Raw genomic sequence first — 72,089 nt, 5'->3', positions numbered from 1 at the left:
TGTGTGTGTGTGTGCGTCTGTTTCGATTTCTGTGTGTGTGTATCTGTGTGTGTGTGTGTGCGTTATAATGTTACTGTGATTGGTCATGGTTTTAGTAAATTTTTGCTCTGATGACGCTAAATAACAGATTGGGAGTTGGAGTCTTTCCTGTTGTTATCTGGTACTTTGTAATATTGCACAATTTTTGGTTTTACTTACCTGATCTACCTCTGATAATATTTCAAAATGGCACTTTCCAGTCGCTACTTTTTGGATAAAACATGTGCTTTCATTGTAACTTCTTAGAATTCTATGGAGGTTAATGCCACTGTTGTCCCTGGGACAGCAAACCCTTCCTTTTATTTGATATCCCTTGAGACTCAGTGTACACAATGAAGAAAGATGTAAACACAGGTGGGTAGTTGGATTCAGGCAAGTGCCTTTGCCATATCCAGTGTTGCAAGGTACCTTGTCTCCACCACTTTGAATGGGGAGTAGGGACAGTGTCATGAATGTCTGAGTGTCTGAAGGATGGAATTTCTGTCTCCATTGTGGCTCCCTCCTAGTTACCTGTGACCATGTGTACTGGTGAACTTGGAGGCTAAAACTGTGTGAATCACTGAGACCCTGTATCTACTGGGTACTCTGAATCTGTGGGCTCAGATACCCTAGTCAGTGGGCTTTGGACGCAGGCAACAACCCTGCTCTTCCCTCAGTTCAGCCACATTTATGTGTTTTAGCCCACCAAACTTCAGCTGTACACATGCGTTCTGGAGTATTGTTTTGTGTTGTAGTTATTTTTGTTGAGATGTGATCGTTTCACTGATTGTTGATTTAAGGGGAGAGACAGAAATAAATTTAATTTATGTCACTTTTTCAAAAGTATATGCTTTTTCATTTAAAAACTTAAATTCTACTATGGAAATTTTAAGAACAGTAAAGAAAGTGAACAAATCACCTCCCTTAATATCAGAGTTCTACACAATATTTTGTTTTTCCTGGGGTCTTTTCTTCAATGCTTTTCCCACATACATGCACATTTTACTATAGTATATGACTATAATGTCTTTAAAGTCATTTAATATATTAAAATATATTTCTATGCTGTAAATACAGCCCTGTTGCTTCTCTAATTTATAACTAGTAGCTTGCACATTTCTGTCTTCTCCATCCTTCTTCCCTGTCCCCACATGATACCACTACTTGGTACACTACACATATATATGTGATTCTGTTTCTATTTTTTATGATTATTTCTCTTATATCTTTAGTTTCCTCATGTAAATGATAACGTAGAGTGTTTTTCTCCATATGACATATTTTCCTATGTGTAACACTGTCTGGGTCCAGTCTCATTGCTCTGAAAGGCAGAATTTTATTTTTTGATATGACAATGACTAAGTATTTATTATGTTATCTATATTTCACATCTACTTCAGCCAATCATCCGTTGATGGGCATTTGAGTTGTGCATCTATCCTTGGCTATTATAAATGATGTTGTTAAGAACATTGAGGTTAATATATCCTTTAAATTTAATGTTTTCATTTTTTTCAGATTTGTACCAAAACTTGAATAGTTGCAAGAAATAATGTTTCTATTACAAATTTTCTGGGCACTCTCCATACATTTTTTAAAGTGGATGTATCAATTTATATTTCCACCAAAATTGTACCTGGGTTCCCTCTTATCGACTTTCTTATTAATGTTTGTCATTTGAAGAATTTTTTTAATAACCATTTTGGTTGCTGTGAGATTATATTTCATCCTGGTTTTGATTTACAATTTCCTAATGAGTAACAACGTTACGTTTCTATTTATGTGCATGAAAATCATCCACATGTGTGTTTTTGAAAATTTTCCATGAAGATCCTTAAACTATTTTTAACTTGTGGCCTTTGTTTTTAAATATTGAGTCTGATATGCTACATATTGAAGCTTTCATTTGCTCTGCAAAAGGTTTTGCACGTCACACTTATACAAGAAGTGGAATCTCAATAACACATACTACATCTATTGCTTCCTCAGTAAACTAAAAATTGTTATTTTTAGTTTTCCTTTTTTTCTACTTAGGAGGTAGATCAAAAACAAATATTGCCTTGATTTATCTCAAAGTCAGTTCTGCTCCTGTTTTTGGTCAGAAATTGTATAGTTTCAGTCTTTCCATTTAGGAAATTAATCCATTTTTATCTTATTTTATATATTATGGAAGGAAGTGCTCTTGCACCTTCATTTTACATGTACTGTCCAGTTTTCCCAGAACTACTTGTTGAAGAGACTGCCTTTTTTCCATTGTATACTCTTGCCTCCTTCATTGTAGACTAATTGACCATATGTGTGTGTGTTTATTTTAGGACTCTTTATTTTGTTCCATTGATGTATGTGTTTCTTTTAGAGCAATATTTTGATGTTTTCATTACTGTAGCCTTGTAGTATGTTCTAAAGTCAGGGAGGATAATACCCACAACTTTGTTCATTTTTGAAAGATAATTTTAGAAAACTTGTGCATTTCATATTTTTGTATAAATTTTAGTATTTTTCTCCTTGTTTTGTGAAGAAACTTATGGATTCTGTGAGAATAGAAATTTACTAAAAATAGAAACCTGGGAAAAATAGTAAAGTGTGGAGGATAAATCATATAATATTAAACAACAAATGGATTGCTGTATAAATCAAAGAAAAAATATATAAAGAAATATGACTACAAAAACAAAGTCCATGGGGTATAGCCAAAGGAGTATTAATAGGGATGCTTATAGCAAAATAATCCCACTTATACAAAGAAGAAATATCTATCTTAAATAACATAATCTTACAAACAAAAGATGTAGCAAAATAATAAACAAACTAGTAATTAGAAGGAAAGACAGCTGAAAGGTCAGAACATAAATTAATAAAATAAAGATTAAAAATAGAAACATCTAATCAAACTAAATAATGCCTTTTGAAAGAAAAATAAAATTGATAAACTGTAACTAGACTCATGAGCAAATTAGAGAGTACAGATTAATAAGCTCCAAAATAAATGAGAAGCTTCAGCTTATATCAAAGTAACACAAAGCATCACAAAGAAGACAGAACAAATTATATGCCAATAAAAATGGATAACCTAGAGGAAATGGACAATGTCTTAGAAACACTTAATCTCCAGGATGGAATGAGAAATAGAAAATATGAACAGATTATCACTAATGAAATTGAATAAGTAATTAAATAAAATCTCCCATGAAACAAAATTCCAGCCCTACTCAGCTTCACAGGTGACTCCTGCCAAAAATTTAGAGAAGAGCAATCAAAAATACGTCTCTGAGAATTCCAAAATTTTGAAGAGGAAGGAAGGATTCCTACACCACCTATCTGTATCACACTATTATCACTAAAATGTTAGCAAAGCAAACAATATATTAAAAGGTTTATACATTATGATTAAGTCCATTTCCTTCCAGGCATGCAAAAGTAATTCATTACCCAGAAATTAATTAATATGATACATCACACTAACAATTTGAAGAATAAATATTACATGGTCACCTAGAAAGAGTCATAAAATATTGTGAAATATTCAGTATCTATTTAAGATTATATTTCTCCTCAAAGTGGGCATAAGGAAACATACTTCAACACAGTTAAGGTCATATATGATAAGAACTCATCTAACATGACACTCACTGATTAAAAGCTGAAGGCATCTCCTTTAAGAGCAGGAGGAAGTCAAGAATGCTCACTCTTACCACTTTTATTAAGTATCGTATTGGAAATTCTAGCCATAGCTATCCAAAATAAAAGTAAATAAAATTAGCTATTTCAGAAAAGGAGTAAAAGAATGTGTTTGCAGATGAAATACTTTAAAAAGAAATCCTAAAGAAGATGCCACTATACTACGAGGGCTTATCAATGCATTTGGTAAAATTTCAGAATGTAAAATTAACATACAGAAATCTTGCATTTCTACACACTAACAACAAGCTAACAGACAGAGAAAGTAAGGGAACTGTATCATTTAGAGTTACATTACAAAAAAATCAAGAAATGTATCCATCCAAGGAGGTAAAGGACTAGTCTCAAAAAGCTATAAAATATTTATAACACAAATTGAACATAATGCAAACAGATGAAAGGATATACTCTGTTAATAGATTAGGAAAAATATTGTTTAAATGACAGTACTAGACAAGAAATTACACAAATTAAATTAAGAGCCTTTTAAAATACCAAGGGCATTTTCAGACACTTAAAATAATTAATTCTTAAATTTACATGTAGACACAAAAGAGTTGAAATCACAGAAAAAAGAAAAGGAAAGAAAACAACCAAACTAAAAACACAAACAACTTTGACATAGTACAAAGAGGATGTATCACTGTCCCTATTTTTAATCTATAATACAAAGCAACAGTACTAAAAAGAATATGGTAGTGGCACGGAAGAAACAGAATAATGGAACACAACGCAATGCCTAAAAATGAAATCAGAGAGTTATGGTCATTTAGACCATTTTAAAAATGAATATTCAGTGAGGGAAAGTAACAAACAGGCACATGAAATCAGTAAATATAACTAACCATCTGAAAAATGCAAGTCCATAACACAATGAGATTTTATGTCAGTCCTGTCAGAATGACTATTATCAAAAAGATAAAAATATAAGTTTTGGTGAGGATGTAAGAAAAAGCACCCTAATTCACTACTTGAGTGAATGCAAATTTGTGCTGCCACTGTGGAAAACAGTATGGAATTTTATCTAAAAATTAAAAATGAAATATGATCCAACATTTCCATATCTGGATACTTATTGCAAGAAAATAAAAACACTAATCAGGAAAGAAAAATTCAAACCTATATTCACTGTGGCATTATTTACAATAGCCAGGATATAGAAGAAAATTAATTGCTCATCAATAGATGATGGGTAAAGAAGATGTGTGCTTATAGTATATATATCAACCCATCTATTAACTAGAGATTTATATATATATATAATATATAAACACACTAAATATATATATATTAATATATCTATATAATTCAGTGAGATATTACTTAGCTCTAAAAAGAATAAGTTCTTGTCATTTGCAACAAATGGGTAGACTAAGAGGGTAATACGCTAAGTTAAATAAGTCAGAGAGAGAATGACAAATGCTGAATGGTTTTACACATATTTGGAAATTAAAACAAATGAACATAACAAAACAGAAATGGAGATATAGATATAGAAAAAACAGGTTGCTCACAAGAAGGAGGGAAATGTGGTGAAGAAAAAGAAATAGTTGAGGATAATTAAGAGAGAAAATTTTCCAGTTGCAAATTAAACGAGTCAGGGAAAAGAAATATACAGTATGGGGAATAGTCAATAACTATGAAATATTTTAAATAGCAAAATATAATAAATAGATTTAATATTGTGATCAGTTTTAAATGTATTAAAATAGCAAACAGTATGTTATGTAAGAGAAACAAACAGTTTTATACATTAAAGTACACTTCAAAAACAAACAAACATACTTATAGAAAAAAAATTTGATTTGTAGTTAACAGAGTCGGGGTTGGGAAAGGAGAAATTGATTCAGGCACTCAAATGCTACACACCACCAGCCGAAAAATAAACGTGTTCTAGGGATGAATCATAGTAACATGAAAATTACAATTAATACTGCTTTATGTTCTATATGAAAGTTGTTAAGGGATTAGACCATATGTTTTCTCATCACAACAAAAATACAAAATGTATTTCTTTGAATTTGTATCTAAATGAGATAATGAATTCTCCCTAAAGAAGCTATGATATTTATTTCATGATACTTATAAATCAAATCACTATCCTGTGCACCTAAACTTACACAATGTTTTATGCTAATTATATCTCAATAAAAGCGGAAGGAAAAATGGAAATTCAATGGTCATTTTTTCCCATGTCATTTCTCATGATTGTTTTTGCAGTAAGTAAACTTGAGTCATGATATACTTATTGTAGGTAAAGATAATAATAAGTAAGTGATTCTAATAAATTATGCATAAAGATAATAATAAAATTAGTGCTCTACCATGCCTTAAATTTTCTTCATGTTAACAGCCCACTCTTTTTGCAGGCATCAAAATTTCACTCTGTGTATTCATCTGAGATTAGGGAATGGATTCAAATTTAACCCTGGCTGCTCTCACTCTGAGTGACAAAGTTCACTGTCTGTGACCGATGGTCTCATCTCCCTGATATCATCTGTAGGAAATGAATATGCAAGGTTGCTAAAAATCTCAGCATGGTAAAATCTCAGAACTCCTACAATTCTTAACGGTTTTGCAATGGGAATGCAATACTGACAAAGACTACATTTTGGAAAACAATGTGGTGTTTTCTCATGGTTGCATTAGGGGATGTGAGGATAATCCCTGAGATCCAAAACAATAATTCTTGCTCAAGTGCTGGGCAAAGAAGTGTAAAGTTTCTGCATTATTAGGACAGAGAACTGCTTTCAAAATTATGACTATGCTCACTCTATTCCAGGTAGTCATAGGAAAGATAGGTTATTGCAATTTCTAAGTGAACAGGGATAAGTCAGTGGTTCAGTCTCTATAAATAAGTCAACGGGTGTTCAAAGCCAAAATAAGTTGTGTCAACAATGAAAATAAGAGAAAAAAATTAGACATAAGCTTAAATTAAAAAGGAGACACAGTCCTGTGCTCTGTTCTGGGGACTGGAAAATGTATATGCCTCAGTCCAATTCAAGGGTTCAGTGGCTTGGCCCTAGTATCAGCTCGGGATTCAATGAACAGATAACAATTAGAATACTGGAAAAAATATAATCTCTCTCTCCCTGATCTGAAGAAAACCTGGTGGTTCAATGAATCTCTTATTTCACAGAGATTCTGCCAGATGCAGAGGAATAATTCACGGATGACTAAACTAAGACAAACTTAGTTACTGCTTAACAATCCATCTTCATACACACACAGTGGTAGACAGATTTGTAGTATTTAGTGGGAAGAATTCAGTGGACAGAGCTCAGAGTATAGTTTTCAAACACCAGCCAAATTTTGTACTTTTGCAAATAGTCTAGCTTTACCCTGGTAGAAAATTACAGATGGACAAATAATATTCTTCCTTAGAATTTCTAATTTTGAAATTAAAGTGCAGCTTTTGACTTATCAGTATAGAACCTTGTTAAGATGATCACATTAAGACACACTTTCTGATAAGAGAGATGGAAACTAGCTACTGAACCAGCCCATTTGAACCCTTGACTGCTAATGTAAGCAACAAAATTTCCACCATTAGGGTTGTGTTGACAAATAAAGAAGCTTGATGTTCCTGTTGTAGTAACAGCCACTGCTGTCCAGACAGAGTTCTCCAGCTGCAAGTGGGCTCTTTTCTTCTTTTGGTAAAGGTCATATTGGTGGGATGTTTCTAGAGATTACCCTGGCGTATTTTCAAGTTCTCCAGATTATCAAAGGCTTTCTTCACAATTGATGACACAGTTTCAGGACTCAATGTTGCCATTTCAGTCTTATCAGATGACACTGGCTGCATTATTGTGAGAAGAAGCCTTATGCTCCCTGATCTTGCCTACAATTTTCCAGCATATCTTGGCATTTCACATTCTGAAAATGCTTCACCGTTTATTTTAAATCAATGGGAAATAGTCAAAGTCTTCCATGGATAATTTATATTTCCTAGTATCTGCAGAAATTTGGTATTCTTGAAGTTGGACAAATTTTTAATTCTACCATCCTTGCCTCCTAGTAGTCCACACATTTTAGACTGCAATCTGGTTACTGAATATGACCACCTCATCCAAGGGGCTAATACCTCTTAGATACTTACTGTGTGAACGTTAGAATCGGCACAAGTTATGTGGGGTGTATAAACCTAAATTAAATATTTGCAATGGCAATGTCTCTTCTGGACAAATCTCTAATTCTAAGAAGTAAATTAATTAGAAGGCAGTAGATTTATTGGTATGTGGAAGAGAATCAGATAATTTGGGGTGGATGGGTGATGAAGAGACAGGAAAAATTCCAGCAAATGAGAATGGAATGCTTTAGGCCTCTGGAGGCAGGAATTAAGAAGAAATAATACTTTGTCTCCTTACCTACTTCTATTTACTATCTTGAGTGACTAGTCCTTGGGCTATGAAAACAGCTAGTTTGTGGCAAAGAGTAAAGAACATAACAAAATAGTTTGAAATCCATGAGAGTTTTGTTGTTTCAGGAAAGAAGATTTTGCTTTAAGTCAACATGTGTTTTTCATTCACTAAATACTAAAATGCATCCTGTGGCATGTACTGTGCTTAGTGTCCTGGTATCCATGTTAGACAGGGAAAGGGGAATAGACAGAAAAATTCTAAGTAGGTGAAAGGAGGACACCCAAAGTCGAAGGATGAGTTGTTGAAATGTGGTGAGGTTGCAGCTAAAATAGCTGACAAGCATTTGCCTGCATGGATCTCCAGATACAGTGAAACATAAAGACATGCCAAGGTAGTCAGATGCCAGATTTATAAAGAAATGACTAAACTAAGTTGAGTTGTGGTCTTAGATTTGGAAAGGCATTAAGAGACACCCTGAGGATGTAAGCTTGTCTTTGGCTGGAACATAAAAGCAACAGAAAGTATTGACTAGAAAATATAGTGTAGGCAGTTGAGGGCAGGAATTGAAAGCACCAATTGGAATGCTTTGAGAACAGCACAAAGAAGACCATAGATAAAATTACTTCTTATATTCTACCACATGATGAATGTGCCATCTGAGACTATATCATGTGACATTTATGATTCCAGGGATGACATTATAGAGACCATGATCCCTGGGCAGGTTCCTGCATTTATCTCCTGTTCCAACCTATCCTAACTTAACACTTTTAACACTTTCCCGGATGAACCAGAACCACTTAGTACTTTTCCTTCTCTCCATGTTTCAGTCTTTTTACAAATTCTTCCATTTTCTCATCTTCCTTACAAGAAATTATTTAAATTTACTATATTTTTCCATCAAATGATCATATCAATAAAATATCTCTTTTTTCTTTAAATGGTAACTTAGTCTCCCTTTTAACTCTTAATTCTATTTAAAAATAAAGTAAAGAAAATAGTGGTACACAACTATGTTTATTGTTCAAATAAGAAATTTGCAGATATTTGTTGATATTTGCCAACATCAGTTTTAATCTTTGTTATTCTGCATAAACTGGTAGTCATCTGGTAGATCAGTTGTAATTGGGATGACGTTCATAAACTGAAGATGGCTGATGAATTGTCGTTGAAAGAAAGGTAGCTGATGTATCAGATATCACTGGCACTGTAAACCGTGGGTTGCTCCCTTGTTGAACTTTCGAAAAATGACCTTCATCTGCAGATATGTTGTGATATCTATTTGGAAAATTTGAAGGCTCCACCATCAGTCCATTATAATTGCTCAGTATGGGAGACAAGATCCTGTACTGAGAAGTAGAAGCTGTAGTTGTAATGAAGTTCAAAACACGGCCATTTGCTTCCGTGTAGCTGCTTTGAGAGTGCCCGTTGACAGTGGTCAACTGATTTAAAATAGCACGTTGATCCTCTACAATTTGTTCTGGTGGTCTTACTGACATTGATGATGGAGGAGAAAAATCACCTCTGATTGGGTTATTTATATCGCATATTATATGGCTAGTTGAGGGCTTTCTTATTAGAGGCATGTTTAAATTTGTAGAAAGTAAAAATGCACATTCTCCACTAGTGTCAGCCAGAAAAATAGAATTATTATTATCCACATTACACCCTGCTTTAAAGTGCTTCTTTTTGGAAACTACAGCCAATGAAGATAACAGAGAGGCATTTTTAATCTCAACTCTTCTTTTTATTCTCACTAAAAGCTGGGGACAGGCTCGTTTAAAATTTGGATTATGATAGAAGTGCAGCTACAACCAAAGGAGAAAGATTTTAGTAATTTTTATCCAAAATAGAAGGCTACAATAAGCCTAACCTATAAAACCTCAGATTTCAAGTTTACTATGCAAAGATAATATCATCAGAATATGAACATTGCTGACGATATTTTGAAGTTCCTTGTTTGGAAAATGCATATTTAAATATTATACTCATGAAATTTTAGGAGTTAGCATTTGCAGTAATGGTGAATGCCACTTTTTAAAAGCAGCTTTTCTACCTATATTTAGATTTCTGGTAAGATTCATAGTTGCAAGCAAAGTTTCTCATAATCTTGGCTACTTAAGGCACTGTCCTCATTTTTCAGAAAAAAATAATGGATTTAAACACTAGTAGTTTTATACAATTTTCAAAATCCAGCTTTACATTCATATTACTGAAGATTGATGTATAAAATAAAATTTTATATATAAGTTACCAATTGGTAACAAAAATTTCCAAATACCTTGCTTAAAACAGAGACTTCTTTTGCTTCTGCCAGAAAGTCAGCTAGACAAGCAGACCTTTGAAAATTCTGCTGCACTTTACTAAACCTATAAAGATTAAGCTGTCTAACTAAACTTTTCATACTTCCAGTTCCAAATATTCTGAAAGGGGGCTTTATTTCCAAAACTTCCGTCTTAAAGACATCTTCATCAATCACTATGGAAGTTCCATTATCATCCCACCAGATGGATTTAAATTGGTCATTCCCAGCCATTTTCCAGTGTTTTTTTGTAAATCTCAGTGAACGAAAATCATTATCTTCATCTGGTTCAGAGACACAAAGTGCCTAACATGGTGTTTTTATCAAGGATTCTTCAGACAAAGTCTGAAAAGCATTTTCTTCAAACATAGATCTCAAGTCCAAGTCCCCAGAGAATGATTGATCACACAATAGAGATTTACCAGAGTTTTCTGAACCTGTTGGTCTAAATTTACTAGACACATCCTGAATTTCTGAAGAAATATGTGCCATCTCAAATAACTTTTTCTACAGCTTCTTTCCTAATCTGCATGATTTTGAGCACTGCAGCTTCAAATGCTGCTTTGGCAGGCCTGCACAGATAAACTGCTAGTCTATAACAATGGTTCTCAACCTTAGTAGATGTGACATCTCAAAACGAGTTGTCTCCTAGCAACTCAAGTGTAACATTCAGCTAGTGTTTACTTCTCATTCATCCAGTTAATATGAAACATATATGATGCTTATTTTTATAGTGTGATATGCAAATATTATCCACACAATATCTTTTTAAATAATTTAATTTTGGGGTCTATGAAATAAATCCAATCTCCATACTTTTGTACACAAATTTATACCAGATCCGTGAACAGAGTATAAATAATGCACAAAATATATAAAATAATTTTAAAGTTATGGAATTTAAAGTGAAATTTGTGCAAAACCTGTACAGAAAATGTAAAACTATTTCATCATCATTTGTAATTAAACTGAAATATAATTTGATTTGGAAATGGAAGTAGGTATTTATCTGTGTTGATTACAATAAGTAACTATATTCAAAACATGAGAAGAATAAATGTCAGTTTATTTGGTATGTTTATAAATAAATGTTAAATATTTATGAAATAAAATTAGATTAAAATAATAAATCAAATGTAAGAAATTCCAAACGGGTCAATTTTTGTTTTAAATTGTAATTCAGTGCTATTAGTAATAAATGTAATTTAATATTCTACTCTAAATTACAGAAGAGCCAACCTATTGTATATTTACAAACGTTTATTTTTTGCCATTCTTTCACTCAGAGGTTTCTCAGTCCCTAGAAGGAAAAATTTTTCTTGTCACCTTATAATCCATTTTCTTGTGGATTCTGTTAAGTGTTTCAAAATGATGTTGATAAATACAGTTATGGACAAGGTCCTGCGTTCTATCAGCAGTGAATCCATTAAAGGGCAAAGAATCAAAAAACAAAGAAATAACAGTATATGTTGGTTGACGTGGAAAGACCAGGTAATGCATTTTAGGAAGCAATATGTTTCCCAGTCCTTAAACAGTTGGCATTGTAAGTATAATACAGCAATTTAAGGGAAGTGCTTTGTGTACTAATTGTAAATAATAGCTATGTTCTGTATCAGTAAACTGTAGTAAATCCAGTTCTTCCAAAATTTATATTCTTTATTTAGAAATAAATTCCATTAATTATAAGCCAAATTCAAAATGAGTGATAAAATTTTTAAATAAATAAATATACACTCAAACTACAATGTAAAATTTTCCTTCACTATCTGTAAATTCCATTCTAAATAAATAATAGCAACCAGACTTCATGGCATATTATAAGTATTATTAAGTATAGTTAAGTTGGATTTAGTGCTCATTCATAAATATTATTTAACATACAAAAATGAATATATGTTACACCACCATTAAAAAAGAAAGAATTAAAAAATAACAATCTCAATAAATGTAGGAGAATTATTGACAGATCAGATCTTAATTTTTTATAAAAATATTCTTTACAAATTTGCTCTAGATAGAATGTAACTAAACATAATAAAAGCCTTATAGGAAAAACCCATGACTAACATCAAGTTCAATGTTAACATACAGGAAGCTTTTCCTCTGGTCTAGTGATAAGAAAAAGTAGCTCATTTTGACAAGTCCTAAATTACACTACTAGAAGTCTTAGTCAGAAAAACTAGTCAAGAAAAATATAAAAGGCATCCAACTTGTAAAAAAGCAGTAAAGTTTTTACAGATGACATAATTCTGCATAGATAGAAAACTCCATAGGCTCCTCCAGTGACTGTTAGAACCAATGAACAAACATAGTAAACTTGCAGAATACAAAATCAATATACATATATATGTTGCATTTTTATATAGTAACAACAAATTATCAGAAAGATAAATTAGGAAAACAATTGTGTGTGAATTTATACCAACAAGAATAAAATAGGAATAAATTTGTTAAGTGAAATAAAAGAACTAAACATAGATGTATAAATTACAGGGGCAAGAAATATATGTAAACAAAATAAATAGAAAGATATTCTGTGCTCATGGACTGTGTACAATGTGAGGAAATATTCTAATCAAGTTTTTACATGTTCAATCTCCCCAGCACTAATTATTGAGGAGAATGTCTTTACTTCATTTTATACTCTTGCTTCCATTTTCATGGGTTAATTGATCATAGGTGTGAAGGATTATATCTGGTTGCTCTATACTCTTCTATAGATTGGTGTCTGTTTCTGAGCCAGTATCATGTTGTTTTAATTACTAAAGCTTTGTAGGACTGTTTAACATCAGAGATCTTTACACCATTAGTTTTAATACTCTTTTTCAAGATTATTTTGGCAACTCATGTTCTTAGTGGTTACATATAAATTTTGAAATTATTTATTCTACTTAATGGAAAAATCTCATAGGTATTTTGACATGAATCACACTAAATATAGATTCCTTTGATTAGTATGTTTGTTTCAATCACATTGTTTCACAACATTAACATAAGAGATCTTTTCATTCCTTTGGATCAGTTTTAATTTCCTTCACCAATATTTTCTGTTTTTTAACGTATAGGTTTTCACCTTACTTGTTACCTTCATTTCTAGATGTTCTTAACATATATATATATAATTATATACATAATATTTTTAAACTCCTTTCCTACACAAATACAGCAGGCAGAATGCAGTGGCAAGACATATTCAAAGTCCTGAATGAAAGAAAATTTTAATCTAAGATACTTTATCAAGCAAGGCGATCTTTTAGAATAGAAGGAGAGATAAATAACTTCCACAAAAGGAAATACTAAAAGAATTTAGAAAGAGAAAAAGAAATAATGAAAGATCTACTCTAATTTAAAAGGAAGCAGGATGCCATAGAAAAGAGAAAAGTATAATTAGAAAGGCAATAACTAAAATGACTTACAACAGAATAAATATGATGTTGTAAAACAGGACATCAAAATGTTTAAGGGCCAGAGAGTGAAACAGGACAATACAGAGTATTTTCTCCTTCTTTCTGTTTTCTGTAAAATGGGTAAGAGTTTGTATTCTTATCAGTTAAATTAAACAGATATTGTACGGGTCAATATAAATACAAAACAATGTAACCATAAGTCAAAATCTTACAATGAAGTCACAAAGCCAAAAGGAAATCAAGATAAAAGAAAACTTATCAAGCCACAAAAAGAAAAAGAAATGAACAAAAAGGAAATACCAAATCAACTGGAAAATGAAGTTCAAAATGGAAATAAACACCAGTCTATCAATAATTATCACAATGGTTAATGGACATTGTGGTTCAATCAAAAGATATATATTGTCAGGTGGGATAATATAACAAGACCCTACATTATGAAGCATACAAGAGACCTACTTTAGAAAGAGGAACAGATATCAATTGAAAGTCAGAAGATGGAAGAATATATTCCATGCAAATGCACATAACAAGAAAGCAGGACTAGTAGTAGTGACTTCACACAAAAGAGACTTTACAAGAAAGGACATAGACAAAGATAAACAAGGACATGATATAATGATTAAAGGAGCAATACTAAATGAGGGTATTATACTCATTAAGATATATGCACTCAATATAGGAGCACCTAAATACATAAAGCAAATACTAATAGATAATAAGAGAGAAATCACTGGGAACACAATCACAGTAGGAGACTATAACACCACATTACCATCACTGGAATGGTCTTTCACACAGAAAATTAATAAGGGAAAAAAGATACTAATAGACATGATTAAATAATTGGAGTTGGTTGATACATTCAAAGCATTACTTCTACCCAAAACAGAATATACATTCTTTTCCAGTGCGTATGGTGCATTTTCTAGGAAAGATTATGAACTCAGGCACTGAAGAAGTCTCAACAAATTTAAGAAGATAAAAATTATTTCAAACAACTTTTCTGTGTATAATACCATGAAAAAAGAAATCAACCACACAAAAACAGGGAGAAAAATGTCAGCATCCAGATTAAAAAACATGGTACTAAAACAAGTGGGGAGGTGATCAAGTAAAAGAAGAAAATATAAAATATCTTAAGAAATATGACAAAACACTACACAAAGTCTAAGGAATACAGTTAAAGCAGACTTTAGAGGGAAGTTCATAGTGACAAGGCCCTCCTCAAAGTAGAAGAACAATTGCAAGTAAATAATCTAATGTTCTATGTAAACTAATCAAGAAAAGAAGAGCAAACAGAACCAAAAGTCAGCAGATAGAGGGAAAATTTAAAGAAGAAAGAAGAAATAATTGAAATAGAGATTAAAAAATAGAAAAAAAATCAATCAAACTATTTTTGAAATAGTAAACAAAATTGACAAATCTCTGGACAGACTCACCAACAAGAAAAGAGAGAGAACACAAATAATATAAAAATGAAAATGGAGAAACTACAAAGTGTACAACAAATTTACAAAATATCATAGGGGAATTACAAGAGCAACTGCATGGAAACAAACTGGATAACCAGGAAGTAATGGATAAGTTTTTGGAAATATTCAGCCCACCAATATTGCATCTAGGAAAAAGTAACCATGTGAAAAGACAGATCACCAGAAATGGAATAGAATTATCAATAAAATAAAAAAATCTCTGTAAACAAAATTCAGACCCAAATAGCTTCACTGGGGAATTTGACCAAACATGCAAAGAAAAATCCATACCAGTCCTCCTCAAACTCTTCCAAAAGATTTATATGGAGAGAGTACTCCCAGACTCACACCATAAGGCCAAAATCAACCTGATAATGAAACCAGACAAAGACACTACCCCAAAAAGAAAACTATAGGCCAATATCATTGATAAACATAGATGTAAATGTGCTTAAGAAATTATTAACAAACAGAATCCAACATCACGTAAAAAAAATCATGCACCATGGTCAAGTTTGGTTCATCCCAGGAACACAAGGATGGTTTAACATATGCAAATCAATCAATCAATTGTGATACACCATATCAACAAAAGAGAAGACAAAAATGATATGATCATCTCATTAGATGTAGAAAAAGGATTTGATAAAATTTAACACCTATTTGCAATAAAATTTCTTATCACAGTGGGCATAGAAGGACCATATCTCAACATAATGAAAGCTATTTATGAAAAAAATATAGCTAGCAAAATACTCAATGGTGAAAATCTGAATCCCTTCCCAAAAAAACCTGAGACAAGACAGGATGCCCATTCTCACAATTTCAATTCAATATAGTCTTGGAAGTCCTAGCCACAACGTTCAGGCAAGAAAAAGAAATAAAAGTTTCAGACTGGAAAAGAAGAGGTAAAATTGTCACGATATGCAGACATGACACTATATACAGAAAAGTGTAAAAGCTTCACAAAAAATTACTTAGGGTAAAAAAGGAACTGGGCAAGGTACCCAGAGTAATGTATAAAAACCAATTGTATTTCTTTACACTAACGTTGAATCAACAGGAAAACAAATTATAGAAACAACCCCTTTTATAACTGCACCAAAAACTATAAAATATTAAGAATATCTCTGACCAAGTAGGTGAATGACTTATACATGGAGAACAAGAAAACATTGATTGAGGAAATCAAAAAACATTTGAAGAATTGAAAAGATACCCAATGGTCTCATAATGGAAGAAATAATATTGTTAAAATGGCAATACTGCCCAAGGCATTCCACAGACTTAATGTGATTTCCTATCAAATTATGCAAAACATTTCTTTTTAGGACTGAAACAAATGACCCTAAGATTTATATAGAAACAAAAAAGATCCATAATTTCCAAAACAATACTGAAGACAAATAAAGAGGCTGCAGCAATAACCCGCCTGGTCTCCATACACTATTGCAGAGCTACAATAATCAAAATGACATGATATTGGTACAGAAACAGGCATATTTACCAATCGAACAGAATAAAGAGCCTAGGAATAGATCTACAGTCCAATGTACAATTAATATTTTACAGAGTAATCAAGAATATGACAGAGAAAAGACCATCTCTTCACCAACTGTTGTTGGGAAAACTGGATAGAGGCATCAGAGCAATGGAGTTAGATCACTCCATCACTCCATACACAAGAATAAACTCAAAATGGCCTGAAGAGTTAAATATAAGGCAAGACACTGTAAATCTCCTAGAAGAAAACATACACAAAACACTCTGAGATAAATCTCAGCAATGATCTCCTAGAACAGCGTATCCAGGTAATGGATGTAACAGCAAAATTAATAAATGGGACCTAATTAAACTTATAAGCTTTTGCACAGCAAAGGGAACCATAAACAAACGAAAATGACAACCTACAGGATTAAAAAAAATATTTAGAAATGATGAAACTGACAAAGTCTTAATTTCCAAAATATAAAGACTTCATACAACCTAATAATAATAATAAAAATCAAGAAACCCTATCTGAAAATGGGCAGAAGCCCTAAACAAGCAATTCTCCATTAGAGACATATAAATGTCACATAGAAATATGAAAAAAAATTGCTCACTGTCATTATCAGGGAAGTGCAATTTAAACCTATAATGAAGTATCACCTCACGATAGTCACAATGGCCATCATTCAAAGTCCACAGACAATAAGTTCTGGGGAAGCTGTGAAGAAAGTGAACCCTCCTACACTGTTGGTACAAGTGTAGTTTGGTGCTGTCATTGTGGAAAACAGGATGGGGATTCTTCCAAAGAATAAAAATAGACTTAACATAAAATCCAGAAATCTCACTTCTGGGTATATATCAAAGAGAACACTAATTAAAAAGTCACCTGCACCCCAATGTTCTTAACAGTGATATATACAACAGCCACGAAATGGAAGCACCCTAATTGTCCATCAACAGGTGGCAGTATGCAGAATTCATGCCATATTTACACAATGGAATAATATTCTGGCATAAAAAATGATACAGGAATGACATTTGCAGCAAAATGGATGTCCCTAAAAAGTGCCATTCTGATTGAATTATGCCAGAAAGAGAAAGAAAAATAACACATGACATGATATATGTAGAACCTTAAAAATAAATTTGGATGAGAACACTATGATTTGATCTACAAAACGGAAACACCCTTGCAGATCTACTTAATAATCTTATGGTTTCTACAGAAAGGGGATAGGACAGAATATATTTGGGAGCTGAAGATTTATAAATGTTATCCATTATATATAAAACTAGATTGTTTCAAGACGTCATTTGTATGACACAAGGCAGTATGTTAAATATCGTGAAGATAAATTTAATAGGAACACAAATATATGCATGAAGTGGAACACTGTGCTATACACCACAGATTGACACATTGTAAATGGCAGTATTTCAATGATAAATAAATGAATAAATAAGTAAATAAATAAATAAGTAAATAAATAAATAGATAACATTTAATAATAAAAGAAATACAAAGATTCACACTACTTAACATTCACCTCAAGAATATAAGAGTAAACAAAAAATAAAGAAGAAAATTGAATGAATGAGAGTAAGGCAAATAACAAGAGAAACAATTGAAAAAATAAAAAAAATACCTAAGTCTGTTTCTTTTAAACATAAAGTGGACAAATGTTTAGGTTCACTAAGAAAATAAAGACTGAAATAAAATTAGAAATAAAAGAGAAGATATTACCACTGATGTTGTAGAGATGCAGAGCATCATAAGAAATTACCACTAGCCAACAAATTGAATGACCTAGAACAGAAGACAAATTCCCAGAAACATATGTCTTCCAATACTAAATCAAGAAGAAATTAGCAAGTAAAATTGTGCAAAAGTGTGTATGAGTAAATCAGTAATCCAAATCTCACAAACCAAAAAATATTTACAAGAAGACTTTACCGGTGTATTTTGTCATACATTTGAAGACAATTTTTCACCAATTCTTCCCCAAATCTTCCAAGAATTTGAAGGGGGTGAAAGTTTCCAAACTTGTTTTATGATGCCAGCTTTATTTGCATAACAATTTTAGAAAGGACACTATACGCAAAATATAGAATATTAGCCCTGATGTACGTTTGTGCCAAAATTCTCAACAAAACACAAGCAAAATGAATTCAACAACACATTCAATATATCATACACATACATGAGTAAAGAGATTTATCCCTGGGTTTAAGGATACTTCAAAATATTCAAATCAATAAAGGTGACATGCCACACTAATAGAATGAGAAGTAAAACTCACATAATCATCTCAGTAGGTGCAAAAAGAGCATTGTATATAATACAACACCCTTTTAAGATACTCCCAACAAATTAAACTAACCCTGTCAGTGGCAAGATATCATATACACACAAACACTGTGTGGAGAGAAGCGAAGAAGTTCCCTGTTTATTTATTCTTAGAAGAAGCATTTATACAGGACATGCACAATAACTCACATATCATCTAAGTTATAACAATGTTAATAAAATTAAACTATTTATGTCCCCATGCTCCTGCAGTAAGCACAGGATGTTATATGATAAAGGATTCTTTTAAAGTTCATCACGGAATTTCATTAAGTAGGCCATCTCTTATCCAGCAGGCTGTGCCTGTCTTAGGTTGTCTTCCTCTGAGGATCTTACCCAGCATAGGCTATCCAGCCATCCATACTGGATACATTTAGTAGGCCATTTCTTCTCCAGCCTGGATGTGTGACATTCCTCACAGCTTGTTTACCAGTTCAGCCCATGGGCTTATTCTCTAGAGCCTTCTGACATGGGCCTACAAACACAACATCCCTTGACAGAAAAATGGATGAAGAAAATTTGATGTATATATGCAATGGAATCAATACTTTGCATTCCTATCAACAGTGTCCATGGTGTTCCTTTTTCTCCACAATCTCACAAACATCGATAACTTTTCTTTTTGAAGAGAGCCTTCTGACAAGTGTGAGGTCTTGTCTCAGTTTTGGCTTATGACTTTCCTAGTAATTAAATCTGTAAACATATTTTCATGTGTCATTTAGCCAACTTTATGTTTTCTACAGAAAATTGATTCAGATCTATCTATTCAGTTCCTATGGACATTTTTTTAATTGGATTGTTTGGTCTTTTTTGTTGTTATGGTGTATGAGTTTGCCATTTATTTTGGATATTAACATGAATGGAAATATCTCTTTCAAATATATTCTCCCATTTTGCTGGTTGAATTTTAATTTTATTGATCATTTCTTCTGCAGTGTAGATGTGTTTAGACTGATACAATAATAATTTCTTAGTTTTGCTTCTGCTTCCCTTGGCAGAGGAGACATATGAAAAATCAAATTAAGTCAAGTGTACTTCTTATATTTTACCCTAGGATTCTTTGTTCTCAGGTTTTAAGTTTTATATATCCAGGAGTGGAATTGCTGGGTGATATGATAGGCCTATATTTATTATTTAAAGGCACTTCCATACTGTTTCCAAAGTGGTTGCACCAATTTTCATTCCCAACAACAGCGTTGGAGAATCCCTTTTTCTCTACAACCTCCAAAGTCTTTAATATTTGTAGACATTTGGATGACAGCCCTTCTCAATAGTGTGATGTAAAACATTGTTTAATTTTTGTCTTGCCTTTGTATATTGATTAGCAATGTGAGCATATCTTTATGTTCCTGTTTGTCATCTGTGTGTCTTCTTTGGAGAATTGTCTTCTGCTCATTTTCTGGCTGAGTTGTTTGTAGATATTTGAATTGGAGTTATATGAACGATTTGTGTATTTTAGAAATTAGCCTCTTGTTGATTGCATTGTTTCCTAATGTTTTCTCCCATTTGGAAGTTCATATTTTCATTGTGTTTATTTTGATGTGTTGAAGCTTTTAAGTTTAATTAGGATCTATTTGATTATCTTGTTTTTAATGTTTTCAGATTTGGAGAGTGACATAAGAAAACTTTACGACAATTTATCTCTTGTTTTGCCGATGTTAGTTTCCAGGAGTTATCTTGTGTCATTTATTTCATTCAGATATTTAATACATTTTGAGTTTATTTTTGTACAGTGTGAGGGAGTGTTCTTATTTCATTGATTTACATGTTGCTGTCTAGTTTTCTCAACATCACTTGCTGAAGACTGCGTTTTAGGCATTGTATATTTTTGTTTACTTTGTCATAGTTTAGTTGACCATAAGTGTGATGTTATATTTCTGCCTCTGTGTTCTGTTCCATTTATATCGCTGTTTGTTCATTTTCCAATATTGTGCTGTTTTGATTACTGTATTTTTGTAATAAAGTCTGGTTTCTGGGAGGGTTATGGTTTATGCCTCCAACTTTGTTCTTTTTGCTCATTGTTTCTTTTACAGTTCTGTTTCTTTTGCAGTTCCTTACAAATCTTAGGACTTTTTTTATTTCTGTGGAAAATATCATGTAGTTCGATCTGAATCACTTTATATCTGTAGACATCTTTTGTAGTATGTATATTTTAACCATATTAATTCCTCTAAAGTAAGACCTTGAGATTTCATTCCATTTCTTTGCATCATCTTCAAATTTCTTTTTCAGTGTCCTATTGATTTTATTATCTTGGATTTTTCATAGGTTTTTCATTTTTTGATCTGATTTCAAATGTAGGTTTTAAAATTATGTTATATTTCATTGTTAGTGTAAATAAATGTGACAGTTATTGTATATTAATCATGAATCATGCTACTTTGCTAAATGTCTTTATTAGTTTTAGTTGTTGTGGTGTGGAGAATAATTAGGGTTCTCTATATAGATTATTATGTCATCTAAATTAAAAACAGTTTTACTTCATTCAATACAACTTGAATAAATTTTTTTGTAGTACGATTGCTGTTGTTGGGACATCCCATAGTGTGTTTAATAGAAATGGTGAGTGTGGGCATCCTTGTCTTATTCCTTAATTTGGCTTTCAGTTATTCACTTTTGCATATTATGTTGTCTGTGGTTCTGTAATTAATGACTTTAGTTATGTTGAGATATATTTCCTGAATCCTACTTTTGTAAGAGGTTTCTGTTGTTGTTGTTGCTGTTGTTGTTGTTGTTGCTGTTGTGCTTTTGTAATGAATAAATGCTGAATATTGTGAAATGGTTTTTATGGGTTTTTTGGGATGACCACCCGTTTTCTCTTTTTCTTTTATAATGTGTTGTATCAAACTGATTGATTTGTGTATGTTGAACTTCTCTTGTGACCCTGCAATGAATCCAATTTGTTTATGGTGTATGATACATTTTAGGTATTGCTGGATTTAGTTTGCTAATAATATTTTGTAGAATATTTGAATCTAAATTAATCAAATGTATTGGCTTGAAGTTCTCTTTACCCGTACAATGTTGGTTTTTCTATTAGGGTGATGAAATCTTCATAGTATTAATTTGGGGGTTTCCCACATCTTCACTATTTTTGAATAGTGTGGAGAGTATAAGTCCTGCTTTGTATTTTTGAACAGTTATCCAATGGAGCTGTTTAAATCTGCACTAATGTTTAAAAATTTTTTTAAATGCAGATTCTATCTGTCTTCTAGTAATCAGTTTGTTCAAATTATTTTTTCTCCTTATCTCTTAGTTTTTCTAGACATTTGTCTATTTCTTCTAAGTTGTCCAGTTTATTGGCATGTAAGTGTTGACAAAATGATCCTTTTTTTGTATATCTGAGGTAATAATTGTTATTTCTCTTCTTTTATTTCTTACTTTATTTCTTTGGAGCATCTCTCTTTTCTTCATGATGCACCTGGATATAGGTTATTTGATTTTGCTTATCTTAAAAGAAAACATAAAAAAAAATCTTTGGTTTTACTACACTTTTGCATATTTTTTCTCTAATTTATATTTACACCTGTAATATTTAGGATCATGTTTTTTTAACTTTTTTTATTTGTTTAGAGTCATTTTACAAAGTTGTCTCAAATTCCAGCATAGAGCACAATTTTGCAGTTCCAATGAACATATATACATTTGTTATCCCATTTTTTCTTCTGTGAGCTGCTGTTAGATCTTTTATATATTTTCCTGTGCTATATAGTTCAAACCTGTTTATCTATTCTATAATTTTGACCTCCCAGTCTATCTCTTCACGCCCCTCACCACGTTGGCAACCAAAATTTTGTTTTCTATTTCTGCGAGTCTTTTTCTCTTTTGTATTTGTGCTTTTTTTGTTTTGTTTTGTTTGTTTTTAGTTTCCACTGATAACCCATCTCATATGGTATTTTTCTTTCTCTTTCTGGCTTACTTCACTTAGACTGATTTTCTTCAGGGGCATCCATGTTGCTGAAAATGGTGATATGTTGTCAATTTATATGGCTGACTAGTATTCCATTGTATAAATATACCACCTGTTCTTTATCCAGTCAACTGTCGATGGACATTTAGGCTGTTTCCATATCTTGGCTATTGTAAATAGTGCTGGATATGAAAATTGGGGGGCAGGTGTAATCCTGAAGTGGGGTTCCTTCTGGATTTATTACCAGGAGCGTTATTTCTGGGTCATATTGTAAGTCTATTCCTAGGCTTTTGAGAAATCCCATCCTGTTTTCCACAGTGGCTGCACCAAACTCTATTGCCACGAGTAGTGAAGGGCGGTTCCCTGTTTCCCACAGCCTCTCCAGCATTTGTCAATTGTGGATTTTTGAGTAATGGCCATTGTGACTGGTGTGAGATGATACATCATTGCAGTTTTGATTAGCATTTCTCTGATAATCAGTGATACTGAGCATTTTCTTATGTGCATTTTGATCATGTGTATGTCTTCCTTGGAGAATTGCTTGTTTAGGTTTTCTGCCCATTGTTGAATTGCATTGTTTATTTTTTCTTATTCAGGTGAATGAGCTGCTTATATACTCTGGAGATCAAGCCTTTGTCTTTTTCATATGCAAATTTATTTCCCATTCCGTAGGTTGTCTTTTTGTTTCACTTCCGGTTTCTTATTTTGCAGAACTTTGCAAGTTTCATTTTGTCTCATTTATTTACTCTTGCTTTTATTTCTTCTATGAGAAAATTTTAGAGATGTATGTCACATAATATTTTGCCTATATTTTCCTCTAAGAACTTTATTTTATATTGTCTTATGTTTAAGCCTTTGATCCATTCTGAGTTTATTTTTGTTTATGGTGTTCTAGCTTCATTGGGAGTGTTCTAGTTTCATTTACGTGCTGCTGTCCAGTTTTACCAACACCATTTGCTGAATGGACTGTCTCAATTCCATTGTATTTTCTTGACTACTTTGTCTAAGTTTAATTGACTAAATGTTTGCGGGTTCATTTCTGGGCTGTCTATTCTGTTCCATTGGCCTATATGTCTGTTTTCCTACAAATATAGTGCTGTCATGTTGACTGCAGCTCTTTACTATTATCTGTTTCGTTAGCACAAAGAAATGCCACTGATTTTTGACCTTAATCTTGTAACGTGCTGCATTGCTGAATTCTTCGATCAACTCTAGTAATTTTTGTCTGGATCTTGAAGGGTTTTCTATGTATAATAACATATTATCTGTATGTAGTGACTTTTACCTCTTCCTTTCCAATTTGCATCCATTTACTTCTCTCTCTTGTTTGATTGCTGTGGCTAGGACTTCCAAGATTATATTGAGTTGGAGTAGTGATTGTGTGTATCCTTATCTTGTCCCAGATTTTAGTGGGAAGATATTAACTTTCTCACAATTGATTACTTTGCTGGCTGTATGTTTGTCTTCTATAGCTTTCATGATGCTAGATATGTTCCTTCTATGCCCACTTTGGTGATAGTTTTCATCATCGGTGGGTGTTGAATTTTATCAAATGCTTTTCATGCATTTATTGAGATAATCATGTGGCTTTGGTCCTTTCCCTTGTTTATGTGCTGTATTACATTTATTGATTTGCATATGTTGAACCACCCCTGTGTCCCTTGCATGATCCCCAATTTGCCATGATGTATAATCTTTTTTCTGTGTTGTTGGATTCTATTTGCTACTATTTTGTTAAGGATTTGATGTCTGTGTTCATCAGAGATAGTGGCCTATAATTCTCTTGTTTGGTAGTGTCTTTGCCTGGTTGTGGTATGAGGGTGATTTTGGCTTCATAGAATCACTTTGGGAGTATTCCTTCCTATTTACCCTTCTGGAGGATTTTGAGAAGTACTGGTATGAGCTTTTCTTTGTATGTTTGGTAGAATTCGGCAGTGAAGCCGTTCAGTCCTGGACTTTTATTTGTAGGGAGGTTTTATATTGCTATTTTGATTTCATTTCTAGTGCTCTGCTTGTTCAGGGGGTCAGTTTCTTCTTGATTCAGTCTTGGTGGACAGTATGTTTCCAGAATATTGTCCGTCGCCTCTAGGTTATCCAGTTTGTTTCCATATAATTTTCATAATATTTTCATATGTTATTCTGTATTTCTTTTTTATTTGTTGTAATTTCTCCATTCTCCTCTCTTATTTTGCTTATTTGTGCTCTCTGTCTATTCTACTATTTGAGTTTGGACAGAGGTTTTTCGATTTTAGATAGTTTTTCCAAAAACCAGATTTTGGATTGGTGGAATTTTTTCCCATGGTCTTTATAATCTCTATTTTATTTATTTCCTCCCTAATATTTATGATTTCCTTCCTTCTGCTGCATTTGGGTTTTTTCTTCTTCTTTTTCTAGTTCATTCTGCTAGTGGGCTAAATTGTTTATTTGTGATTGTTCTTCATTTATGAGGAAGGCCTGCATTGCTATAAACTCCCCTCTCAGCACTGCTTTTGCTGTGTCCCATAAATTTTGTATTGTTTTGCTTTCATTTTCTTTTCAAGGTACTTTTTCATTGCAGCTTTGATTTCGTCATTGACCCATTGGTTTTTTTAATAACATATTACTTAATCTCCATGTTTTCCTTTGTTTTCTTGTTTCTCTGTTGTTCATTTCTAGTTTCATGGCATTGTGGTCAGTAAAGGTGCTTGAGTTTATTTCTATCTTCTTAAAATTGCTGAGGATTCTTTTGTGCCCAAGTATATCCTGAAACCTGGAAAATGTACCATGTGCACTTGAAAAGATTGTATATACTATTTTGTGGGGGGTACAATGCTCTGGAAATATCCACCAAGTGTAATATTTCTATTGTATTATTTAAATTCACTGTTGCCTAATTTATTTTCTGTCTCAGTGATCTGTCCAGTGATGTTAATACAGTGTTGAAAAATCCAACTATGATTAGATTTCCGTCACTATCCCCCTTTATATCTGTTAATAATTATTTTATGTATTTAGCTGCCCCTCTATTTGTTGCACATGTATTAACGAATGTGCTATCCTCATCTTGTATCACTCCTTCAATCATTATAGAATGTCCTTCTTTATCTTTCTTTATGTCCTTTGTTTTTAAGACCATTTTGTCTGAAATCTTTACCGCAACACCTGCTTTTTTGGCTTTTCCATTTGAATTGAAAACCCTTTTCCTTCCTTTCACTCTCAATCTTTATGTGTCCTTCCCCTTAAAATTTGTCTCTTGTATGCATCATATTGAATGTTCTTGCTTTATTATCCAGCATGCCACTCTATGACTTTCGACTGGAGCATTTAGTCCATTAACATTTACAATAATCGATGATATGTTTGTGTTTATTGCCATTTTGACCTTTTATTTGCAGTTTATTTGATATTTCCTCTTTGTTCCTTTCATCTTCCTTTTATGGTTTGGTCATTTTCCTCTGTATTATCATGAATTTTATTTTGTTTCAGTGACTACCTGATAAGTATTTGTCTTGTTGTTACCCTTTTTTATGTCTTTTAGACCATTATTGAAACTGTTTTTATTAAACTCATAGTAACATGATCTCAAACCCATCATACCGAGAATAAAAATTTTAAAAGGAATGACCAAAAAATAAATTCTCTATTTTCCTTCCTCCCTCTCCCACTCTCAATGATTTGTATATGTTGTTTTAAAATATTGTGTGTATTTTATATGTTATTCATGAGTTATCACGTTTCCAGCTGTGAGTTTCACATTTCTGAAGGATCCTGCTACTTTTCTATTTAGAGTAGACTTTTCAATATTACTTCTAGCATGGGTCTATTGTTGCTAAACTCTTGTAGCGTTTTCTTGTCTGTGAAATACTTTATGTCTCCTTCTACTATAAAGGATAGGCTTGCTGTTTAAAGTATTCTAGGGTATATCACTTTTTCATTCAGGAATTTGAATATCTTTCCACTCCATTCTGGCCTTTAGTATTAGTTCAGTGATATCAGCTGGGAGCCTTATGGGAATTCCTTTGTAACTCACACTTTGTTATTCTTTTGCTGCCTTTAGGATCATTTCTTTATCCTTGACTCTGGCCATATTAATTATATGTCTTGGTGTGGGCCTATTTGTTTTCTTCCTGTTAGGGACACTCTGAGCTTACTGTACGTGGATATCCGATTCCTTCTTTAAGTTTGGGAAGTTCTCAGTCATGATTTCTTCAAACACCTTTGCTATCCCCTTTGATCTTTCCTCCTCTTCTGGGACTTGTAACATGCCAGATTGGCATGCTTTATATTAGCCCATAGGTCTCTTATGCTTTTTTCATTTGTTTCTCATTGTTTCTCTTGTAGCTCTTCTGATTGAAAGCTTTCTCTTTTCCTGTATTCTAAGTCACTAATTCATAACTCTGTGTTTTCCAGTCAGCTTTGCGAAATCATTTGATCATTTCTCATCTCAGTGAACGTGTTTACCTATTCTACTTGGCTCTTCTTTATACCTTCCATTTCATTTTTAAAATATTTTATATCTCTAAACACTATCTTTTATTTCCATCAATAAGTAGATCACTCTTTTTTTGAAATCTTGATCTAGCAGGCAATCGATATCTATTTCACTGATTGTTCTTTCAGGGGATTTCTCTTATTCTTTTAATTGGGAATGGTTTCTCTGCTTCATCTTGCTCCTACCTCTCTGGCACTGTGGTTTACGGAGCATCAGTTATCTACTTTGGTCCTAAAGGAGTTTATCTACCTAATGCCTATATAGTAATACAACTGAGAAAAAAGAAAAAAGAGAGAGAGAGATAATAAATTTTACAGAAGGGAGAAATAAAGGTTTGAAGACAATGTATAATGAATAATAGAAAAGCAATTTGAAGCAGAGTTTTGAAAGATAATAATAATAAAAATATTTTTTAAAATGTAAACGGGATTAAAATGGGGGTATGTATAATTGCCTAAGAAGTAAAAATTAAGAGTGTAATAGAAAATGGAAGAGGTAAAAACAGATTAAAACAAGGGGGTGGTCTGTGTCCTCCTGGAGACTGTGTACTTATAATGTGAACTCTTGCTGTATTCATCCTGTTTGGAAGCTGAGCTTGCTTTTTCCAGAGGCCCTCCATTGATGCCCTTATTTGTGCTGCTCCCAGGGCCTGTCAGCAAGCAGATTGCTCCTACTTCCAACACATGTTCTGGAGCAGCTCTCTTTACTGTGGGCTGGCTTGTCACTGCCCTGCCCGATGCTACAGTCAGATGTTTCAGACTGACCAGGCAGGAGTGGGCATTATGCCCTCTCCCATCCACATGGTCAGTGGCTCCATTCCAGCCCAAAATGTGGGGGTCATCAGTAACCTCAGAGTGCCAATCTCTCCTCTGCTCTGTGCCACTGTACTGTCTGCCTCAGGTTGGCAAACAGGAATTGGGCTCAGGGTAGACTGAGGTACATCCTTGTCCCTGTTTTGTGACAAAACTCAGATTCTTGTTTGTCTTGGCAGAGCAAGTTCTCTGAGGAAATAAGACGGAAGTATCCTATATGCCTCAGGCTGTAGACAAGTCCCCATCTTGTGCTTGAGGCTGCTAAGTCCTTAGGAGTGGATGCAGGTTTTGCCCCCACTGCCACCTGGATGCAAAGCACCAGAGACTATGGTGGCTGTGTCTGAGCCCCAGCTCTCTAAACCTAGAAAGTTTTGTGGATTTTCAGAGATGGGGAATACACCTTTACCCTCCCAGAGCACTTCTGCCCTCTTGTTTTGTGGAGGGCCCAGGTTGTTCTGCCCTGTGCACCCACAGCAATGGCACACAGCCCCCTCCATTTCCCGAGCTGTCTCAGTGCAGCCATCCCCATTTTCAACCCAGCTTGTGCAGCATGGCACTGCCCTCAGCTGCCTGGATGCATCTTGGGCTGGATTTCACACGGAACCTCTGTACCTTTTTATCTTAGTTCTGTCAGTCAACTTATACTCTGTAGAGATCCAATCCTTGGAGTCTCCCCTTCCATCATGCCGAACTCTCAGTTGGAGAGGGGTGAACCAGTGAATGAGAACCAGTCCTTCTTAGCTGCTTCCTCCCTGTGGGACCTATCCCAATCTGCTTTGCCTTTTCTTCTTTCTTTCTTCCTTTTCTCATACCAGATTTTTTGCATCTTTATCTTTTGAAGGGGACAATGTTCTTTCAGAGTTCTGCAGGTTCTCTGGTTAGCTGAGTGGTTCTGTGGATGAGTCTTGTTTCATTTGTGGGAAAGGGTGAGCTACAAGCATCCTTCTATTACATCATCTTGCCCTCCACCCCCAAAAACTTTCACTATATGGTGGAAGATAAACACAGCCTGGAAATAGACGGGAAAGGTATTTCATGGAAATGACAAGAAAGTGCAGATTTCAATGCTCAAATTATGCAAAATACATTTTAAAATAAGGGTCAGAATAAAAGAGAAATATGAGATTACATAAAGTTAAAGAGATCAATATAAAAATAGAGTATTACACTCATTAAATTATATATTGAACCAACACTGTAGATCCTAAGTATATAAAGAAATATTAGTAGACATGAAGTAACTAATTCATTATAAAACAATATTATTAGATGAGTTTAACACCTCAATATTCTGATGACCATATCATTCAGAAAGAATGTCTGTAAGGAAACAGAGATCTTAATGTCATATTAGATCGTTTGAACCTTAATGAGCTATTGGAAACTGTATCAGAAAAGGAGAACTCATAAGCTTCTCAAGTGTGCACAGGATGTTTTCTAAGGAATTAACAACAAATTATGTCATGAAATGAGCCTCAGGATCTTTAAGCAAATACAGTTTACAGCAAGTATTTTTCCATACACAAAATTATGAAACTATGCATCAACTCTAGAAAGAAGAACAAGAAAAGCACCAACATGAGATTTAACCACATCATTTAAAAAAATAAAATAAAACAATGTCAAAGATGAATTCAAAGTGGTAATAAAACCATACCTCGGAACAAAGTACAATGAAAACACAGCTTCATTAAATGTATGAGATGAAGTAAAGGCAAATCTAAGAGGGACGTTTAGAACAACACAAGAGTTCTACAAGAAGAAAGAAAAACCTCACACATAGGACCAAGCATACCACCCAAAATAACTAGAAATAAGAACCAACAAAACCCAAAGGCAGTAGAATGAGTAATCTTTAATGATTAGGTTGAAAATAAATATAATAAAAATTAAAAAATAAATTAAAAATCATAAAATCAACAGCTTTATTTTTTCTTAAATATATTAACAAATTGATAAGCACTTAATCAGGCTTATCAAGAAATACAGAGAGTGGACCTATACAAAATAATAAATGAAAAAGTAGAAATAACATCTGATATTACAGAAATACAAACACAGATTATGTAAGCACTCTGAGCAGTTATGTGACAAACAACTGGACGACCTTAAAGAAATAGGAAATTTCTTGAATCGTACAACCTGCCAATACTGAATAAAGAGAAAACAGAAAACTTGAAAAGAGCAATCAGTATAAGTTAAATAAAATCTATAACTTTAAAAACACCCCTTGAACAAAATGCCTGGATGCCCTCACTAAAATCTCTTTCCTCCCAACTATTTCAAAAAATGAAGGAGGAAGGAAAATTCCCAAAGTTATTCTTTGAGGCCACCAATTCCATGATAACAAAACCAGTCACAGACACTACAAAAAAAAAGTAACCAAAATGTAAAGCCAATATCCTTGATGAATATACTCTCAAAATTCCTCAAAAATCATCAACAAATTAATCCAGCAGTTCATAGAAAGTATTATACACAATGATCAGTTGGATTCCTTCCAGAGTCACAAGGATGGTTCAAAATACACGAGTCAATCAGCATGACTCATTTTTAATAAAGGAAGGACAAAATTCACAGGGCCATGTCAATACACACAGAAAAACCATTAGACAAAATTCAACATACATTCATGATCAGAAGTCTCATGAAAGTGATTACATTAGGAAAATCTCTCAACTTACTAAAGGCCATATATAATAAATTTTAATACTCAGGGGAAAGACTAAAGACTTCTGGGTAATTTCGGGAAAAACAGAAGGATTCCTACTCTCAACACTTCTGTTCCGTGGTAAAAGAAGAAAGGAAAAGGAAAGAAGAAGAAGTAAAGAAAGGCAAAATGGAAAGAAAGAGACAAAATTGACACCATTAATGATGACATAACAATCTACATAGAGTCCTAAGGGCTCTACACAGACTATTATGAACAATAAAAAATTTCAGCAAGGGAGCAGGGTATAAAATTAATGTAAAGAATTCTCTTGCATTGCTACACATTAATCATGAGATACCCTAACATGTATGTTGAATGCAATACTATTTAAAATCCCATCCCACCGAATATCTTGGAATAAATGTAACCACATATATGAAATATCTACACACGGAAAATTAAAAAGCATTGACAAAGAAATTAAAAAAGATTCAAAGAGTTGGAAAGATGTCTTGTGCTCTGGATTGAAGGAGTTAACATTGTTAACATGGCCTTACTAAACAAAGAAACCTATAGATTTAGTGCAACTCGTGTTATGAAGCTTTAGTATTTCCCACAGAACCAGAAAAATATAACTCTAAGTTTTACATGAAACTATTAAAAATTGCCAAAATAATCTTCAGGTAAAACAACAAATCTGGAGGTATAAATCTCCCGGTTACCTTACTATAATACAAACCTACAGTAATAAAAACAGCATGGCATTGGCACAGAGATATAATCCATAAAAACATATAGAGAGCCTAGAAATATTTCCACACACCTATGAGTAATGGATGAATGATAAATGAGGCAAGAGTACACAATGGAGAAAAGACAGTCTTGTCAAAGGATGGTGTTGGGAAAGCTGGACATCTTCATGTAAAACAGTGAAATTAGAGCATTCCCTGACATCATATACAAAAATAAACTCCAAGTGTATTAAGGACCTAAATGTAAGACCTGATACCTTAATTCTGCTAGAAAGGAATATAGATGATACCCTATTGGATATATATCATAGGAATATTTTCTTATATCAGTCTCTTATGGTAAAAGAAATAAAAGCAAAACTAAGCTAGTGGGACCTAAACAAACTTAAAAACTTCTGCACAGATAAGTACACTATCAATGAAATGAAAACATTGCCTGTGTAATTGGAGAACATATATGCAAACAATGCAAGTGACCAGGGGTTAATAGATGTAGGTTAATAGATGTAACATGGATTTAGGTTACCCAACTCAAAGTGAAAAACAAAAGTCCAATCAAAAACAAGAGCAGAGTACCTGAGTTAATATTTTTCCAAAGAAAACATATAGATGAGTAACAGGCAGGTGATAAAAATGCTCAACATTACTAAATACTAGGTAATTGCAAATCAAAACCACAATGTGTTATCACTTCACACTGGTCAAATGGCTATCATCAAAAAGTCTACTAATAGTAAGTGTTGGAGACAATATGGAGGAAACAAATCACTTTGTATACTTTGGTAGGAATGTAAATTGGTTCAAATTCTATTTAAAACACTATTCAGATTTCTTTAAAAAGAAAAAAGAGAACTACAATATTACACAGTAATAACTCTCCAAGGATAAATCTGGGGAGAAACACTAAATTGAGAAGAACTAATGTTTACAACAGCACAGTTTATAATATGCAAGACAGGGAAGCAATCTAAGAGTCCACAGTAGACTATGGACTTAAGAATATATGATGGTTCTATAAATATGCAATGGAATAATACTCAGCCATGAAAAATTATAACACATTGCTATTTCAGCATCATGAATGGACCTAGTATATACTTTGTTTAGTGAAGTAATTTAGACAAAGACAAAAGTATATAATTTAATTTATATGTGGAATCTAAAGAATAACACTTATCTGTTTACATCTATCTAAAGCTATCTATTGATAGATGATAGATAAATAATTAGATAGAAGGATATATACATAGGCACATGATAGATAGATAGGTAGATAGATAAATAGATAGATTGATAGAAACATGGTAGAAGGATAGAGAGATTTGATAGACAAGACTGAAGCAGACTGAAAGAAACCAGTAAATATTTATGTTTACCAAAGATGAAGGGAAAGGCAATTTAAAGGTAGGACATTGACAAATAAAATGTAATATACATAAAGGAGATAAACAACAAGGATAATCTGTATAGATCACTGAGTTATTCACAATAACATAAAATAATTGCATGTTACAATTATTGTAATCATTTATAATGCAATATAATCTACAAAGATGTTGGAATCACTAAGCTGTACATCTGAAACTACACAATATAGTACATCTACTGTACTTCAATTAAAATTAAAACATCTCATGTATAATTTAGTCATTTTTGTGCTGATAGCATCTTCCTTTAATATTGTTTTATTTTTACTCTTTACATTTTATGACTACAGATTAAAATTGTTTCTTATACTGTTGTGAAAAACTTACCAGATTGATGTATCTATATTTTTTGCAACTGATTTCCTATTTTTCTCTCTTTAATCCATATAGAATAGTAGCATTTAAAAATATACCCAAAGAAACAGTTACAAATTTCTTGTGGTCTCTGCTTAGCATTTTGTTCAATGTTTTGTGTATTTTTGCCATTTTATTTTTCTTAGAATAGCTCTTTTCTTCACCTCTTGTAAGATGTGTCTGTTTTGCTTTTTTAAACCTTTCAGGTTTTGTTTGTCTGCTAAAGTCTTTATTTTCACTTTATATCTAAGCGATAACTGAGCAAGGTAGAGTATTCTTAGTTGAGAGATTTTTTACATCAGTAGTTTGAAAATGTCATTTTATTTACCCTTGGCATATGTTTTCTGCTCAGAAATCTGCTGATAGCCTAATGGGGGTTCCTTTCTAGATTATCATAACTTTCTTTCACTGTCTTTAAAATTTTACTCTGTCATTCACTTGCCAATTAGCATATGACATATCTTGAAGGAGGTCTCTTTGTCTTAAAGTTATTGGTGTTTTGTTGGCTCACAGACTTGTATATCAGTTCCTTACCCAGGTTCGGGAAGTAATCAACTATTACTTCTTTAAATAAATCAGCTGCCATCTAATTTTCTTCTCCATCCAGGATTTCACTCAATTGTACACTTCCTGAAGAAGTCTGATGGCTATTGTAGAATTTCCTCACTTTTTAATATCTTGAATTTCTGCCCTCTCCTATCATTTCTAGTTTTGTTTTGGTGACTTTGCTAATCTCTCTTCCACAAAGACAGTCTTCTTCCAATGCTTTCTGTTGCATTCTTCATCTCATTTACTAAGTTCATCTGGTCCTCAAACAATGTTTGGTTATTTTACAGTTTCAGTCTATTAGGTAATGTTTTACTTACCATCATTTATTTTAATTCTGAGCTCACTAAACTGCTTTCTGAGTTTTGTTTTTGTATTGAGTTTCTGTATGACACCTATTTGGATTCTCTATTAGTTATATGGCAACATTCCATGACTTTATCTTTGTTTACTGCAAGGTTGACATTGTGTGAGTGTGTGTGTGCGTGTGTGTCTGCATCTGTGTCGGTGTCCGTGTGTTTGTATCTGTGTGAGTGTGTGCCCTAGAATGTTACTGTGATTGGTCATGATCTTGGTAAATTATTGCTCTGATGACACTAAATAACGTATAGGGAGTTGGAGTCCTTGCTTTTTTGTTCTGGTAGTTTAAATAACTGCACAATATTTGGTTTTATTTACCTGAGCTACCTCTGATAATAATTGAAAATGGCACTTTCCAGTCGTTACTGTCTGGATAAATGATTGCTTATATTGTCAATTCTTGGACATCTCTGGTAGTTGATGCCACTGTAGTCACTGGGAAGGTGAACCCTTCCTTTTATCTGTTATTCCTTGAGACTCAGTGTACACATTGAGGAAAGGTGAAAAGACAGGTGGGTAGATGGAATCAGACAAGTGTCTTAGCCATGTCCAGTGTTGCAAGGTACCTTGTCTCCACCACTGTGAATGGGGAGTTAGGACAATGTCATGAATGTCTGAGTGTCTGAAGGATGGAATTTCTGTCTCCATTGTGGCTCCCTCCTAGTTACCTGTGACCATGAGTACTGGTGCAGTTGGAGACTGAAGTTGTGTGAGCCACTGAGACCCTGTTTCTACTGGGTACTCTGAATCTGTGGGCTCAGATACCCTAGTCAGTGGGCCTTGGATGCAGGCACCAACACTGCTCTTCCCTCAGTTCAGCCTCCTTTATTTATTTTACCCCATCAAACTTCAGCTGTACACATGCGTTCTGGAGTATTGTTTTGTGTTGTACTTATTTTTGTTGAAATGTGATCATTTCACTGACTGTAGATTTAAGTGGAGAGGCAGAAATAGCTTAAACTTATGTCACTTTTTTAAAACTGTATGCATTTTCATTAAAAAGCTTAAATTCTACTAAGGACATTATAAGAACAGTAAAGAAATTGAACATATCACCTCCCTTAATTTCAGAGTACTACAAAATATTTTGTTTTTCCTGGGTTCTTTTCTTCAATGTTTTTCCCACATACATGCACATTTTACTACAATATATGCCTATAATTTCCTTAAAATCATTTAAATTATTAAAATATTTCTCTGTGCTGTAAATATAGACCTGTTGCTTCTCTAATTTATAACTAGTAGCTTGCACATTTCTGTCTTCTATATCGAAATTCCCTGTTCCCAGAGGAAACCACTACTTGGTACACTACACATATATATGTGATTCTGTCTCTGTTTTTTATGATTATTTCTCTTATATCTTTAGTTTCCTCATGTAAGTGATAACATAGAGTGTTTTTCCCTGTATGACATATTTTCCTATGTACAACACACTCTGGGTCCAGTCACATTACTCAGAATGGAAGAATTTTATTTTTTGATATGACAATGACTAAGTATTTATTATGTTATCTATATCTCATTTCTACTTCAGACAATCATCTGTTGATGGGCAGTTGAGTTGTGCATCTACCCTTGACTATTATAAATGATGATGTTAAGAACATTTGGGGTAATATATACTTTAAAATTAATGTTTTCATTTTTTTCAGATTTATACCAAAACCTGGAATTGCTGCAACATATAATGCTTCTATTTCTACCTTTTATGGGCACTGTCCACACTTTTATAATAGTGGATGCATCAATTTATATTTCCACCAAATGTGTACCTGAGTTCCCTTTTATCAACATTCTTATAAATGTTTGTCATTTGAAGACTTTTTATTAGCAATTTTGGTTGCTGTGAGATTATATTTCATTCTGGTTTTTATTTACATCTTCCTAATGAATAGCAACGTTATGTTTCTTTTTATGTGCATGAAAATCATCCACATGTCTGTTTTTGAAAGTTTCCAAGAAGATCCTTAAAATGTTTTTAAGTTGGGGTCTTTGATTTTTAAATAATGTGCCTTATATACTATATACATATTATTGATATTAACAAAATGTTGGTTTCATTGTCTGAAATTCTTCTTGCTATTCTGTGTTTTGTAATAAGTCTTGCTGAAGGTTTCCTTTGCTCTGCAAAAGATTTTGCACTTCACCCTTTTACAAGAAGTGTAATCCCTGTATCACATACTATATCTATTTTTTCCACAGTAATCTAAAAACTGTTATTGTCAGTTTTCCTTTTTTTCACTTAGGAGTTAGAAGAAAAATAAATATTGCTATGATTTATCTCAAAGTCAGTTCTGCTCCTGTTCTTGGTCAGAAATTGTATAGTTCCAGGTTTTACATTTAGGAAATTAATCAATTTTTATCTTATTTTTATATTATGGAAGGAAGTGCTCTTACATCTTCCATTTACATGTACTGTCCAGTTCTCCCAGAACTACTTGTTGAAGAGACTGCCTTTTTTCCATTGTATACTCTTGCCCCCTTCATTGTAGACTAATTGACCATATGTGTGTGGGTTTATTTTAGGACTCTTTATTTGTTCCATTGATCTGTGTGTCTCTTTTAGTGCCATATTTTGATGTTTTCATTACTATAGCTTTGTTGTATGTTCTAAAGTCAGGGAGGATAATAACCACAGCTTTGTTCATTTTTCAAAGAAAATTTTAGAAAATTTGGCTCTTTCATATTTTTGAATAGGTTTTAGCATATTTCTCCTTGTTTTGTGAAGTAACATGGCTTCTGTGAGAATAGAAATTTACTTAAAGATAAAACCTGGGAAAAATAATAAAGTGTGGAGGATAAATCATACAATATTAAACAACAAATGGATTGCTGTATAAATCAAAAATTATATATGAAAATATAACTACAAAAAATTCCATGGGGTATAGCAAAAGCAGTAATTAATAGGGATGCTTATAGCAAAATAATCCCACTTATACAAATAAGAAACATCTCTCTCTTTTAACATAATCTTACAAACAAAAGATGTAGCAAAATAATAAACAAACTTATTAGTAGACGGAAAGACATCTGAAAGGTCAGAACATAAATAAATAAAATAAACATTAAATTAGAAACATCTAATCAAACTAAATAATGGCTTTTGAAAGAAAAATAAAATTGATAAGCTTTTACCAGACTCATCAGCAAAATAAACAGTACAGATTAATAAGCTAAAATAATGAATAAGAAGTTACAGCTTATATCAAAGTAACACAAAGCATCATAATGAGATAAAAAATACATGGCAATTAATATGCAAACCCTAGAAGAAATGGACTATTTGTTAGAAAGACATAATCTCCCGGATGGAATGAGAAACATAAAATATGAACAGATTATTACTAATGAAATTGAACATGTAATTAAATAAAATCTCCCAAGAAACAAAATTCCAGGCCTAGACAGCTTCACAGGTGACTTCTGCCAAACATTTAGAAAAGAGCTATCACCTATACTTCTCAGAGAATTCCAAAAATTTGCAGAGGAAGGAAGGCTTCCTACCCCAATATTCTGTATCACACTACTACTAAAACTGGAACAAATACCTCATAAAAATGCAGGTTAAATACTATTGATAAGCATAGATACAAAAATCATCACTAAAATGTTAGCAAAGCAAACAATACATAAAAAGGATTATAAATTATGAATAATTCCATTTATTCCAGGGATGTAAATGTGATTCATTATGAACAAATTAATTAATATGATATACACCTAACAAATTGAAGAATAAAAATTATATGGTCACCTCATAAGAATCATATTATATTTAGGCCAATTCAGTATCTATTTATGATTATATTTCTCCTCAAAGTGGGCATAAGGAAACATACCTCAACACACTTAAGGTCATATATGACAAGAACTCAGCTAACATGACTCTCACTGATTAAAAGCTGAAAGAATCTCCTTTTGGAGCAGGAAGAAGGCAAGAATGTTCTCTCTTACTACTTTTATTCAGTATTGTATTGGAAATTCTAGCCATAGCTATCCAAAATAAATATAAATATAATACAGTGAATTAAGAAAAGAAGTAGATGTATCTGTATGCAAATGAAATAATTTAAATTGAAATCCTAAAAATGATGCCACAGAACTACTAGGGATCATCAATGCATTTGGCAAAATTTCAGAATGTAAAATTAACATACAGAAATCTTGCATTCCTACTTACTAACAACAAGTTAACAGATAGAAAAATTGAGGGAACTGTCTCATTTACTGTTGCATTCCAAAAAAAAAAAAATCAAAAATATATCCAACCGAGGAGGTAAAAGACCTGTACTCAGAACACTATAAAATATTTATAACAGATATTGAAGATAATGAAAACAGATGAATGGATACACTCTGTTCATAGAGTAGGAAAACAATATTGTTTAAATGACAGTAGTAGACAACAAAATACACAAATTAAATTCAGTCCCTATTAAAATAAATAGTGCATTTTCAGACACTTACAAAAAATAAATATTAAATTTACATGTAAATACAAAAGAGTTGAAATCACTAAAAAAAATAAAAGAAAAGAAAACAAACTATAAACCCAAACAACTTTGACAAAAACAAAGAGGATGTATCACTGTCCCTGATTTTAAACTATAATACAAAGCTACAGTAATGTATATGGTAGTGGCACAGAACAAATAGAATAATGGAACACAACAGAATGCCAAAAAATGAAATCAGACAGTTATGGTCATTTAGCCCATTACTGAAATGAATATACAGTGGGGGAATGGGAACCAACAGGCACATGAAATCGGTCAACATCACTAACCATCAGAAAAATGAAACTCCAAAACACAATGAGATTTTATGTCAGTCCTGTCATAATGATTATTATCAAAAAGATAACAAATATGTGTTGGTGAGAATGTAAGAAAAAGAACCCTGATGCACTGATTGAATGAATGTAAATTTGTGCTGCCACTGTGGAAAAAAGTATGGAGTTTTATCTAAAAATTAAAAATGAAATATGATCCAACATTTCTATATTTGGATACTTATTCCAAGAAAATAAAAACACTAATCAGAGAAGATATAGTCAGTCCTATATTCACTGTGGCATTATTTAAAATAGCCAGGATATGGAAGCAAATTAATTGCTCATCAATAGATGATGGATAAAGAAGAAATGTGTTTATAGTATATATATCGACCCATCTATTAACTAAAGATTTATCTATATATATATATACACACACACTAAATATATATATATGTATATTTATTATTATGTACAAACACACATAAAAATACAATGGGGTATCACTCAGATCTAAAATGAATAATTTCTTGTCATTTGCAACAAATTGGTAGACTAAGAGGGTTATATGCAAAGTGAAATAATTCAGGTAGAGAATGACAAATGCTGAATTGTTTTACTCATAATTGGAATTTAAAACAAATGAACACAACAAAACAGAAAAGGAGTTACACATAAAGAAAAAAAGAGTTCGTTCAAAAAAAGGAAGGAAATGTGGTGAAGAAAAAGAAATAGTTGAGGAAAATTAAGAGAGAAAATTTTCAATTTGCAAACTAAATGAGTCAGTGAAAAAAATGTACTCTATGGGGGATAGTCAATAACTATGAAATATCTTTAGATAGCAACATATCATAACTAGATTTATTCTTCTGATCAGTTTGAAACATATTAAATATAGAAAAGAGTATGTTGTGTAAGAGAAACTAACACAGTGTTATACATTAATGTACACTTCAAAAACAAAGAAACATACTTATAGAAAAAAGATTACATTTGTAGTTAACAGAGGCAGGGGTTGGGAAAGGAGAATTTAATTAATGCACTCAAAAACTACAAACATCCAGTAGTAAAATAAACCTGTTATGGGGATGCCCCGTAGTAACATGAAAATTACAATTAATACTGCTTTATGTTCTATATGAATGTTGCTAAGAGATTAGACCATATGTTTTCTCATCACAACCAAAAGACAAATTGTATTTCTTTAAAATTGTATCTAAATGAGATAATGAATACTCCCTAAAATTGCTATGATATTTATTTCATGATATTTGTAAATCAAATCACTATCCTGTGCACCTAAACTTTCACAATGTTTTTTGCCAGTTATATATCAATAAAAGCTGAAGGAAAAATGGAAAGTCAATGGTAATTATTTCCCATGTCATTTCTCATGATTGTTTATGCAGCAAGTAAACTTGAGTCATGATATACTTATCCTAGGTAAAGATACTAAAAAATAAGTGATTCTAATAAATTATTCATAAAGATAATATTAAAATTAGTGTTTTACCATGCCTTAATCTTTCTTAATGTTAACAGCCCACTGTTTCTGAAGGCATCAAAATTTCACTCTGTGTATTCATCTGAGATTAGGGAATAGATACAAATTTAATAATGGCTGCTCTTGCTGTGAGTGATAAAGTTCACTGTCTCTGAATGATGGTCTCATCTCCCTGACAGCATCTGTAAGAAATGATCATGCTAGGTTGCTAAAAATCTCAGCAAGGTAAAATCTCAGAAATCCTACAATTCTTAACTGTTTTGCAATGGGAATGCAATATTGACAAAGACTTGATTTTGGATAAAAATGTGGTGTTTTCTCATGGTTTAATTAGGGGATGTGTGAATAATGCCAGAGATCCAAAACAAACATTCTAGCTCAAGTGCTGGGCAAAGATGTGTAAAGATTCTGCATTATTAGGACTGAGGACTGCTTTCAAAATGATGGCTACACTCACTCTATTCCAGGTAGTCCAAGGAAAGAAAGGTTATTGCAATTTGTAGTTGAACAGGAATAAGTCAGTGGTTCAGTGTCTCTAAATTAGTCAACGGGTGTTCAAAGACAAAATAAGTTATGTCAACAATGAGAATTAAAAGAAAAAAACTTGGATATATACTTAAACTAATAAGAGACACAGTCCTGTGCTGGGCTCTGGGGACTGGAGTATGTATATGCTTCAGTCCAATTCAAGGGTTCAGTGGCCTGGCCCTAGCATCAGTTCGGGATTCAACGAAAAGGTAACAAATTATAAACTGGGAGAAATATAATCTACCTCTCCCTGATCGGAAGAAATTCTGGTGGCTCAATGGAACTCTTAATTCACAGAGATTCTGCCAGATGCAGAGGAATAATTCACTGATTACTCAGCTAAGAAAAAGTTACTGCTTAACAATCCATCTTCACACACACACAGTGGTAGACAGATTTGCAGTATTTAGTGGGAAGAATTCAGTCGGCCGATCTCATAATAATTTTCAAAGCACAACCCCACTTTTGTAATTTTGCCAATAGTCTAGATTTCCCTGGTAGAAAACCACAGATGGACAAACAAACAAAATTCTTCTTTAGAATTTCTAATTTTGAAAGTAAACTGTAACTTTTGACTTATCAGTATAGAACCCTGTTAAGATGATCATGGTAAGACCCATTGACTGATAAGAGAGCTGGAAACTAACTATTGAACCAATCCATCTGAGCCCCAGAATGCTAATGTAAGCAACAACATAGCCACCATCAGATTTGAGCTGACAAATATAAAAGTTTGATGTTTCTGTTGTAGGAAAAACCACTGCTGTCCAGACACAGTTCTCCTGCTGCAAGTGGGCTCTTTTCTTCTCTTGGTAAAGGTCATATTGCTGGGATATTGCTAGAGATTACCCTGGCCCATTTGCCCATTCTCCATATTATCAAAGGCTTTCTTCACAACTGATGACACATTTTTCAGGACTCAAAGTGCCATTCAATTATTATCAGCTGGCACTGGCAGCATGATTGTGAGCAGAAGCCTAAGGCTCCCTGACATTGCCTACAATTTTTCCAGCATTTCAGTGCATTTCACATTCTGAAAATGCTTCACATTTTATTTTAAATTAATGGGAAATTGTCAAATCTTCCATGAATATTTCATATTTCCTAATATCTGCAGAAATTTGGTATTCTTGCAGTTGAACAAATTTTTAATTCCACAACCCTCACCTCCTTCTAGTCCTCACATATAAGATTGCAATTTTGTTACTGAATATGACCACCACATACAAGGGTCTAGTACCTATTAGATACTCCCTTGGTAAAGGTTAGAAGGGGGAAGGTTTTGTGGGTTGTACAAACGTTCATTAAAGGTTTGCAATGACACTGTCTCTTCTGTACAAAGCTCTGATTCTAAGAAGTAAATTAAATAGAAGTCAGGATAGTAATTGGTATGGGGAAGAAATTCAGCTATTTAGGGGTGGGTGGGTGATGAAGAGACAGGAAAAAACCCAACAAATGAGAATGGAATGCTTTAGTCCTCTGGAGGCATGAATTAAGAAGAAACTCATACTTTGTCTCCTGGACCTGCCTCCAATTACTGTCTTGAATGACTAGTACTTGGGCTATGAAACGAGCTACTTTGTGGTGAAGAGTAAAGACCATAACGAAATATTTTGAAAACCATGAGAGTTTTGTTGTTTCAGGAAAGTAGATTTTGCTTAAAGTCAACATGTATTTTTCATTCACTAAATACTAAAATGCATCAGGTGGCATGTGCTTTGCTTACTGTGATAGTATCCAAGTTAGACAAGGAATGGGGAATAGACAGAAAATATCTGGAGGAGGTGGTTTCTGTGCTGACACTGGGAAAGTGTAAGTAGGTAAAAGGAGGACACCGAAATTCCAAGGATGAGCTGGAGCCAAAGTGTTGAGTTTGCAACTTAAATTGTTGACAAGCATTTGCCTGTATGTATCTCTAGATACAGTGACATGTCAGGATATGCCAAGGTAGTCATTTGCCAGATTTATAAATAAAAGACTAAACAGAGTTAAGTTTGTGGGCTAAGAGTTTTTAAGGAATTAAGTGCCACCCTGAGGACGTAAGAATGTATTTGGCTGGAACATAAAAGCAAAATAAAGTATTGACTAGAAAATATAGTGTAGAATCTTGAGGGCAGGAAATTAAAGCACCAATTGGAATGCATTCAGAACAGCACAAAGAAGACCATAGATAAAATTACTTCTTAAATTGTACCACATGCCGAATGTGCCATCTGAGACTACATCATGTGAGCTTTATGATTCCAGGGATGACATAAGAGAGACCATGATACCTGGGCCAGTTCCTGCATTTATTTCCAGTTCCAACCTATCCTAACTTAACACTTTTAATTCTTTCCAGGATGAACCAGAAACCACTTAGTAACTTTCCCTCTCTCCATGTTTTAGTCTTTTTCCAAATTCTTCCATTTCTTCTTCTTCCTTACAAGAAATTATTTAAATTTACTCCCATATTTTTCCATCAAATGATCATATCAAATATCTATTTTTGTGTTTAAATGGTAACTTAGTCTCCCATTTAACTCTTAACTCTATTTAAAATAAATAAGGAAAATACAGATACACATCTATGTTTATTGTTCAAATAAGAAAATTGCAGATATTTGTCGACATTTGCCAACATCAATTTTAATCTTTGTTATCCTGCATAATCTGGTAGTCCTATGGTAGATCAGTTGTAATTTGATTGACGTCCATAAGCTGAAGATGGCTGATGAGTTGGCCTTGAAGGAGAGTTAGCTGATATATCAGCTATCACTGGCACTGGAAACCGTGTGTTGCTCCCTGGTTGAAGCTGAGAAAATCAACCTTCATTGGCAGATATGTTGTGATATCTATTTGGAAAAGTAGAAGGCTCCAACATCTGTCCAAAATAATTGCTCTGTGTGGGAGACAAGATGCTGTACTGAGAAGTAGAAGTTATAGCTGTAATGAAGTTCACAACATGGCCATTTGCTTCAGTGTAGCTGCTTTGGGAGTGCCCGTGGACAGTGGTCAACTGATTTAAAATAACACGTTGATCCACAGCAATTTGTTCTGGTGGTCTAACTGACATTGATGATGGAGGAGAAAAATTACCTCTGATGCGGGTAGTTGTATCACCAATTATGTGGCTAGTAGAGGGCTTTCTTATTAGAGGCATGTTTAAATTTTCAGAAGGCAAAAATGCATTTTCTGCACTAGTGTCAGTAACAAAACCAGAGTTATGATTATCCACATTATCCCCTGCTTAAATGTGCTTCTTCTTGAATTCTTCAGCCAATGAAGATATCAGAGGGGCATTTTTAATCCCAACTCTTCTTTTAATTCTCACTAAAAGCTGGGGACAAACTAGTTTAAAATTTGGATAATGATAGAACTGCAGCTAGAACCAAAGGAGAAAGATTTTAGTAAAATTTAAACCAAAATACAAGACTACAATAAGCCTAACCTATAAAATCTCAGATTTCAAGTTTACAATGCAAAGATAATATTATCAAAATATGAACATTGTTGACAATATTTTGATATTCCTTATTTGGAAAATACACATTTAAATAGTATAGTCATCAAATTTAAGGGTTAGCATTTGCAGTAACTGTGAATGCCACTTTTAAAAAGCAGCTTTAATAACTTTATTTAGATTTCTGATAAGATTCATGGTTGCAAGAAAAGTTTCTCATAATCTTGACTACTTAAGACACTGACCTAATTTTTTAGAAAAAATAAAGTATTTTAGCCTTAGTAGTTTTATAAAATTTTCAAAATCTAGCTTTACATTTACATTACCATAGATTGATGTACAAAATAAAATTTTATATATAAGTTACCAAGCGGTAACTAAAATATCAGAGTACCTTGCTTAAAACAGAAACTACCTTTTCTTCTGCTAGAAAGACATCTAGACAAGCAGATCTTTGAAAATTCTGCCACTCTTTACTAAACCCATAAAGTTTAAGCTGTGTAACTTAACTTTTCATACTTCCAGTTTCAAATATTCTGAAAGAGGCATTTCTTTCCAAAACTTCCTTCTTAAAGACATCTTCATCAATCACTATGGAAGTTCCATTATCATCCCACAAGATGGATTTAAATTGGTCACTCCCAGGCATTTTCCAGAGTTTTCTTGGAAATGCCAGAAAACAAAAATCATTATCTTCATCTGGTTTAGAGACACAATATTTGTAAAATGTTCTTTATATCAAGAATTCTTCAGACAAAGTCTGAAAAGCATTTTCTTCAGTCATAGACTTCAAGTTCAAGTCATCAGAGAATATTTGTTCACACAATAGAGATCTACCAGAGTTTACTGAACCAGTTGATCCATATTTATGGGACACATCTTCAAATTCTGATGAAACTTTTGCCATTTAAATAACTTTTTCTACAGCTACATTTCTAATCTGTGGGATTTTGAGCACTGCAGATTCAAATGATGCTGCAGCAGGCCTGCAAAGATAAACTGCTAGGCCATCATAATGGTTCTCACCCTGAGTAGATGTGACATCACAAAACGACTGGTCTCCTAGCAAATCAAGTGAAACTCAGCCACTGTTTACGTCTCATTCATTTACTTAAAATGAAACATATATGATGGTTACTTTTATAGTGTTCAGTAAATATTGTCCCCACAAAATCTTTTTAAATAATTTAATTTTGGGGTCTATGAAATAAAACCAATCTGCAACCTTTTGTACACAAATTTATACCAGATTGGTGAACAGAGTATAAATAAAGAACAAAATATATAAAATAATTTTAAAGTTTCGGAATTTAAAGTGAAACTTGTGTAAACTTGTACAGAAAAGGTATACATATTTCATTATAATTTGTAATTAATGTGAAACTAAATTTGATTTGGAAATGGAAGTAGTTATTTATCTGTGTACTTTACAATAAGTAGCTCTATATTCAAAACATGAGCAGAATAATTATCAGCTTTTTTGGTATGTTTATAAATAAATGGTAAATATTTATGAAATAAAACTAGATTAAAAAAATGAATCAAATTTAAGAAATCCCAAAGGGGGGAGTTTTTGTTTTAAATTGTAATTCAGTGCTCTATGTAAAACAAAAGTAATTTAGTATTCTACTTTAAAATTAAAAAAGAGATAATCTTATAGTATACTTACTAAAGTTTATTTTTACCGTTCTTTCATTCAGAGGTTTTTCAGGCCCTAGAAGTAATAAACTTTCTTGTCATCTTTATAATCCATACTCTTGTGGCTTCTGTTAAATATTCCAAAATGATGTTGATAAATACACTTATACACAAGATCCTGGGTTCAATAAAATGTGCCTCCATTAAGGAGCAAACAAACAAACAATGAAAAAACAAAGAAATAACAATATATGTGGGTTGGGATGGAAAATACCAGGTAATGCAATTTAGGAAGCAATATGTTTCTCAGTCCTGAAACAGCTGGCAATGTTACTATAATGCGGCATTTTAAGGCAAGTGTTTTGTGCACCAGTTGTTAATAATAGCTATGTTCTGTATCAGTAACCTGTAGTAAATCCAGTTCTAAAAAATTTGTATTATTTATTTAGATATAAATTCCAATAAGCATAAGCCAAATTCAAAATGAGTCATAGAATGTTTCAATAAATAAGTGTTCACTCAAGCTACAATGTAAATTTTTCCTTCAGTATGTGTATATTCCATTCAAAGTAAATATTAGCAAGCTGAATTCATGGCATATTATAAGTATTATAAAGTATAGTTAAGTTGGATTTAGTCCTGATTCATAAATTTTATTTAACGTATGAAAATCTATAAATGTGATACCATCCCTTAAAAACAAAGAATTGAAAAATAACAATCTCAATATATGTAGGAATATTTTTCACAGATCTGATCTTAACATTTTTATAAAAAATTCTTAACAAATTCACTCTAGATATAATATGACTAAACATAATAAAAGCCATATATGAGAAACCCATGACTCACATCAAGTTCAATGTTAACATACAGGAAGGTTTTCCTCTGGTCCTATAATAAGAAAAAGTAGCTCATTCTCACAAGTCATAGATTACACTACTAGAAGTCCTAGCCAGAAAAACTAGTCAAGAAAAAATATAAAATGCATACAACTTGAACGCAAGCAGTAAAATTTTTAAAGATGACCTATTTATACATAGATAACAAACTTCATAGTCTCCTCCAGTGACTGATAGAAATAATGAACAAACCAAGAAAACTTGAAGAATATAAAATTAATATGCAAAATATCCATTGCATTTTTATATAGTAACAACACATTATCAGAAAGAGAAATTAGGAAGACAATTGCGTGTAAATTTATACCAAGAAGAATAACATAGGAATATATTTGATAAGTGAAATAAATTATCTAAACATAGATCTATAAATTACAGCTGCAAGAAATATAAGTAAACAAAATATATAAAAGATATTCTGTGCTTACTGATTGTATACAATGTGAGGAAATATTCTAATCTATATTTCACTTGTTCAATCTCGCCAGCACAACATTTTCAGGAGAATCTCCTTTCTTCATTTCATACTCTTGCTTCCTTTTTCATGGGTTAATTGATCATAGGTGTGAGGGATTATATCTGATTGCTCTATTCTCTTTTATTGATAGGTGTCAGTTTTAGAGCCAGTATCATATTGTTTAAATAACTAAAGCTTTGAAAGACTGTTTAACATCTGAGAATTTACACTATTAAATTTAATACTCTTTTTCAAGATTATTTTGTCAACCCATGATTTCTGTGTTTACATTAAAATTTTTGAAATTATTTCTTCTATTTAATGGAAAAATCTCATGGGTATTTTAACAAGAATCAAATTAAATATAGATTCCTTTGGGTAGTATGGTTGTTTCAAACACATTGTTTCACAACATTAACATAAGAGATCTTTTAATTTCTTTGAAACAGTTTTAAATTCTACAATCAATTTTTTCTATTTTTTATTATAAACGTTTTCTCCTTATTTGTTAACTTCATTTGTAGGTATTCTTTACATATATATATATATATATAATTATATACATTATATTTAGAAAAACGTTTCCCACACAAATACAACAGACAGAAGGCAGTGGCAAGACATATTCAAAGTCGAGAATGAGAGAAAGCTGCTATCTAAGATAATGTATCAAGCAAGGCTATCCTTTAGAATAGAAAGAGAGATAAATAACTTCCACACAAGCAAATACTAAAAGAATTTAGCAACAGAAAAAGAAATAATGAAACATCTTCTCTAAAAATAAAGAAGCAGGATGCTATAGAAATGAGAAAGTCATAATTAGAAAGGCAATAGCTACAATGACTTACAACAGAATAAACATGATGTTGTAAAACAGGACATCAAAATTTTTAAGTGTCAGAGAGTGAAATAGGAGAATACAGAGTATTTTCTTCCTGTTTTTGTTCTCTGTAGGATGGGTTTGAGTTTGTATTCCTTTCAGTTAATATAAACAGTTATAGTAACGGGTCAATATACATACAAAACAGGGTAACCATAAGTCAAAATCTTACAATGAAGTCACAAAGCCAGAAAAAAACCAAGATAAAAAAGAAAACTTATCAAGACACAAACAGAAAAAGAAATGAACAAAAAAGAAATACCAAATCAACTGGAAAATTAAGTTCAAAATGGAAATAAACACCAGTTTATAAATAATTTTTACAAATGTTAATGGACTTAGTGCTTCAATCAAAAGATATATATTGTCAGATTGGATAATATAACAAGACTCTACATTATGAAGTATACAAGAGACCCACTTTAGTAAGAGGAACACACATCAATTGAAAGTCAAAAGATGGAAAAGTATATTCCATGCAAATGGACTTGACAAGAAAGCAGGAATTGCAGTACTGACTTCACACAAAATAGACTTTGCAAGAAAGGCCATAGAGAAAGATAAACAAGGACATGATATAATAATTAAAGGAGCAATAAAAATGAGGGTATTATACTCATTAAGATATATGCACTCAATATTGGAGCACCTTAATACAGAAAGCAAATACTAATAGATAAAAAGTGAGAAATCAATGGGAACACAATCACAGTAGGAGAATATAACTCCCAATTACCATCACTAGACTGGTCTTTCAGACAGAAAATTAATTAGGGAACAAAGATTCTAAAAGATATGATAAAATAATTGGAGTTGGTTGACGTTTTCAAAACAGTACTTCTCCCCAAAACAGAATATATATTCTTTTCCAGTGCACATGGAACATTTCCTAGGATAGTTTATGTACTCAAGCACAGAAGAAGCCTCAACCAATTTAAGAAGATAAAAATAATTTCAAGCATCTTTTCTGAGTATTATACCATGAAACTAGAAATCAATCACAGAAAATGGAGAAAATATGACAACATGTAAATTAAAAAACATGGTAGTAAAACAAGCGGGGAGGTGTTGTAGTAAAAGAAGAAATTAAAAAAAATCTTGAGAAATATGTCACAACACTTTACAAAGTCTATGGAATACAGTTAAAGCAGGCTTAAGAGGGAAGTTCATAGTGACAAGTTCTGCCTCAAAGTAGAAGAGCAATTTCAAGTAAATTATCTAACGTTCTATGTAAACTAATCATGAAAAGAAGAGCCAACAAAACCAAAAGTCAGTAAAAAGTGGGAAAATAAAGATCAAGGGAGAAAGAATAGAAATAAAAATTAAAAAATAGAAAAAATCAATCTTATTGTTTTTTGAAATAATCAACAAAACTGAAAAAACTCAGGACAGCTCACCAACAAGAAAAGAGAGAGCACACAAATAACATAAGAAATGAAAATGGAGAAACTACTTAGAGTAAAACAAATTTGCATAATATCATAAGGGATTACCATGAGCAACTGCATGGAAACAAACTGGATAACCTAGAAGAAATGGAGAAGTTTCTGGAAATATTCAGCCCACCTTTATTGCATCAAGAAGAAATTGACCATTTGAACTGACAGATCACCAGAAATGGAATAGAGTTATCAATAAAATAAAAAATCTCTGCAAACAAAATTTCAGACCCAAATAGCTTCACAGGGGAATTTGACCAAACATACAAAGAAAAATACATAACAGTCCTCCTCAAATACTTCCAAAAGATTGATATGGAGCTAGAACTCCAAAACTCACACCATAAGGCCAACATTAACCTGATAACTAAACCAGACAAAGACACTACCTAAAAAGAAAACTATAGGCCAATATCTTTGATAAACATATATGTAAAAGTCCTTAAGAAATTATTAACAGAATCCAACAGCATGTAAAAGATCATGCACCATTATCAAGTTAGGTTCATCCCAGGAATGTAAGGATGGTGTAACATATGCAAATCAATCAATCAATTGTGATACGCCATATCAACTAAAGAGAGGACAAAAAAGCACATGATCATCTCAGTAGATACAGAAAAAGCATTTGATAACATTTAACACCTATCTGCAAAAAAATTTCTTATCCCAGAGGGAACAGAGGCACCATATCTCAACATAATAAAAGGTATTTATGACAAATATGTAGCCAGCAAGCTACTCAATGGTGGAAAAACTGAAACCCTTCTCACAAAAACCTGAGACAAGAAAAGGTTGCCCATTCTCACAATTTCAATTCAATATAGTCTTGGAAATCCTAGCCACAATGATGAGGCAAGAAAATTTGATTTCCTATCAAATTATGCAAAACATTTCTTTTTAAGACTGAAACAAATGATCTTAAGTTTTAAATAGATTCATAAAAGATCCATAGTTTCCAAAGCAATATTGAAGTAAAAGAAAGAGGCTGGAGGCATAACCCATCAGGTCTCCATACACTATTGCAGAGCTACAATAATGAAAATGACATCATATTGGTAAAGAAACAGGCATATGGACCAATGGAACAGAATAGAGAGCATAGGAATAAATCTACAAGTCTATGTTCAATTAATCTTTGACAGAGTAGCCAGGAATATGAGAGAGAAAAGACCATCTCTTCACCAGCTGGTGTTGGGAAAACAGGATACAAGCATGCAGAGCAATGGAGTTAGAACAATCCTTCACTCCATAAACAAGAATAAACTCAGAATGGCTTGAAGACTTAAATATAAGCAAGACACAGTAAATCTCCAAGAAGAAAACAAACAAAACACTCTGAGATAAATCTCAGCAATGATGTCCTAGAATAGACAACCCAGGTAAGGGCTGTAAGAGCAAAATTAATAAATGGGACCTAATTAAACTTATAAACTTTTGCACAGCAAAGGGAATCATAAAAGAAGCAAAATGACAACCTACATGATTAAAGAAAATATTAAGAATCGATGCAACTGATAAAGTCTTAATTTCCAAAATATAAAGTCTTCATACAACCTAATAAGAATTAAATAAAAACAAGAAACCCGATCTCTAAATGTGCAGAAGCCCTAAATAAAGAAATCTACAATAGAGACATTCAAATGCCACACAGATATATGAAAAAAATTACTCACTATCATTATCAGAGAAGGGCAATTCAAAACTATAATGAAGTATCACTTCACAATAGTCACAATGGTCATCATTCAAAAGTCCACAAACAATAAATGCTGTGGAAGCTGTGGAGAAAGGGAACCCTCCTACACTGTTGGTAGGAATGTAGATTGGTGCAGTCATTTTGGAAACAAGGATGGGGATTCCTATAAAGAATAAAAATAAGCAAAATATATGATCCAGCCATCCCACTTTTGGGTATATATCAAAGGGAACCCTATTCCAAAAAGACACCTGCACCCCAATGTCCTTAGAAGTGCTATGTACAAGAGTCACAACATGCAAGCAACCTAATTGCCCAACAACAGATGACAGTATAAAGAAGTTATGCCATATTTACAAATTGGAATAATATTCTGGAATAAGAAATGATAAAACAATGATATTTGCAGCAAAATGGATGTCCCCCAAAAGTGCCATTCTAATTGAAGTAAGCCAGACAGAGAAAGAAATATAATACATGACATTACATATGAAGAAGCTTAAAAAAATATTTGGATGAAAACACTATGATTTCATCTACAAAACTGAAACACACTAGCAGATCTGCTAGAAATTTTATGATTACTGCGGAAAGGGGCTGCCAGAGGATATATTTGGGAGCTGTAGATTTATAAATGTTATCCACTATATATAATAAAAGATTTTTTCAAAATTTCTTTTGTATGACACAGCACAGTAAGTTAAATATCATGAAGTAACGTTTAATAGGCACAGAATCATACACATGTACGGGGACACTATGATGTACACCACAGATTGACACATTGTTGATGGCATACTTCAATGATAAATAAACGAATAAATATGTAAATAAATAAATAAATGACATTTGATAATAAAAGAAAAACAAAGATTCACAATACTTAACTTTACACATCAAGAATCTAGGAGAAAACAGAAAGAATAAAGAAGAAAATTGATTCAATGAGAGTAAGGCAAATAACAAGAGAAACAATTGAAAAGATAAAATAAATACCAGTCTCTGTTTTTTTTAAACATAAAGTGGACAAACATTTAGGTTGGCTAAGAAAATAAAGACTCAAATAATATTAGAAATAATAGATAAGATATTAGCTCTCATGTTGTAGAGATGCATAGCATTATAAGAAATTACCACTCGCCAAAAATTTGAATGACCGAGAACAAAAGACAAATTCCCAGAAACATATGTCTTCCCATACTAAATCAAGAAGTAATTAGAAAGTTAAATAGAGCAAAAGTGTGCATGAGTAATTTAGTAATCTATACTTCCCAAACCAGAAAATATTTACAAGATGACATTACTGTTGAATTCTGTCATACATTTGAAGACAATTTTTCACCAATTCTTCCCCAAATCTTCCAAGAATTTGAAGGGGGTGAAAGATTCCAAACTTGTTTTATGAGGCCAACTTTATTTGCATAACAATGGTAGAAAGAACATTAGATGCAAAATATGGAATATTAACCCTGATGAACACATGACACAAAATTCTCTACAAAACAGAAGGAAAATTAATTCAACAACACATTTAATGTATCATACACATGCATAAGTAAAGGGATTTATCCCTGGGTTTAAGGATACTTCAAAATATTCAAATCAATAAAGGTGACATTCCACACAAATAGAATGTGAAATAAAACTCACATAATCTTCTCAATAGGTGGAAAAAGAGCATTGTATATAATGCAAAATTCTTTTAAGATACTCCCAACAAATTAAACTAACCCTGTCAGTGGCAAGATATCATATACACACAAACACTGTGTGGAGAGAAACGAAGAAGTTCCCTGTTTATTTATTCTTAGAAGAAGCATTTATACAGGACATGCACAATAACTCACATATCATCTAAGTTACAACAATGTTAATAATCTTAAGCTATTTATGTCCCCATGCTCCTGCAGTAAGTACAGGATGTTAAATTATCAAGGATTGCTTTAAAGTTCATCACGGAAATTCATTAAGTAGGCCATCTCTTAACAAGCCGGCTGTGCCTGTCTTAGGTTGTCCTCCTCTGAGGATCTTACCCAGCATAGGCTATCCAGCCATCCATACTGGATACAATGAGCAGGCCATTTCTTATCCAGCCTGGATATGTGACATTCCTCACAGCTTGTTTATCAGTTCAGCCCATGGGCTTATTCTCTAGAGCCTTCAGACAGGGGCCTACAAACCCAACATCCCTAGAGAGAAAAATGGATGAAGAAAATTTGATGTATATATGCAATGGAATCAGTACTTTTCATTCCTATCAACAGTGTCCATGGTGTTACTTTATCTCCACAATCTCACCCACATCTATTTCTTTTCTTTTTGATGAGAACCTTCGGACAAGTGTGAGGTCTTGTCTCATTTTTGGTTTATGACTTACCTAATAGTTTATAACTCTGAATATATTTTCATGTGTCATTTAGCCAACTGGATGTTTTCTACAGATAATTGATTCCGATCTATGTATTCAGTTCGTATGGACACTGTTTTTATTTGGATTGTTTGCCCTTTTTTGTTGTTGTTGTCGGGTAAGAGTTTGCCATATATTTGGATATTAACACTTGATTGGAAAATATCACTTGAAAATATATTCTCCCAGTGAGTTGGTTGACTTTTAATTTTATTGATCATTTCTTCTGCAGTGTAAATCTGTTTAGAGTGATACAATCGTATTTTGTTAGATTTGCTTCTGCTTCCCTTGCCAGAGGAGACATTTGTAGAATCAAGGTAAGTCCATTTTCAGAGTGTACTTCTTAAGTTTTACCTTAGGATTCTTTGTTTTCAGGTTTTATGCTTTACATGCGCAGGAGTGGGATTGCTGGATCATATGATAGTTCTATCTTTATTATTTAAAGGAACTTCCAAAATGTTTCCAAAGTGCTTTCACCAATTTTCATTCCCACAAACAGCGTTGGAGTGTCCCTTTTTCTCCACAACTTTCCCAGTCTTTATTATTTGTAGAGATTTGGATGACAGCCCTTCTCACTTGTGTGAGGTAAAACATTATTTTATTTTTGTCTTGCCTTTGTATAATGATTAGAAATGTTAGCATGTTTTTATGTTTCTGTTTGTTATCTGTGTGTCTTCTTTGGAGACTTGTCTTCTGCTCATTTACAGGCTTAGTTGCTTGTAGATTTTTGAAATGGTGTTGTATGAACGATTTGTGTATTATAGAAATTAGCCTCTTATTGAATGCATTGTTTCCTAATGTTTTCTCCCATTTGGAAATTCATCTTTTCATATTGCTTATTTTGCTGTTTAGAAGGTTTTAATTTTTATTAGGACCTATTTGTTTATTTCGCTTTTACTCTTTTCAGCTTGGGAGCTGGACATTTGAAAAATTCGCTGCAATTTATGTTTTGTTTTGCATCTGTTAGTTTTCAGGAATTTTATTGTGTCAAGTATTAGATTGAGATATTAAAAACATTTTGAGTTTATTTTTATACAGTGTGAGGTAGTGTTCTAATTTCACTGATTTACATGTAGCTCTTTTGCTTTCTCAACATAACTTGCTGAAGACTGTGTTTTAGGCATTGTATGTTTTTGTTTCCTTTGTCATAGTTTAGTTGACCATAGGTGTGATGTTTTATTTCTGCCTCTGTGTTCTGTTCTAGTGATATAGATGTTTGTTCATTTTCCAGTAATGTGCTGTTTTGATTACTGTTTATATAATATAGTCTGAGATCTGGGAGGATTATGGTTTATGCCTCAAACTTTGTTCTTTATCCTCATAGTTCCTTTTGCCTTTCTGGTTCATTTGCAGTTCCATACAAATCTTAGGACTGTTTAAATTTCTGTGAAAAATATCATGTAGTTCGATCTGAATCACTTTATATCTGTTGACATCTTTTGTAGTATGTATATTTTAACAATATTAATTCCTCTGTACTAAGACCTTGAGATTATTTTCCATTTCTTTGCATCATCTTCAAATTTATTTATCAGTGTCCTATAGATTTTATTATCTTGGTTTTTTTCTTAGGCTTTTCATTTTTGATCCGATATAACATGGATTTTTTATAATTATGGAATATTTCATTGTTAGTGTAAAGAAATTGACTGTTTTTGTATATTAATCATGAATCATGCTACTTTGCTAAATGTGTTTATTAGATTTAGTTATTTTGGTGTGGAGAATCTTTAGGGTTCTCTGTATAGATTATCATGTCACCTAAAATAATAACAGTTTTACTTCATTCAGTCCAACTTGAATAACTTATTTTCTTGTCTGATTGCTGTTGCTAGGACTTCCCATATTGTGTTTAATAGAAATGGTGAGAGTGGACATCCTTTTATTATTCCTTAATTTGCCTTTCAGTTATTCACTTTTGCATATTATGTTGTCTGTGGGTCTGTAATTAATGACTTTAGTTATGTTGAGATATATTTCCTGAATCCTACTTTGGTAAGAGTTTTCTGTTGTTGTTTCTGTTGTTCTTGTTGTTGTTGCTGTTGTTGCTGCTATTTAATGAATAAAAGTTGAAGTTTGTGAAATGCTTTTTATGGATTTATTGGGATGACCACATCATTTTCCCTTTTGGTTTGGTTAATGTGGTGTATCAATCTGATTGATTTCATGTAATATCATCCTCTCTTATGACCCTGCAATGAATTAAAATTTACATGGTGTATAATTCATTTTAGATTTTGCTGGATTTAGTTTGCTAATGATATTTTTTAAAATGTTTGCATCTATATCAATTAAAGATATTGACTTGAAATTCTCTTCGCCTGTATTTTGTTTGTTGGCTTTGCTATCAGGGTGATGATAGCTTCATAGAATTAATTTGTGAGTTTCTCACATCTTCACTATTTTTGAATAGTTTGAAAAGTATAATTTCTGCTTTGTATTTCTGTACGGTTTTGCATGGGAGCTGTTTAAATCTGCACTAACGTTAAACGATTTTTTAAATGCAGATTCTACCTTTTTTCTAATAATCAGTTTGTTCAAATTATTTGTTTCTCCTTATCCATGTCTCTTTCTAGACATTTGTCTATTTCTTCTAATTTGTCTAGTTTATTGGAATGTAAGTGTTCACAAAATTATCCTTTTTGTATATCTGAGGAAACAATTGTTATTTCTCTTCTTTTATTTCTTACTTTATTTCTTTGGAGCATCTATATTTTCTTCATGATACACCTGGCTAGAGGTTTTCTGATTTTGTTTATGTTAAAAAGAAAACAAAAACAAAATTTTTGGTTTTACTACTCTTTGCATGGTTGTTTTTTCCCTCTAATATATATTTGCACCTGTCATATTTAGGATCATGTTTTTTCTTTTTAAACTTTTTTTAATTGATTTTTAATCATTTTACATATTTGTCTCAAATTCCATTGTAGAGCACAATTTTGTAGTTACAATGAACATATAAACAGTTGTCTCATTTTTTCCCCTGTGAGCTGCCGTAAGATCTTTTATATATTTCCCTGTGCTATAAAGTAAAATCCTGTTTATCTATTCTACAATTTTGACCTCCAGCCTATCTCTTCCCACACCCCAGCCGCTTGGCAACCAAAACTTTGTATTGTCTGCCTGCGAGTCTATTTCTGTTTTGTATTTATGCGTTATTTATTTGGCTTTGTTTTGTTTTTAGATTCCACACATGTGCCATCTCATATGGTATTTTCCTTTCTCTTTCTGGCTTACTTCTCTTAGACTGATTTTCTCCAGGACCATCCATGTTGCTGAAAATGGCATTATGTTGTCAGTTTATAAGGCTGACTACTAGTCCATTGTATAAATATACCACCTCTTCTTTAGCTAGTCAACTGTCGATGGACATTTAGGCTTTTTCAATGTCTTGGCTATTGTAAGTAGTGCTGGCTATGAACATTGGGGTGCAGGTGTCATTCTGAAGTGGGGTTCCTTCTGGATTTATACCCTGGAGCGGGATTCCTGGGTTATATGATAAGTCTATTCCTAGCGTTTTGAGGAATCTCCATCCTGTTTTCCACAGTGGCTGCACCAATCTGCATTGCCACCAGCAGTGAAGGACGGTTCCTTTTACTCCACAGCCTCTCCAGCATTTGTCATTTGTGGATTTTTGAATGATGGCCATTCTGACTGGTGTGAGGTGAAACCTCATTGCAGTTTTGATTTGCATTTCTCTGATAATCAGTGATATTGAGCATTTTCTGATGTGCCTTTTGATCATTTGTATGTCTTCCTTGGAGAATTGCTTGTTTAGGTTTTCTGCCCAATTTTGGATTGGGTTGTTTATTTTTTTTTATTCAGTTGGATGTGCTACTTATATACTCTTGTGATCAAGCCTTTCACGGTTTCATATGCAAATTTTTTCCCATTCCGTGGGTTGTCTTTTTGTTTTAGTTCTGGTTTCTTTACTGTGCAGAAGATTGTAAGTTTCATTAGGTCTCATTTGTTTATTCTTGCATTTATTTCTTCTACGAGAAAATTTTTGAGACGTATGTCAGATAATGTTTTACCTATATTTTCCTTTTGTAAGTTTATTGTATCTTTTCTTATGTTTAAGTTTTGATCCTTTCTGAGTTTATTTTTGTGTATGGTGTTCTAGCTTCATTGGGAGTGTTCTAGGTTCATTGAATTACATGCTGCTGTCCAGTTATCCCAACACCAGTTGCTGAATGGACTATCTCTATTCTATTGTAATTTCTTGCCTCCTTTGTCTAAGATTAATTGACCAAACGTTTGTGGGTTCATTTCTGGGCTCTCTATTCTGTGCCATTGGCCTATATGTATGTTTATCTACCAATACAGTGCTGTCATGTTGAACGTAGCTGTATAGTATTATCTGAATCATTAGCGTAATGAAATGCCACTGATATTTGAACCTTAAACTTGTAACCTGCTTCCTTACTGAATTCTTTGATCAGCTGTAGTAAATTCATTCTTTATCATGTTGGGATTTCTATAAATAGTAACATATTATCTGCATATAGTGAGACTTTTATCTCTTCCTTTCCAATTTGCATACCTTTTACTTCTCTCTCTTGTTTGATTGCTGTGGCTAGGACCTCCAAGTCTATCTTGTGTAAGAGTCATGATAGTGTGCATCCTTTTACTTTCCCAGATTTTAGTAGGAAGAATTTGACTTTCTAACTGTTGAGTACTATGCTGGAAATAGGTTTGTTATTTATAGCTTTCATGACGCTGTGATATAATCCCTCTATGCCCACTTTGGTGAGTTTTCTTATCATACATGGGTGTTGAAATTCATCAAACGCATTTCCTGCATCTATTGAGATGATCATGTGGTTTTGGTCCTTTCTCTTGTTGATGTGCTGTATTACACTGATTGACTTGCATATGTTGAACCACCCCTGTGTCCCTGGCATGATCCCAACTTGGTCATGAAGTATATTCATTTTTCTGTGCTGTTGGATTCTATTTGCTACTATTTTGGTGAGGACTTTGTGTCTGTGTTCATCTGTGATATTGGCCTATAATCCTCTTTCTTGGAAGTGTCTTTGCCTGGTTGTGGTATCAGGGTGATTGTGGATTCATAGAATGACTTTGGGAGGATTCCTTCCTTTTCAAACTTCTGGAAGAATTTGAGAAGAAATGGTATGACTTCTTCTTTGTACGTTTGGTAGAATTCCTCAGTGAAGCCGTCCGGTCCTGGATTGTTATTTGGAGGGAGGTTTTATATTGCTATTTTGATTTCATTTCTAGTGCTCTGATTGTTCAAGTGGTCAGTTTCTTCTTGATTAAGTTTTGGTGGACAGTATGTTTCCACAAATGTGTCCATTTCCTCTAGGTTATCCAGTTTGTTTCCATAAACTTTTCATAATTTTCTTGTATGATATTCTGTTTTTATATTATATTAGTTTGTAAATTCTCCATTCTCCTTTCTTATTTTCCATATTTGTGCTCTCTCTCTTTTCTTATTTTTGAGTTTGGCCAGTGGTTTCTCGATTTTACTAGCTTTTTCGAAAAAGCAGCCTTTGGATTGGTTGATTCTTTTCCTAGGGTCTTTTTAAACACTATATTTTTTATTTCCTCCCCATTATTTATGATTTCCTTCCTTCTGCAGCCTTTGTGGTTTTTTGTTCTTCTTTTTCTAGTTCATTCTCCTGATGGGTAAAATTGTTAATTTGTGATTGTTCTTCCTTTTTGAGGAAGGCCTGTATCGCTTTAAACTCCCCTCTCAACACTGCTTTTGCTGTGTCCCATAAATTTAGTGTGGTTTTGCTTTCATTTTCTTTTTTCTCAAGGTATATTTTCATTTCAGCTTTGATTTCTTCATTGACCCTTTGGTTTCTTAATAACATATTGTTTAATCCCCATGTTTTGCTTTTGTTCTCCTTTGTTTCTCTGTTGTTGATTTCTAGCTTCATGGCATTGTGGTCAGTAAAGATGCTTGAGGTAATTTCTATCTTCTTAAAATTGCTGAGCTTTCTTTTGTGCCCATGTATATCATGAATACTGGAAAATGTCCCATGTGCACTTGAAAAGAATGTATATACTATTTTGTGGGGGTGCAATGCTCTGAAAATATCCACCAAGTGTAATATTTCTATTGTATTATTTAACTTCTATGTTGCCTAATTTATTTTCTGTAACTATGACAAGTCCAGTTATGTTAATGCAGTGTTGAAATCTCCAACTATGATTAGATTCCCAACACTATCCCCTTTTATATCTGTTAGTAATTATTTCATGTACTTAGGTACTCCTCTATTTGTTGCATATGTATTTATGAGTGTGCTATCTTCATCTTGTATCACACCTTCAATCATTATAAAATGTCCTTCTTTATCTTTCTTTATGACGTTTGATTTAAAGATTATTTTGTCTGAAATCAGTACTGCAACACCTGCTTTTCTGGCTTTTCCATTTGTATGAAATACGCTTTTCCATCCTTTCACTCTCAATCTATATGTGTCCTTCTCTCTGAAGTGGGTCTCTTGTATGCAGCATATTGAAGGTTCTTGCTTTATTATCCAGCCTACCACTCAATGACTCTGACTGGAGCATTTAGTCCATTAACACTTACAATAATCGATGATATGTTTGTGTTTATTGCCATTTTGACCTTAACTTTTCAGTTGATATGGTATTTCCTCTTTGTTTGTTTCATCTGCCTTTTTTGGTTTGGTCATTTTCCTTTGTATTGTCATGAAATTTATTCAGTATTAGTGACTCCCTGAATAAGTTTTTGTCTTGTTTTTACCCTTTTTTATGTCTATTAGACCATTGGTATAACTGATCTTATTAAACTGATAGTATCATGATCTAAAAACCATCCTACTGAGAACAAAATATTTTAAAAGGAAAACCCCCCCAAAAAATTCTCTATTTTCCTTCTTCCCTTTCCCACTCTCAATGATTTGTATCTCTTGCTTTCAAGTTTTGTGTTTATTTTATTTGTAATTCTTGAGTTATCACGCTTCCAGCCGTGAGTTTTATATTTCTGTAGCATCGTGCTGCTTTTCTTTGTAGAGTACAATTTTCAAAATATCTTTTAGCATGGGTCTAGTGTTGCTAAACTCTAGTAGCTTTTCTTTTCTGTGAAATTCTTTATGTCTCCTTTTACCATAAATGATAGCCTAGCTGGTTAAAGTATCCTAATGTATATAATTGTTTTCATTCAGGACTTTGAATATATCTTGCCACTCCATTCTGTTCTGCAGTATTTTTGTTGTGAAATCAACTGTGTGCCTTATAGGGATTCCCTTGTAACTCACTCTTTGCTATTCTCTTTCTGCCTTTAGGATCATTTCTTTCTCCTTGTCTCTGGCCATCTTAATTACATGTCTTGTTGAGGGTTTATTTGAGTTCTTCCTGTTTGGGACACTCTGAGCTTCCTGTACTTGGATATCTGATTTCTTCTTTAAGTTTGGGAAGTTCTCAGTCATGATTTTTTCAAACACCTTTGCAATCCACTTTGATCTTTCCTCCCCTTCTGGGAAATTTATCATGCCAATATTGGCATGCTTTCTATTATCCAATAGGTCTCTTATGCTTTTTTCATTTGTTTCTCATTGTTTCACTTGTAGCTCTTCTCATTGTCTGCTTTCTATTGTCCTGTCTTCTAAGTCACTAATTCATTCCTCTGCATTGTTTAGTCAGTTTTGTGACATCTTTAGATCATTCCTCATCTCAGTCAACGGTTTTACCTTTTCTACTCAGTTCTTCTTTATAGCTTCCATTTCATTTTTAACATATTTTATATGTCTGAACACTATGTTTTATTTCCTACAGTAATTTGATTACTTCTTTTTTGAAATCTTGATCTAGTAGGATATTGATGTCTATTTCACTGATCGTTCTTTCAGGGGATTTCTCTTGCTCTTTTAATTGGGAATGGTTTGTCTGCTTCTTCATCTTGCACCTACCTCTCTGGCACTGTGGTTTATGGAGTATCAGTTATCTACTGTGGTCCTAAAGGAGGTTATCTACCTAATGTCTATTTAGTAATACAACTAAAAAAGAGTTAAAAGAGAGAGGGAGACAAAGAATTTTAAAGAACAGGAAATAAATGTTTGAAGACATTGTAAAATACATAATAGAAGAGCAAGTTGAAGCAGAGTTTTGAAAAGTAATAATAATAAAAATATTTTTGAAATTTCAATGGGATTTGAAAGGGGGTATTTACAATTGCCTAAGAAGTAAACATTAAGAGGGTAATAGAAAATGGAACAGGAAAAATCAGATTAAAACAAGGGGGTGGTCAGTGTCCTCCTGGAGACTGTGTAATTTTAATGTGAACTCTTTCTGTATTCATCCTGGTTTGGAAGCTCAGCTTGCTTATTCCAGTCGCCCTCCATTAGGGCCCTTATCTGTGCAACTCCCAGGGCCTGTCGGCAAGCAGATCACTCCTACTCCCAACAGTGGTTCTGGAGCAGCTCTCTTTATTGTTGGCTGTCTTGTCACTGCCGTGACCGATGCCTCATTCAGAAGTTTCAGACTGACCAGGCAGGAGTGTGCATCAATCCCTCTCCCAGCCACATGGTCAGGGGCTGCCTTCCAGCCCAAGTGTTCAGTGGCCAACAGCCCCCTCAGGGTGCCAGTCTCACCACTGTTATGTACCCTGTCACTCATCTGGACCAAAACCCAGTGCCTTGTTTGCCTTGGCAGAGCAAGTTCTCTGAGGAAATAGGACAGAAAGATCTTATCTGCCTCAGGCTGTAGACAAGTCCCCATCTGGTGCTTGAGGCTGCTAAGTCCTTAGGAGTGAATGCAGGTTTTGCTCTCGCTGCTGCCAGGGTGCAAAACACCAGAGGCTATGGTGGCTGTGTCTGAGCCCCAGGTTTCTTGTCATAGATAGTTTTGTGGCTTTTCAGAGATGGGGAATGCACCTTTCCCCTCCCAGTACACGTCTGCCCTGTTGTTAAATGGAGGGCCCAGGTTATTCCCCCCTGTGCACCAACAGCAATGGCACACAGCTCCCTCCATTCCCCTAGGCTGCCTCAGTGCATCCATCCTCATCTTTCACCCAGATCAGGCATCATGGCACTGCCCCCAGCTGCCAGGATGCATCTTGCATTCGGGGTCACAGGGATCTTCTGTGCCTGTTTAACTTAGTATTGTCAGTCAACTTATACTCTGTAGAGGTCCAATCCTTGGAGGTGCCCCCTCCATCCTGCCGACCTCTCAGTTGGAGAGGGGAAACCCAGTGAATGAGTGCCAGTCTTTCTTTGCTGCTCCCTCCCTGTGGGAACTGTCCCAATCTGTTTTGCCTTTTCTTCTTTCATTCTTCATTTTCTTCTACCAGATTTTATGCATCTTAATCTTTTGAAGAGGACATTGTTCTATCAGAGTTTTGTAGGTTCTCTGGTTAGCTGAGTGGGTCTGTGGATGTGAGTCTTGGTGCACTTGTGGGAAAGGTTGAGCTACGAGCATCCTTCTGATCCATCATCTTGGCCTCCCCCACAATAAGTCTCACTATATGGTGGAAGATAAACACACCAGGAAATACATGGAAAAGATATTTCTTGGGAATGATAAGAAAGTCCAGTTTGCAATGTTCAGCTCATACAAAATACGTTTTAAAATAAGGGCCACAATGAAAGATAAATATGAAATTATATAAAGAAAAAGAGATCAATATAAAAATAGAGTATTACACTCATTAAATTTTATATGGACCCAGCACTGTAGATCCTAAGTATAAAAAGAAATATTAGTAGACATGAAGGAATTAATTCATTATAAATCAGTAATAGTAGATGGCTTGAACACCTCACTATTCTGATGGCCATATCATCCAGAAAGAATATCTGTAAGGAAACAGAGTTCTTAATGGCATATTAGATCATTTGAGTCTAACTGAGCTATTGGACACTGCATCAGAAAAGGAGAACACAATAATTTCTCAAGTGTGCACAGGATGTTATCTAAGGAATAACCCACATATTATGTCATGAAATGAGCCTCAGGAACTTTAACCTATTACAGATTACAGCAAATATTTTCCATACACAAAATTATGAAACTATGCAACAACTCAAAAAAAAAAGGAAAAACACAAACATGAGATTAAACCTCATCCTTTAAAAAAATAAAATAAAACAAGGTCAATGATGAAATCAAAGAGGTCATAAAATCATACCTGGGGAAAAATTGCAATGAAAACACAGCTTCATCAAATGTATGGGATGCAGCAAAGGCTAATCTAAGAGGGAAGTTTAGAACAAATCTAAGAGGGAAGTTTAGAACAGTTTCTACAAGGAAAAAGAAAAACCTCACAAAAAGGATAAAGCTTACCACCAAAAATAACTAGAAATAAGAAGAAACAAAACCCAAAGGCAGTAGAATGAGAAATCTTTGATGATTAGTTTGAAAATAAATAAAATAAAAATTAAAAAAGAAATTAAAATTCATAAAATCAACAGCTATTTTTTCATAAATATTTTTACATATTGATAAGCATTTAGCAAGGCTTATCAAGAAATACAGAGTGGACCCAAACAAAATAAGAAATGATACAGTAGAAATGATTTCTGATAGTACAGAAATGCAAACAAAGATTATGGAAGCACTCTGAGCAGTTACGTGACAACCAACTGGACTACCTTAAAGAAATGGACAAATTTCTTGAAACGTACTGCCTGCCAACACTGAATAAAAAGAAAACTGAAAACTTGAAAAGAGCAATCAGTTAAGTTAAATAAAATCTATAATTTTAAAAACATGCCTTGAATAAAATGCCTAGATGCCTTCAATACAAACTCTTTCCTCTCAACTATTTCAAAAATTGTAGGAGGAAGGAAAATTCCCAAGGTTATTCTATGAGGCCACTAATACTATGATAACAAAGCCAGTCAAAACACTACCAAAAAAACCCCAAAAAATGTAAACACAATATCCTTGATGAATATATATTCAAAAATCCCCCCAAAACATCATCAAATACATAGAAAGGATTATAAATGAGGATCATTTGGATTCCTTCCAGAGTCACAGGGATGGTTCGACATACACAATTCCATCAGCATGACACATATTTAATAAAGGAAGGGCAAAATTCAGAGGACCATGTCAATACAGAATGAAAAAGCATTGGACATAATTCAACATACATTCGTGATCAGAACTCTCATGAAAGAGAGTACAATGGGAACATCTCTCAACACACAAAAATTCATTTATAACAACTTATAATACTTAGGGGAAAAGCTGAAAGCCTTCTGGGTAAATTTGGAAACAAGACAAGGATTCCTACTCTCAGCACTTCTGTTCCATAGTAAAAGAAGAAAGGAAAAGGAAAGAAAAAGAAGTAAAAGAAATGCAAAATAGAAAGAAAGAGGCAAAATTTTCACCAGTACTGATGACATAACAATTTACATAGAGACCTAAAGCCTCCACAGAGACTAGTATCAACAATAAGTAATTTCAACAAGGGAGCAGGGTACAAGATTAATGTAAAATTGTCTGTTGCATTTCTACACGTTAAACATGAGACACCATAAAATGGACATTGGAAGCAATGCTATTTAAAATCACACCCCCCGAATACATTGGAATAAATGCAACAAATATATGAAAGCTCTATATACTTAAAATAAAAAAAAATTGACAAAGAAATTAAAAATGATTCAATAAAATGGAAAGATGTCTTGTGCTCTTGGATTGAAGGAGTTAATATTGTTAACATGGCCGAACTACACAAAGAAACCTACAGATTTAGTACAATTCCTGTTACGAAGATGTAGTATTTCCCACAGAACCAGAAAATAAATAAATCTGTTTTACATAAAAACATTAAAAATTGTCAAAATGATCTTGAGAAAAAACAACAAATCTGGAGATATAAACCTCCCTGATTCCTTACTATACTACAATGCTACAGTAATAAAAACAGCATGGCATTGGCACAGAGATATAATCAATAAATCAGATAGAGAGCCTAGAAATAATTCCACACACCTATGAGCAATGAATCAATGTTAAAAGAGGCTAGATTACACAATGGAGAAAAGACAGTCTTGTCAATGGATGCTGTTTGGAAAGTTGGACATCTACATGTAAAACAGTGAAATGAGAGCATTCCCTGACATCATGTAAAAAAATAAACTCCAAGAGTATTAAGGACCTAAATGTAAGACCTGATACTATAAAACTTCTAGAAGGGGATATAGGTGATACACTATTGGAAATATATCATAAGAATATTTTCTTGTATCAGTCTCCTATGGCTGAAATAATAAAAGCAAATATAAGCAAATGGGACCTGAATAAACTTGAAAACTTCTTCACAGCTAAGGACACTTGAATGAAATGGAAACACTGCCTGTGTAATTGGAAAACTTATCTGCAAATAGTGCAAGTGACCAGGGGTAAATAGATGCAGATTAGAAGATGTAACATGGATTTAGGTTACCCAACTCAATGTGAAAAACAAAAACCCAATCAAAAAAAGAGCAGAGTACCTGAGTTAATATTTTTCCAAAGGAAACATAGAGAAGGGTAACATGCAAGTGATAAAAATGCTCAACATTACTAATTATTAGTTAATAGCATTTCGAAACCACTTTTTAATATCTTATATCTCTGCCCTCCCCTATCATTTCTTGTTTTGTATTGGTGAGTTTGCTAATCTCTCTTCCAAAAGACAGTCTTCTTCCAATGCTTTCTGTTGCATTATTCATATCATTTATTAAGTTTGTCTCATCCTCCAATAATGTTTGTTTGTTTCATAGTTTTAGTCTCTTAGGTAATGTAATCCGTATCATCATTTATTTTATTCATGAGCTAGCTAAACTGCTTTCTGAGTTTTGTTTTTTGTATTGAGTATCTCTATGACATCTGTTTGGATTCTCTATTAGTTATACGGCAATATTCCATGACTTTAAGTTTGTTTCCTTCAGGGTTGATATTGTGTGTGTGTGTGTGTGTGTGTGTGTGTGTGTGCGTTTGCCTGTGCATGTGTGTCTGTGTCTGTGTCTGTGTCTGTGTCGGTGTCTGTGCCTGTATCTCTGTGTGTGCGTGCCCTATAATATTACTGTGATTGGTCATGATCTTGGTAAATTATTACTCTGATGACACTAAAACACAGATTGGGATTTGGAGTCCTTGCTTTTGTTTTCTGGTAGTTTGCAATATTGCACAATTTTTGGTTTTACCTATCTGAGCTACCTCTGATAATATTTCAAAATGGCACTTTCCAGTGGCTACTGTCTGGATAAAAGATTGCTTACATTGTCACTCCTTACACAACTCTGGTAGTTAATGCCACTGTTGTCACTGGGCCATTGAATCATTTCTTTTATCTGATATCCCTAAAGACTCTGTGCACACACTGAGGAATAGTGTAAAGACAGGTGGGTCATTGGAATCAGGCAAGTGCCTTTGCCATGTCCAATGTTGCAAGGTACAATGTCTCTACCACTATGAATGTGGAGTAGGGAGAGTGTCATGAATGTGTGAGTGTCAAAAGGATGGAAATTCTGTCTGCATTGTGGCTCCCTCCTAGTTACCTGTGACCGTAAGTACTGATGCAGTTGGAGGCTGAAGATTTGTGAACCACTGAGACCCTGTTTCTACTGGGTACTCTGAAACTGTGGGCTCAGATACTCTAGTAAGTGGGCCTTGGTTGCAGGCACCAACACTGCTTTTCCCTCATTTAAGCCAACTTTATGTGTTTTAGCCCACCAAACTTTAGCTGTACACATGTGTTCTCTAGTATTGTTTTGTGTTGTAGTTATTTTTGTTGAGATGTGATTGTTTCACTGACTGTAGATTTAAGGGTAAAGACAGAAATAGTTTAAACTTATGTCACTTTATTCAAAGTCTATAATTTTTCATTTAAAAGCTTAAATTCTAATAAGGACATTATAAGAACAGTAAAGAAAGTGAACAAATCACCTCCCTTAATAACAGAGTGCTACAAAATATTTTGTTTTTCCTGGGTTTATTTCTTCAATGTTTTTCCCACATGCATGCACATTTTAGTATAATATATGCCTATAATCTCTTTAAAATCATTTAAATTATTAAAATATTTCTCTGTGCTGTAAATATAGCCCTGTTGCTTCTCTATTTTTTAACTAGAATCTTGCATAATTCTGTCTTCCCCATCCTTCTTCCCTGTCCCCAGTGTAAACCACTACTTGGTACACTACACATATATATGTGATTCTGTTTCTTCTTTTTATGATTCTTTCTCTTATATATTTAGTTTCCTCATGTAACTGGTAACATAGAGTGTTTTTCACTGTATGTCTTATTTTCCTATGTGCAACACTCTCTGGGTCCAGTCACATTGTTTCAAATGGTAGAATTTTATTTTTTGATATGAGAATGACTACGTATTTTTTATGTTATCTATATCTCACATCAACTCAGCCAATCATCTGTTGATGGGCAGTTGAGTCATGCTTCTATCCTTGGCTATTATAAATGATGTTGTTAAGAACGTTGTGGGTAATATATCCTTTAAAGTTAATGTTTTCATTTTTTTCAGATTTATATCAAAAACTGGAATTGCTGCAACTTCTATTTCTAGCTTTCTTAGCACTGTCCCCACTTTTATAATAGTGGATGCATCAATTTATATTTCTAACAACAGTCTACTTGGGTTCCGTTTTATCGACATTCTTATTAATGTTTGTCATTTGAAGAATTTTTTTAATAGTCATTTTGGCTGCTGTGAGATTATATTTCAGTCTGGTTTTGATTTATGATTTCCTAATGAATAGCAACGTTATGTTTCTTTGTGCATGAAAATCATCCACATGTCTGTTTTTGAAAAGTTTCCATGAAGATCCTTCAACTGTTTATAAGTTGGTGTATTTGTTTTTTAAATATTGAGTCTAATATGCTATATATACATTATGGATATTAACATCTCATTGGTTTCATAGTCTGAAACTCTTCCTTCTATTCTGTGTGTTGTCATAAGTCTTGCTGAAGGTTTCCTTTGCTCTGCAAAGGGTTTTCATTTCACACTTATACAAGAAGTGGAATCACTGTATCACATAGTACATCTATTTTTTCCTCAGTATAATTAAAAACTGTTATTATTAATTTTCTTTTTTTTTTACTTAGGAGATAGATCAAAAATAAATATTCCTATGATTTATCACAAAGGCAATTCTGCTCCTTTTCTTGGTCAGAAATTGTATAGTTTCAGGTTTTACATTTAGGAAATTAATCCATTTCAGTTTTATTTTGTATAGTATGGATGAAAGTGCTCTTACATCTACCTTTTACATGTACTGTCCAGTTTTCTCAGAACTACTTGTTGAAGAGACTGCCTTTTTTCCACTGTATATGCTTGCCTCCTTCATTGTAGACTAATTGACAATATACGTGTGTGTTTATTTTAGGACTCTTTATTTTGTTCCATTGATCTATGTTACTCTTTTAGTGATATAGTTTGATGTTTTGTTTACTGTAGCTTTGCAGTATGTTCTAAATTCAGGGAGGATAATACCTACAGCTTTGTTCATTTTTCAAAAGTAATTTTAGAAAATTTGGGTCTTTCACAATTTTGTATAAATTTTATTATTTTTCTCCTTGTTTTGTAAAGAAACATATGGATTATGTGAGAATAGTAATTTACTAAAAGAAGAAAACCTGAGAAAAATTGTAAAGTGTGGAGGATAAATCATACAATATTAAGCAACCAATGTATTCCTGCATAATTCAAAGATAAAATACATGAAGAAATATGACAACAAAAACAAAGTCCATGTGATATAGCAAAATCAGTATTAATAGTGAAGCTTATAGCAAAACAATCCCATTTATACAAGTAAGAAACATCTCTCACTTATAACGTAATCTTACAAACAAAGGATGTTGCAAAATAATAAACAAACTTGTTAGTAGAAAGAAAGACAGCTGAAAGGTCAGAATATAAATAAATAAAATAACTATTAAAAAAAGGAACATCAAAACAAACTACATAATGGACTTTGAAAGATAAATATAACTGATAAACATTAATGAGACTCATGAGAAAAAATAGAGTACAGTTTAATAAGCTCCAAAATAAATGAGAAGTTACAGCTTATATCAAAGTAACACAAAGCACCATAAGATGATACAACAAATTATATGCCAACTGAAATGGAATCCCTAGAAGAAACGGAAAATTTCTTAGAAAGACCAAATCTCAGAATGGAATGAGAAGTAGAAAATATTAACAGATTATCCTTAATGAAATTGAATCAGTAATTAAACAAAATCTCCCAAGAAACAAAATTCCAGGCCTAGACAGCTTCACAGGTGACTTCTGCCAATCATTTAGAGAAGAGCTATCACAAATACTTCTCAGAGAATTCCAAAAATTTGCGGAGGAAGGAAGGCTTCCTATCCCGCATTTCTGTATCACACTAGCACTAAAACAGGAACAAATACCTCATAAAATTTCAGTTTAAATACTACTGATAAGCATACATGCAAAAATCATCAATAAATATTAGCAAAGCAAACAAAACATTAAAAGGATGATATAGTATGATTAACTCCCTTTTATCCCAGTGATGTAAAATTGATTCATTACCCACAAATTAATCAATATGATACACGAAACTAACAAATTAAAAAATAAAAATTGTATGGTCACCTCAAAAGTGTCTTAAAATCTTTTGACAAATTCAGTATCTATTTATGATTAAATTTCTCCTCAAAATGGGTATGAGGAAACGTACCTCATTACAGTTAAGGTCGTATAAGACAAGTACTCAGCTAACATGACACTCACTGATTAAAAGCTGAAAGCATCCCCTGTAAGAGCAGGAAGAAGACAAGAATATTCACGTTTACCACTATTATTCAGTATTTTATTGGAAATTCTAGCCATAGATTTCCAAAATAAAAGTAAATACAATATAGCTATTTCAGAAAAGGAGTAAAAGAATCTGTAAGCAGATGAAATACTTTAAACAGAAATCATAAGAAGATGCCACAATACTACGAGGGCTTATCAATACATTGGTAAAATTTCAGAATATAAAATTAACATACAGAAATCTTGCATTTTTACACACTAACAACAAGCTAACAGATAGAGAAAGTGAGGGAACTGTTTCATTTACAGTTGCATTATAAAAAAAAATCAAGAAATGTATCCAACCAAGGAGGTAAAAGACCTATACTCAGAAACCTATAAAATATTTATAATAGAAATTGAAGATAATGCAAACAGATGAAAGGATATACTGTGTTCATAGATTAGGAAAAAAATATCTTTTAAATGACAGAACTAGCCAAGAAAATACACAAATTAAATTCAGTGCCTTTCAAAATACAAATGGCATTTTCAGACACTTACAAAAAATAATTATTAAATTTGCATGTAAACACAAAAGAGTTGAAATCACTTAAAAAAAAAGAAAAGAAAACAAACTTAAAGCACAAACAACTTTGACAAAGAACAAAGAGGATGTAACACTGTCCTTGATTTTAAATTATAATACAAAGCTACAGTAGTGCATATGGTAGTGGCACAGAACAAACAGAATAATGGAACAAAACAGAATGCCTAAAAATGAAATCAGGAAGTTATAGTCATTTAGCCCATTACCAAATAATGAATATACAGTGGGGGAAAGGTAATCAACAGGCACATGAAAATGGTCAACAGAACTAACGATCAGAATAAAGCAAGTCCAAAACCCAATGAGATATTATGTCACTCCTGTCAGAATCACGATGATCAAAAAGATAACAAATATAAATATTGGAGAGGATGTAAGAAAAAGCACCCTGATGCACTGCTTGAGTGAATGTAAATTTGTGATGCCACTGTGGAAAACAGTATGGAGATTTATCTAAAAATTAAAAATGAAATATGATTCAACATTTCCATATCTGGATACATATTCCAGGAATGTAAAAACATAATCAGAAAAGATAAATTCTATCCTGTATTCACTGTGGCATTATTTACAATACCCAGGCAATAGAAGCAAATTAATTGCTCATCAATAGATGATGGATAATGAAGATGTGTGTTTATAGCATATATATCAACCCATCTATTAACTACAGACTTATCTATATTTATTTATATATACAAATAAATATA

Source organism: Vicugna pacos, unplaced genomic scaffold (genome assembly GCF_048564905.1).
Source record: "Vicugna pacos unplaced genomic scaffold, VicPac4 scaffold_19, whole genome shotgun sequence".
NCBI classification, from domain to species: domain Eukaryota; kingdom Metazoa; phylum Chordata; class Mammalia; order Artiodactyla; family Camelidae; genus Vicugna; species Vicugna pacos.
Note: the sequence above shows the minus strand (reverse complement) of the source record.